This window comes from Toxotes jaculatrix, chromosome 2 (assembly GCF_017976425.1).
Source record: "Toxotes jaculatrix isolate fToxJac2 chromosome 2, fToxJac2.pri, whole genome shotgun sequence".
Classification (NCBI taxonomy): domain Eukaryota; kingdom Metazoa; phylum Chordata; class Actinopteri; family Toxotidae; genus Toxotes; species Toxotes jaculatrix.
Window position 1 is genome coordinate 22,656,322 of NC_054395.1, and position 68,876 is coordinate 22,725,197.

Genomic DNA, 68,876 nt, shown 5'->3' on the forward strand with positions numbered 1-68,876 from the left:
ACATCTGTGCAAACACAAATGCCATGCAAAAGTATTTGTATTAAGGCCAAACATACCTTGCTTACAGTGATGTAAAATGTGCAATTGCAAATGTGTGGTTGCAATTCAGAAGGAAAGGTGTTTTAAGCCGTTTCCCATAAATTATTTCTTTAAAATATAGTTGCAACAGGAACTCCTGCAAATATTTGCCGATGTGATGCCACTAGTTTCAAACTGCATGCGAGTTGGAATGTGACCACTAGAGGTCAGACTAATCTCATGAGATCATTTTCTTTGCCTTGAGAAAAGTCACAGAAAGAGTTGACTACAGGTTACTAAAACAAATGTGATAGTTATGTCATTTCTGCTATGAGAGACTCTCCATTAAACTTATCTGCTGGTTCAAATTCATGTAATGGTGTTGACTGAAATATGAGAAAGATGAGAAAGATTTAGAAAAAATCTTTCCCTTTAACAGCAGCTTATCAAAAACCGACAAGATCTTAACAACTGATAAATATTCAGTTGACCGTTTGTTAGGTGTTGGCTTTTCTTTTTTAAGATGCTTACCAGGTAACTTCAAAGTGGCAATCGCAAAGTACTAATAAGTAATTGTAGGAGATGAACAGACTTGCTCCCCAAGTCACAAATTAAAATCTGAACAACAGCATCCAGAAAACACACCGACTTGTGGTTTAGAGACCAAATATGTTACCAACCCTGTCAGCACTTTCATCCATCCATCCACCCATCCATCTCATGAGATGTTAGCGAACAGCACCAGGAAGAAACATCACAACCACAAACATATCCACACCTGATTAACTTTTCAACCCTTTAAGTGTTCAAATCAATGATTTGATCAGTGACAAGAAATAAAGGGAAGAGAGGTGGAAAATGGCATACAACAAAGACCAACCCAGACACAAATCAGGCATTATGAGTCTCGTGGTCGGTGCCTTATCTCTGTCCTATCTCAAGGCCATCAGAATGTTTTCCTAAACCAAGAGATTAAAGCCAGACTATTAAGTAACAGTTCCTTGTGACAGGCAGAATAAGAGTGATCATTCTTATTCCATCTGCTGTCATGAAAAAGCCGCCATACCTCCCTACATATATGTACAAGCCTTTTTTTTTTTAAGAAATATTGAATTTTATGAAACAATAATGACAATGCTTTTATGTGTGTGTGTGTGTGTGTGTTGTTTTGTTGGTCAGCGGAGACAGACAACTCTCAGAGGGTATTGGACAATGATACTGCTCAGCACCTGAAGATGAGGGACAGACAGCGTTTTTTTGAAGAGGTCTACCAGCATGATATAGATAACTACTTGCCCTCTGCTCACCTGCAGATTGACTGCAGGAAACGTGAGTGATTGTCTGAAAGTGATGTGCAGTACACATTTTGTCAAATGATATGTATTGGTTTAGATACAGTTTGAATTTATGTTATTTATGTTATGTATGCTGCTCTGCCCATATATTCAGCCCCCATGGGCAGTATCTCATCTATGGAAGTGAATGTGGATGTCCTGGAGCAGATGGACCTGATGGACATATCTGACCAGGAGGCTCTTGACGTGTTTCTCAACTCAGGCTCTGGAACAGACGAGGGAGCACTGGCATCCCCACTACCAGGTTACACTGTCTCTACCCCACAAACAGCCTTCTACCACTAGTCTTTTAAATACAGAATTAATATTTATGACTAAAGTCCTTCCTTCCCTTCCTTTAAATGTTACATACATTGTAGTACGGGTTAGCTTAGCTTAAAAAGGTTACTGGGTGAAACTGATCAATCTCGCAACAAATATTTTAGGTTTATGATGGTTGTAAGTTGCGCAATTACAGAAATCCTCAACCTGCTTTGATGGGAAGGTTAAAGGGTTTTCCCACAAGTTGAGAAGTTGAAATTATTATTATTATTCAAAACTCTAATTCAACACTCAACTTATTAGAAAAATCAAATTTCTAATACACTCGGACATAAATGCACCTTTTCAGTAGACATTCACTTTCTTTAAATAACACACTTCAGACACTTTCAGCTGCATTTCAATGCAGAAATTTTAGTTGGATTACTATAACTGACAGAACGGGTACCAACATGTTCTAACAGCTTCTGTCTACAGAGTGTGAGGACGAAGATGAAGACGAGGAGGATGAAGATGCAGAGGTTGTCTATAGAGAGCGAGCACCTTTGAAACGACAAAATGAAGTTCGCCGCGGCTCCAAGTCTCGCATGTCCTCTACATCATCTGGTTCCAGTGATACAAGCGGGGCTGGAGTTGACACACCTGTGATCCAGTCAGACGACGAAGAGGTCCATGCCGATACTCTGCTGCTGACCTCTGTTCCCCAAATGAGGGATGAGGAAACAGAGGAAGAAGACGAGGAGGAAAGATGTCTTGCAACTAAATCCTCATAAAAACTGAGTTTTACTAACTGTAGAGAAATCAGAGAGGTCAGAGGAGCTTGAGATTTTTCTCTCTCTCTCTCCCTCCCTCTCCCTCTCTCTCTCTCTACATTTGCATTCTTTTCTTTGGGGGAGAATCCTAGCATGGTTGACCTGGCTGTGATTTGCTGTGTCTTTTGAATGTTTTCCTGAGTAGCTTGGATTTTTTTCTTTTTTCTTTTCTTTTCTTTTTTTTTTTTTTTTACAGCTATTCTATTTTTCCTAGAATATGTTACTCAGTTTGTTAAAATAAACTTCTTGGCAACAGTGTCTAGACATTTTATGTAAATGATATAACTCACAACAGTCCTGTGCACTAACTTGTTGAGAACATGTTGGCTGAGATGAAAAGATTGTCAGTTGAAATTATGTTCCTCTTACTGCCAGAGGGTAACCTTCCTCCTGCCCACTCTGTGACTTGAAACCACAGGTTCCCGTCACTTTAATGCATGAATAAAGGAACAAAATGGAAGGAAGTCATACTGTAGCCACTGAACAAATCCAGACTTGTACAATGAAATCTTTAAAAAAAACACAACATTTTTAACCTTTACTACTCTTGAACTTTGAGTATCTTGGATTTTCCTAGCATATAATGGCATTTAGATTACAATGAGGAAGAAGCCCCTCATAGGAGGTACCAGAACTCAAGAATACAACATCCGCTCTGTGGAGTGGTTCACATCAAACTGTAGTGAGCTATTTAGTCTATTGCTTTGCGGTTATGCTTTCATGCTTTTATCTGCTTGGTGATAATGGCTTTCTAGTGAACATTAAAAAACACCAAGACTTCAAACTGACAGCTCTTGCCTGCAGGGCTTAAAGGGCAAGCTGTGCAGGGACCCTGCATCTCTATCTTATGTTTTCCGACAATCAAAATGAGGCAGAAATGAGGCACAGTGACCAAAACCCAACAAAAAGTTTATTTTCGCTAACAATGCTGTCATTAATCGATTGCCGTGTGCATGTGCAAACTATTTACAGTATCATGAACGGAACTGTGTTTGTAGATGCATGCCATTTTGTTCTTGTTAGTGACTACCCTATATTTCAATTCTGTAAGTACAAAGTATTGCATTACTGAACTATGCAGGTGACACCTGTACCTAAAACCAAGTTACAACGCTCATCCATGTGAGAGTAACTTGAGAACTGAATATATGTAAATGATTACATGAGGAGTGAGTGATTTGTTTATGCACACCATATAGTGTGTGTCGGTTCGTGTGGGTGTGTCAGTATATGGGTGTGTGCGAGCGAGGACGTGGATTGTCAACATTACAAAACAATCTTTTTACAGTGTTAACCATGATGTGTATCTCTTACAATGTGAACATCTTGCTATGAGCTAAATAAAAAGAAAACAGAGGGTTAACCTGTTGAATTTACTGAGAGTTTACCTGTGTTGTCTATTTCTGACTGACAATTATAAAAAGGAATGCTAAACATGTTGGCAACCAATTCTAGAGAGCTTAAGGTCTGCATACTTTTACACACGCATATACATACCTACCCTGTATGGCACATCAAAGGACAGGCTCATATATATACTCAACATACCTGCTGCCACCACCACCACCACTACCACCATAATTTTTTATTTTCGTTTTGTGTCTCAACCAAACCAGTTGAGGCAGACAGCCACTTACCATGAGCCTCTTACCCCATCACCACATGGGGAATGTTGATTGTATGATTTGGTGCTGTATAAATAAAAATGACTTCACCTGACTTGGAATATCACACATGAAAAAAATGTTATATAGTAGGTATCTGTTCAGGGCCAGTACAAAAAAAAGGGGGAATCAAGCAAATCTTGTTCACATGGGCACCTGACTATTGCTTTAAGACAGAGTTAAAAAACTGTGAGTCAGCATTGTGTTTGCCTGTATGATAGCGTGCAAGCGAGGAAAGAATTCCCCCTCAGGGAAAATGCAGATGTTATATTAAAATGATCTACAGATCTGACACAAACTGGCCTCTTCCTCTCCTCTCTCTCTCTCCTGTGCACCCAGCTCTCCAGTTCAACAAGTTTTACAAGTTAGCTTGTAATTAAGTCCTAGTAACATTTTCTCAGGTGCCATTGTGGACCTGTGGCTGATTTGTTTTTACTCTATTGTGGTAAGGACAGGGCAGAGCTGTTTGCCTGAGTTGAACTGCCTGGAAGCCATGAGCCAAGACGCAGTTGGCTATGGTGGAGGTTGGGCCATTACGTTACCCACTACATCATTATTCATCTTGTGTGCTGACTCTCAAAGTCAACCAAGCTTTCAGCTCTGAATTAAGCTTCCCACTTAAACAAATTTCTAGGCTTCAGATCCAGACATATTTTCTCCCTCAGGTCACTACTCTCCTAAACCTCCTAGGTTTACCAAATGCAAATTATCTCTGATCACATGACTTTGTCAACCAATCTTGCTTTTGTGGCTCTTCTAACTAGGATCAAAAACTAATATCCTACCAAACCTGAAGCAAACCCTTCAAGTCCTTGTCCCCAAGCATTCAAATGAAACTGACTACGTATTTACTTATGCAGTGCCTCAGGAACTTTGGGCCTACTGTCTATGAGTTTGCATACCAAGACCACCAGAGGGACAACTCTAAAGACTTGCAAGAGACACATTCAAGCTTTTACTCAAATACTGTCAGAGAAAAACTTTAAGCTAGAATGCAGGGCTTATAAATGGACATCCGTTATATACAAGCCTTTGCCAAACAAGTTCATCAGTGTCAGGTAAATCTCTCTGCATTTTGCCGAGATACAGAGAGATGACCATTGCACCCGTTGCAATGCGTTTTGAGCAAGACAGCAATGATTGCTTTGTCAGGGCTTAGGAAGGGAGCAACCGTTGCAATGAAGACAGAGTAGGCTGCCTCAAGTAGGAGTATGGCAGAGAGGAGAAAGCACCCAAGAAAGGTTTCTGATGCTCCAGACAAAAAAGTAACTCGGCATTCAGAGGAAGAAGTCTAAACAGTGAGGACAAATGGGTAACCAAAAGAGCGGCTTATCCTCAATGGGGACAAACACAGAAGTCACGTACTGCTCTTGAAAAAGTTGGTATTTGTAAAATATTTGGACTATGCTATGTAGCTATTACGTGTAGCCCACTCCACATAAATAATGGGTCTTTGCCTTGGAATTGTGGAATTTTCTCTGTATTTCTGTGACTATTTCTGAACATGAGCCTGTTTGAGTAGGAGTGTTACATAGCGTTGAACCTCAATTATACTCCTTTGTGGATACAGACAAGGACAGCTGCAGATGCCATGGACACATAGATGTTCTTATTATGCTGCTTTCAAGTGTCTACAGTGTTTGTGTGATTACTTAGTGATTACTCTCACTGCCAAACATGGAAGAGAAAAATTCTGCACTCCAGGTTTAAAGCTTTAAGCCACAGTAACCCATGTCAGATCCCAGTCTTACTCTGCTATCAAAACAACTGAACACCAGTGCAAGCAATCCAATGACTTCCTAAAACCAGAGTTAATCCTTCTTCCTTTGCAGTTCTACCAGTTTGCCACTGTTCATTTATCATCCAAAGGTACTGTCCCCTGTTATCTCCCTCTCTGAAATTGAGGCCTAGGTTCCTAACCCAGAAGCCCACCTTAAAACAGCAAAGATTTGCCACAACCTTCCACAAGTCACTCTTCAGTACCTGTGCCACGGCACCTTCAAACCTCAGAGAACTTGTCGACAGCTACTCATGGCTCACAATCCCTTTTGTAAGACAGTGTTAAGTCTTAAGTCAAATAATCATTATTATAATTGGCATGGACAAACTACATTCCTAAGCAGAATCATCTTTAGATGTTCCCACACAAAAGAATGACAAAAGAACAGCTTTCTTTATTAACATACAATTATCTTAACAGAATGTAATCCACTTTTGCCTGCAGTCTAAAAGGTCAAGCTGTTAGTACCATCTCATTGTGTGATGAAAAAAAAAGATTTTGATGGTGAAATGAGGCTAAATCCCTAGGGTGGATCTTTTTAGAGTTGGCAGGAGTTTTAGAGCTTTAGAGAGAACTAAAAATTTCACGATATTTCCAAACTGTCAACACACTGACTAGCAGAGCAGGTTTGTTTTTTTCCCGTGAAAATAAATTCAGATGTCAGGTACTGTTTATTAAGATCGTCATTCAGTAGTTATCTATTTATGCGTAAACACCTCATACCAGTATGAGGAGTGTGAAGTGGACTGTAATAAGAATAAAAATAATCGAGTAAGTACGCTCTCTCTGAATGTTGGCTTTTGGGTACTTATATGGCACATTTCAAGAGCAGCTATGTAACAAAGTGCTTTTGGGAAAACAAACATACATGCAGATATAAAGCATAATAATAATTTAAAAAAAAAACTACAAAGAGACTAAACAACTCAAGTAGTTCTTAAGCTGCTTGTTTAACATTTGCCAAACATGAGATGGAAGAATACGCTTTTTTCACTAAAAGGAAGACCTGGCTTCGGAATGGATTGTGAATGTGTTCCCATGTTCATGTGAATTTCCTCGGAGGCCTTTGGTTTCTCACTGTAGATTTATTGCAAACTGCAAGAAGTGAGAATGTAAACATGAGTCAGTCTATGTGTTCTCCCTGTCCTCAAAGGACGTATAGAGATTTAGATAGATACTTTATTCATCCCCAAGGGAAATTCAGATTTCTATACATCAGGAGATTAGTAGGACAGGAAAATTAGTCTACTTGTTTACACTGTTTCCTTATTTTGCCTGTTAAAAATTAGTCATCCCTTGAGGTTTTGAACATAACAACCTTTGATCACAAAAGTTAATTATCCAATGGAATTGGGTGGGTTGCTTTGCCTGTGAGTCAAACAGTTTCATTTCAGTTTCAGCACAATAGAATAATTTTAATTAATTTTAATCACTTTATTGATCCCTCCTGGGGAAATTACTCTCTACATAGTAACAATACGTATCAGACTAACGCAAAAGAATCACTTGGAATGTTATGAAATGTCAGGTAATAACATGGCTTAGTGACGTATTAGCCATTAAAAATACATATATTTTTTTAAACTAACAAAAAAAAATACATATCGCTATTTAAGTGATGGAAAATTTGTCATTTGCTGTAAAGGTTTCTTTGTCTCTGTTTTTCAGTTTTGTTTTGTTTTGTTTTTTAAAAACGGGGCTAATTTAATAAAATTTTTGGAAAATAAGTGAAAGTGAAGGTCACTGATATTCATGAAAATATCAATATAAATTTGTATTAATATCAAATATATTTTTTTGTAATATATTACTGGACCATCCCTAAGCACTTTCTGTTCAAATTAACATTCAACCTTTTCAAATGTAGATATACTCTTTTAATAAACATTCCAGTACTCAATACGTCATACATTGTGCCAACCTTTACTTGATGGGAACAATTCCGCCTACAGGCTTGTGCGAAGACCTCAGGTGCTATGCCACTTAATACTGCCTAAAGGAATAGGGACAGTCACGCTTTCTTCCCTTCGTTTTGTCAAGCATAATGTAATCCTGTCTTAAGTGATGTGTCACTGAGACAGAGCAATAGAAAAACACAAAACACAAGCAAGATTAATGGTACAAATGGTATCTATATCCAGTATGTGTATTGTAATAATGTACTCAATATTTGTGACTTACTGCTGGTTTAATGAGGGTGAAGTACACTGTACTGGTGGGCTTAAAATATTATTTCAGTCACTTTATCTAAGACTTACAGGCCCTATGAATTTGAGCCACATTTGTGTGTGATGTAGGCCAGACATAAATAAGACATGGTAACCTGAGCTACAGTGCTGGAGGTGTGTACACCTGAGCCAAGCCGTGTAAGCACACCCAGAGAGCCTTGTTAAAGTTCACATTAACTACTAAACTAACTAAAATGCTCTCACAAAATACATTTACATAGGGAAGCAAATACACGTGTAGGTATTTACAAAGCATAACTCCAACTTGTCTTACACGCAAACTGTAGGCACAAACACCACAGTTCACATATCTCATTGCATATATCTGCGCGCATGAACAAACGGTCTTTTGTGAACTGCAAAGTCAGTCAACCTGCTGCCTGCAGGCAATGTGGGCTGTCGTCTCTGCTCTGCTATTAAAGCCGTGCTTGACTCTTTTTGAGCACTCCCACAGTGGATTTCAAGCAGAGCGGATCAAGATGAGGACTATTTCCCTGCTTTTGCTGGTAAGCACAAATTTCAGAATTATCTTAAAACAAGATAAAATTTGGAAATTGTGACATGAAAGTGAATGTTTAGTTATTTTTATAACCCCATATTTGAGAGAGTTTGGTTGCTTGTGAGAACTTGCTAAACTTGGAAAAAGCAGCACAGAATATCTACATGTATAGTAGGATAACTAAATGTATAGTATAGTTGCTGTTCTATCAGTTAAAAAGTCTACACACAAATGTGGCTGGGTGAAGTCATCAAGCAAAACTAGTTCTGCACATTATGTTATGGGAAACAAACTGTGAAGATGGTAACAATTCAGTGGAGTACAGCTTCTTTTTTTAACAGTGTTGTTGCATTAGATTGGGTTGTAATTTATGTCTTCCTTTTATTTAGTTAGTTACAACCTCAGAACCTTCTTTTAAATAAAGAAACAGGCTTTGTGCAACTTAATTCTGTGCAATAGAGAATTTCTGTTGATTCCTAAACACATTTCAGTTATGGCGAGCAAATGTCAATAACAAAAGTAGTTCTTAATACACCTTTATTCTAGAGAAAACCTGGTTGTCAGGCAAGATTCAAAATAAGGAGTGGGAAGTCATGTTTCGTAATGATCAGCCTGGTTAAAGACCTCTCAATCACTGTCCACATCTTCAGTTTGTTAAATGATTCAAATAAATGAAAACCAAATTGCTTTCAGTCTGATTATCAGATGACATGGCAAGTTGTCCTGTGAACATAGTGATTTGAAACAGCTGTCCAATACAGTACATGCTATGTGTCAGTCAGATGGCAAGGTTAAACAAAAAAACTGGGGCCTGGGAGTCAAGATGGCGACCATAAAGTCCCTAGTTGACGCATCTCTACTGCCTTTACCTTTATGTGGAACTTTCAACCACAGGCCATGGAGTTTGGCTTTAAGGCAGCAACAGAATAATTAAAAAAAACCCCGCCTGTTATGGCGTAATAATTCCCATTAAATAGCTTAATACCTGTTCACTGTTTGACTAATTTCATCAAGATCCCATTAAAAATCTAAGTTGGTGTTATTTTCTCACTGCCATCAATCACTGTACACTCATCCCGTGCAACGGTAATCATAACTACTGGCCAAAAGTTTTAGAACAAAAAAATTTGTTCAACAAGAAGATTAGACAATTCCTTGTTTTTAATTGCTTACTTGTTTTATGTTTTAATTTCAGAAACACAGACACACTGAATTGTACTGAATTTAAATAATAGCTGGAAAAATGAATCTAAGTGGCAAAATATATTGAAGAAAATGGAGGGAAAGTCAGAGTCAAAGTTTGTGTAAATAAGCAGTGAATAACGTGTGTTAAGAGGCACCTGTCGAGTGTCCTGGACTTATGTTGCATTAAAAGTGCTTTAAACATTATCTGTCATGACAAAAACAAGTATTACTATCCAGTTTTCCTGTTGTAGGTTGCACTGGCAGCCCTGGTAGAGTCTTACTGTTGGAACCCCAACAGACGTGCCAAGCGGGTAACTGTTTCATGTTTGGAATTCCAGACTCCTGCCAACATGTGTTGCTTCTTGCAAAAATTATGAAAACTGTATGTGTGATCTACAGGAGCTTTTGGTGCGTTCTAAGAGAAGATGGGTTTTGTCTACGATTGAAGTAAAAGAGCACGAACCTGGTCCATACCCATTACTGATTTCGAAGGTGAGGACATCATTTGCAGATTAAAACTACCAATCAGTATGGCAGCTCAGTATCCAAGCTGGACCAAACATAAATACAATAGAAGTTCAGTTGTGTGCTTTTTGATTTTAGATGTTCAATGACAAAATAGATCCAAATGCAAAAAATCACAAGTACATTATAAGTGGAATGGGTGTGACTGAGCCGCCGCTGGGAGTGTTCTGCATTAATGATTCTACTGGAGAAGTCTATGCCCGTAAACCCATTGACAGAGAAGAAAATGACATCTTCCATGTGAGCTAATACTGGATTACCAGTCCCTATATGATAAATACACTTCATATTGATTCACCAATAAAACTAATCTTGTATGAATGCCTTTGCCCACAGATCAAATTTGATATCTTGGACAAATACACCAACGAGGAAAAAGACAAGGAACTAGCTTTTGATGTACAAATAAAGGACATCAATGACAACCCACCTACATTTATCGATCCTCCAAAGACTGTAGATGTGTTAGAAAATACACCAGAGGGTGAGTATACAGTTGTGTAAATCTTTCTACAGTTACTGAATATCACACATCAAAAAATGAGAACAATTGAAAGTGACATGGCTATTACAGAGTTCTCAGAAAGTCTAGATGCTTCCACAGAGATGTGAGAAAATAATAATTTCAAATCTGGACTTTATCTTTCATGTCTTTTATAGTCAAACTGCATTCTACTGTGCTTCTACTTTGCTGAAACACATTCACATTCTTGTGCTTCCTTTCCTCAATTCTTTGAAGGGTACTTGCCAGTGCGTCTGGTGGCCAGTGACAGGGATGAGATGAACTCCTCTAACTCTAAAATCACCATCAGAGTGGCTTCACAGAACCCGGCACAGCCCAAGATTAATGTGGATCAGATCAATGGCAGGATGGCCCAGCTCACCTTTACAGGATGTTTTGACTACGATGTGAGGCTCAGTGGCTTACAGTTGACAACTGCATGCACATGCATAGACACACACACCAATGTTTCAATGATATCCAAATGTCATCTCTTATGTATCTTCCAGAGAGTAAAGACGTATGAAATTGTTGTTGAAGCAAAGGATCATGGAACACCACGCCTTTCCTCCACTGCTGTTATTACTCTCAATATTCTTGACTCAAACACTCATGCGCCAACATTCAAGGATACTAAGGCAAGGACTACTATTATTATTGTTGTTATTATTATTAGTGGTAGTAGTAGTAAAGTTGCTCTTCACGGTGATGTATGATGTTGTTAACGGTGAAACTGTTCTGCCTGTCCAGTACAACGGTGAGGTGTTAGAATCAACTGTTAAAAATGATATTCTGAGAATTTCGGTGGAAGACAAAGACACTCCCGAAACTCCAGCCTGGCGTGCCAAATACTTCTTCATAAAAGGAAATGAGGACGAAAACTACAAAATTGAAACCGACCCCAAAACAAATGAGGGTGTTCTGAGTGTCATCAAGGTAATTCTGTTTTTCTCAAACTTAAGTCATTTACAGTGGGCCAAGCTAAAAGTCCAACAAACTTTAATCTTTAATCATAAATAGCAGTTGCTCCAATTCCAACCTAAACTTGTGTGTTTCTTGCAGGGGAAGGATTTTGAGCGGACAACTTTTACCAACCTGCTGATCGGAGTAGAGAATGAGGAACCATTATTTGTCTGTAAAAGTGCACCAAGTGGTGCAAGCACACTTCCACGGGCAGGGCCAGTCAACATCACAATGAAAGTGATCGATGTCAATGACCCACCTTACTTTAAGAACCCCCCAGCTAAAGTATACCAGAGGGAAGAGCAGGACCCAGGAAAGGTGCTGTTCACTCCAGAGGTTCATGATGTCGACTCTAATGTGTCCGCAATCAGGTTAGTGTCTACACACTGTATGCCTCCTTATTATTGTCACATTGTAAATAAAACCTAGCCTAAGTTGGATTTTTCTGGTAGTTACCAATATTAAGATTTGAGAGCTTAGAAAATGCTAAAGCATTTGCACATCTGATGTTTTTTTTTTTTTTTTAAATAAACGCATATCATTGCCAAACATTTTTGATAAATTTGGTTATCAAATAATTGTGACCACAATGTGCGATGTCTGGGACATTTTACAGCTCAAAAACTCAGCTTGTCAGTTCTCTGGAAGACAAATTATTAGGATTTTGGCAGGCAGTTGGATGGGTAGGGCCCTGTAATACACGCCTTATGTAAAATGTACTTGATAGCATGGCGTACTGGTGACAATAATTAATTATCTATTATTATTATTATATCTATTATTATCTATTAACTGTCTATTAACTATCTATTAATTATGTAGTATTTCTGTTTGTGCCTTAGAAGTTGCACACCAACATATAAGTGCATGCCTTTTATTAGGTGAAGTCTTGCCACAAATGTGATCTATAGTTCAAAATCATCACCTTGGGAGCAAGGTCCATTTTGAATGTAATACACAACAAAGCTACACCTTTGGTTTCCAGTAACCGCAATTTAGCATTTTCACTTAATATGTTCTGCCTCACTCTCCAATATCTCCTACCTGTATTTAGGTATAAGCTGTTAAAAGATCCAGCCGAATGGGTGACCATTGATGAGAAAACTGGACAAATCAAAGCAGCTAAGAAAATGGACAGAGAGTCACCCCACGTTGACAAGGACAGCATTTACAAAGTCGTCATCATTGCCATAGATGATGGTATGAAGGAGCTCTACTGTATATTGTAATCAAACTATATAATATGGTCCATTGGTGAACTAGAGTAATAAAGTGGTGGTTTTTCCTTTGCTGTGTTCACCAAGGTGAGCCTCCAGCCACAGGTACATGCACAGTCCCGATCCATCTGATGGATGTCAATGACAACCAGCCTAAGCTGGTCAACAATAGTGTCATAATGTGTGGAAACAAGGTTAACAAGGTCATGGTGACTGCAAAGGACACAGACGTCCATCCTTACAGTGGGCCCTTTGTCTTCTCTCTGGGGGGTGCTGACAAAACTCTGGCGCAGCGATGGAAACTAGATCCTGCCTTTGGTTAGTACATACCTTTACACCCACCTCACTAAAAAAATTGTACCAATCAAAGCGTTACAACACACCTCTCTTTACATTCGTCCCCAGGTGAGGAAGGTGGCCTTGTTAGCCTGAAGGTACTTCCTTATGGCAACTACTCAGTGCCCCTGGTGATTCAGGACCAACAGGGCATGACTGCAGAAGACACTGTGGAGGTGATGGTGTGTGACTGTGGAGAAAAAGACTTTTGCCGTAGCAAAGAGCCAATCTCATCCGGCCTTGGGGCACCTGGTATTGGACTGATTTTGGCAGGATTGCTCTTATTTTTGTGTAAGTATGGCAATCAGTGAAAACATTAACAAAACCATAAAGTTCATCCTCCATAAACCTGCAGTGACCCTCAAAATGTTTTAGTATCAAGTCAATTAGACAGAAATTGACTGTTAAATGAAATAATTAATTGCTCAAGATCATTAGCTCCCTCTGAGATCAATCACTTAACTAATAGAGGGATGAGGAAGATAATAGCTTAATTTAACCATTGCTGTGCTGATATGCACGTTATTATACTGCCTTATATTCATCCCTAAAAGCTCCCCAGTACAACAGCAGTCTCACCTGTTGGCCAGTGAGCAGCTTCATTGGAGCAGTTAGAGGTTAAGAGCCTTGCTCATGGGCCCCTCCATGGCGGTAATGAGGGAGAAGTAAGCATTGGTCTTTCTTTCCCCACCTTCCTCACACAGCTTTATCTTACTTGTATAGGGGACATTCTCTGTTTTGGCCCTCATTGTCAGTGGAAATTTATGTGGTAGTTGTGTACACTCTGTTCTTAGTGTTATTTTGATGTGTGCCTGCAGTACTGCTATTCCTCTTTATGTGTGAGTGTGGAAGGAAGGAGTTCATACACCTCCCGACCCTGGTGCAGGATGAGGGCAGCCAGACCCTTATCAAGTACAACCAAGAAGGAGGGGGCGCTACATGCACAGTGAGTTGGTTGTGTTGTGTTTGCGATTTAGAGGGAGTAAGACAGCGATAGGATGCTACATTTCTTCACCGGTCACAATGTGTTACCAATTCTGGGGAGACTGGCCCTCTTATTTATTCTTTTTTCTCCCTCTCTGCCAGGCTGAACCCACTCTGCCCATGACACCTACAAATTACGCAACTGTGACAGACGGACTAAAACAAGCCACCAAGGAGGTACTCCTCATCCCCTCCCGCAACTGCCTCTCATTCCCTTTTATTGTGGTAGACTTTTTTACACACAGGCCTAAGGTATTAGTGTGGGTGCAAATTCAGGGTGTGTCAAATGGTAAGAGTCTAAAAGGCCTCACTAGACAAGCCAACATACTTATATAAAGAAAACAGTGCATGTTTTACAGAATGTGACTCCTAAGTGTGCAGAAAATTATTGACAGCTATAATCCAGTTACTTGGAACAATTCTTTGTTCGTCTACCTAAAGACAGATAGACAGGTATGTGATTTAAGACACTGTGTGAGATGTATGCTGTAGACACATTTATGACATAAATTACAGGGTTTGTACAGGATTGTGTAATAAGTAGCGCACCAGGTGAACTTCAGCAGTAGCTTGGCACGATACAAAGAAGATATCTGCCGTTGCCTGCAGTACATACAAGGCGGGGCTACACGATCTGAGCCCGATCTTGTGGCTGCATTTCCCTTTTCAAACATTTGATAAAATGTTTTCCTTCAATTTTGTAGCAAAAATACAATCCAGTTTTTACTAGGCTCTATTTATTAATTTGTTCTGCTCAACTAGGTCTCTAAAGCGGTTCCAGTAATGACCCAGGACATGGACACTTACAACAATTCAGGGTTCACCATGGTGAGTAGTAGGTCTGTAAATGTGCTTGAGTGTCAACAAGACAAAGAATTATGAGGATTTATAGGAATGTTTTACAGTAGCAGGACTTGTTGAAATGATGATTTCACAAACAACAAATTCACTTTCAGTGCAGATATGAAGGAAAAATCTGTTGGTAACAGAAAGGACTTGTTGCTGTCCTACTATGCTCTTAGACCCTGATTTAACATTGCAATATATCCACAACAGATGAACTCTAACATGACCTCACTGGGAATGCAGACTCAAAGAAACAGTCTCAGAGGCTTTGGAGGGCAGGCCACGGTGAGTAATTATGGCTGTTATTACAATAGGTGCCTCTTTCGGCATGTGTTTCCTAATAACTGTATGGGTCCGCCGATTACATGAGTTAATCGATTAGCCAGTTGACAAAATTAATCAGTAACTACTCTGATAACCGATTAATAATTTTAACGATTTTTAATGAAAAAACGCTTTTCTGGTTCTAGCGTCTCACGTGTCAGAATTTCTTTCTCACTTATTAAGACAAGACTGAACTTTACACAATTTTTTTACATTTTTTTTACACAGGAAGATTAATCAATTAATTGAGATTGGGTTTTGTGTGTGTGTGTAGCTGATCCACACACTGTTCAAATCCACAAGAGGGTGCCACAGTACTATTATGACAACACACATAGCGAGTACAAGGAAGTCTTTCCCTTTTGTTTGCTTAGTTTTTTGTCCTTCTCTTATTTAGCATGATATCTCAAAAGCATGTTGACTAGTTTCAGTGAAATAATAAGATTAACAAGAAGTGAACAGAGAAATGAAAGAAGATTTTGGAACATTTTTCCACATTTTTCATGATGTAATAATATCGGCTTGAATGAAAAAAACAAAAACTGGCGCGTCTAATAATTGCCTATTTTTATTTGTATTTTTGGTGGACTTATTTAATTTGCTTGCACATTAAAATGCAACATAAATATAGCAATTTTAAAGATGTAACAGATAAATTCACATACTTGGACACACTTAAATCCATAAATACTTTGGTTCTGTTGACTTTTATTATACTATACTGAAAGGTATTTATAATATTCAGTCTAATGTCCCTTATAAATAAATAAACAACAAATGGGGTGGATCCTGATCCACATTTCTTCAACTGAAAAAGATTCTTGCATTCTTTCTTTAAGTGCTAGGTGGTTCAAGTTAGAAAAATTCCAAATACAGTGACTGCCGTGCAAGGTCAAGTGAGGTTAAAAGACTAAACATACATTTGTTTTCTTAATTTTAGTACTCTACATGGACTAACAACAGGACAAACACCTACCAGGTAAGTAGTGCGCTTCAATTACTTTTTGTTTAAATAAGTCAGTACAATATAAAGTGGGCACCTTGTGCATTTACATATAATTTTTTGCTATAAGAGCTCACCGTCCTCCTCTCTGTCAGCAGGGTGGCTCATCAAGGTACCAGCGCTTTTTCAGCCTGCAGTCAAATCAGTATACTGCAGATCACATTGACAGGGTAAGGCAGTTTGTCTCACATCACATAGAGCTGAACACCAGGCATGCTATGTTAACGCATTCATAAGGCACTTGTCTCTATGCATAAGCATAACATAAAATCACTATACGGTTGTCTGCCTCTGCTTTAAGCAATGAAAAAAGTGCCATGAATAAAACATTATACCAAACTTTTTAGATGTATTTTGGTATGACCTCTTTTTGACAAAACTGACCCAGAAATTTATTTTTGATGCAATTCCACAGAGACTGCGCATAATTGCTGAAAACCACACAGACCACCCAGTGTACCAACCTCACCATTACGCCTATGAGGGAATGAGCACAGGATGCCATTCACTGGATGAGCTGTCACTCAGTGACCAGGGACAGGATTTGCAGTTTCTCAGTGATTTGGGGCCAAAGTTCAAGACCTTGGGAGCCATTTGTCACCAGAAAATTCAAGAAAAAAACATACAGCTTTGAAGGGCACAGCTGGAACGTGATTTTTCTATCAGGCAGGTCGCTCTTTCTTGCTGGTTTGTGATTGTGATTATGGACTTATCTGATTGGATATGTGGCACATTTATATGCCACAATGGTTGTATGCAAAAGTTTGGGAACCTCTGGACCTTACATTTTTCATTGATTTTTAAAGTGAAAAAAGGTAAACACAACCCCCTCCGCAAATACTAATATTAAAAATGAGGAAAGGCACTTTTATTGGTTATTATTTACTTGTTATTATTTTTACTGGTGGTTATTTCATGACCTTAAAGAAATGAAACAGTAATTGTTGCATGTGCAAAGGTTTGGCAACCCTTCTAACTCTAAATCACTCAGAACTTAATTAACCAATTATGTTTCGAGTCAAGATTTGCCTTTAGGAACTGTCTGCTAATGACGTTTGGAGAGCTGCTAAATTCTTTCACTCTTCAGGAGTTACAAGAAGGTTTACCTAACACAGGACTGGTGGTGCCACTGTCTTAAACTGTCAAATTGTCTTCCCCTGTGCCGCACTGTCTCTACAAACAGTGGCAACCAGCGCCAAGGGATTCTGGATGCAAATTTCATGCAGTGAGTCAAGACAGTGAAAAGAGAGGTTTCTACAACAGGACAATGACCCAAAGCATAGCTCAAAATCCACCAAGGAAATACTTCAAGGAACACAATCTGAAGATTTTGGAATGGCCCTCATCGCCTTCTGGCTTGAACAGCACTGAGAATCTGCTTGTAGATCTTAAACATGCTGTGCTTGCAAGACAGTCTAAAAATATCTTAGAACCTGAAGTGATCTTCAAGGAATTTGAAAGTGAAAAGTCCTAAATCAAAAATAGAAAGACTCTTAGCAAAAGAGTTTGAAAAAAAGCCTTTTCAATCTGTGATATCTGCCAAAGGTTTATTTACAAAGTACGGCCTTAGTAGGGTGCCCAAACTTTAGCACGTCACAATTACTGTTTATTTTATTTTACTTTTCTGTATGCTACAAAACATGGAATTTGCCCATGGGTGCCCAAACTTTTGAACACAACTGTGACTCAGATACTGTTTATTGGTATCTATCCACAAAACAAGGATAATGTTGTAGAGGCTGTATTTTGCTTGAAGATGAGCTTGAATTAATGCACTGTACAAACTATCATGCTCTGGTGACTTTGAAATGCTGCATCTTGATGGGTGTGTTTGCTTGTTTTTTTACTATGCTGCAATAAGAGTGATTGTTGCCACATCTCACTGCTTTCTCACTGCATATCATTTCTAGCTCTGGAGGTTTTGTCAGGACAGTATTATTTTCATGTTTTAAACTGTAATTTTACAGACGTTTATGTGTGGAAACTGGGATGCTTCACAGTGTATAAGATGTTTTACTTCTGCACATCACTTTTACAGGAATACCCCTTCGTAAAACGATTCTTAATAAGGACCAGTAGAAATTTGACTGGTTGAAATTACTATTTCAAGTAACTGGAGAGTGATTCTGTAAATGTCTGTGGCCTGTTGTTAATGGTGAACCCTGAGCTGGTGAACACAGCAGTGTGGAATTAACACTGTACATGTCTTGCAACAATACACAACTCATTCCTTGATTTGTTTTCTTATGTGCATTTTGCATCTGTTGTTTTAAATATGTATTCTTTTTAGAAAAGACACTGAAATGTAGTACATAGAAGGAAATTGCTAGTAGCAATCTCTGGGATGATTTCTTTTACATGGATAAGGGGAAAGAGAAGTGTTCATATGCTAAAGCGATCATAATAAAATTATACCAAACTAACAACATACTGTACCACTATGTTAGAGTGCTAAGATCACATTATAATTTTATAGATCCAGTTTTAACCGCTATCATTACTTATATTACTTTTTACACTTGCACACTAATAGTCTAAAGTGAAGACTGTGACATGACTTGCAAAACATAAAGAGGTTGTTAGCGTGGGAGTGGTGACAGCAGAAATGTCATTGGCATTGTCTCATCAGAAAGGTAGAAACCCGTAGACAGTTTTCTCACCCTGCACATGATTCATGCAAAAGACCCACCTAAATCTGTGTAGCGTCTGTATGTCTATATGAAAGTCACATCATTTCCTATCATCAACTCCCTGTGTTGCTGCCAAAGCAATCTTCGGCTGGTGCAATTTAATTTGACATTCAGTATGTCTTTAACCTTCTCCTAAAAGGTGGAGTGGGTGCTCTTTAGTCTGTCAGCAGAACTGGCCAAACCTGTTTTTAGTCATGTATGTACTAAGCAGAGACGCCTGACACAGTTAAGGTGTGGCACCAAGAGTACGGTAAGCAAATTTGAAACTGTCAATCTGCGTGGCCCATACGCATAACCTAGAAACAAACCGAATATAGACAAAACACATTTTTATCTTTAGATCCATTTAGTTCAGTTCAGTTCTTTTCTGTCCCACAAGAGAAAGGGAAAACATTAAAAGTACTGGTGCTTCATGCAATGGGAAATCAATGCAATAAAACTGGATTGATGATCACCAAAAGACACAAGGTAGTATGGCAGTGATTCAAAGTAACTCAACTACTGTTAATTAATGACAGAAATAACAAAGCGGCTGTTGAATCTTTACAAATGGCAAAGAGCAGTATGCTTGTCTTGATTGGACATTGCCCTTTACTGGCACGAAAGGTGTGGAGTCATCCACACAGGGTGTTAAAGAATTGCTTTTATCTTTTTTCCTGAGAAGCGATTTCATCAGTACTGATGGCCGATGACTTCAGAGCTACCTTGCTTCAGTGGAAAATATCCTACACTGCTTTTGTATGATGCTAGCTGGAACATGTAGGTAATTGTGCAAGCAGCTGCTTAAAATCCCCCTCAAGCACACTACCTAAATGACTGATGTGCCTTGTTGTGCTTTCATGGTTTTTCTAACAAAGACAAAAAGAGGTATATTATTAAAGTATGAGTACCTCCCCTCCCACCCCTCCACAACGCCCAATCACCTACCCACACCCCCAGTGGAGCAGGAGCAGTGCTGAGCAAAGTGGATCAGATTTTGGCTCAGTAGATGCCCACATGGCAAAGAAGTCTTCCATTAGATTGTGTCCTCAGGTGGTCTGAAATGCCATTCTCATTAGAGTAAATAGTACATGAGATGCTGCACAGCGAAACAGGCAAAACATAAAATCTTTGCTAAAAGGAGATAAATCAGATCATGCTGATGAACTGAAGATGAGAAATATTTGCATGCACCAAACAGCAAAACACATAATAAAGATGATGACAAACACCAAAAGACACGATGGAGTGTTAAGTAATCACAGTATTTAAATTTTATAAAATCATCTGAGGGAGAATTAAAAAGCCTTGTAATTTCTGCAATGGTTTGGAGCTACAATGGCATTTGCAGTTTTTCCTAAGTACCTGATCCTTCTCTCTTTGTCTTATAAAGAATGTGCTGAGCCAAACTGTGCTAAAATGCACACAATAATAGTTCATTGCATAAACTCCTAAATTCAACATTTGTTACTGCTAACTGGGTTGGGAAACAGCCCAAAACAATAAGAGGGCAAATCTGTCCAAGTTCTTTTGATTATCCATGTGGGTTTTGAACTTGCCTCACAGGAACATTATTTTCAAACCTCATTATTATATATTTATTAATATCATGTGTTATATGGAACATAATGGAACATAATATGATATACTGTATAATACATTTTGTGTATATTTATCTGGGTAAATATTTATTTCATTATGTTTTATTATGCTTTCTTTTACATGAACAATTTCTTGTGTGTGCACCAATATGAAGCACTTTGTAGCCATGTTAAGAAAGGTTAGTAGAAAGTTAATAATCAGTATCATACTATGTAACAAACAGTTAAATGAGAAACTCTATTCTCATCATAATACTCAGACTGTGTTACACTCAGATGCTGTGATAGCACAGTGGCATTCACCTAAAATCTCCAGGCCCTCCCACTCACATATATATACTGCAGCCAAAAACAACCATTGGCATGCAGCGCAGCGTTCACTCGGGTGCATTCAAGTGAAAGCCTGTTATCTGAGGGACTAACTTTTAGAATAACACGTAATCTGGAGATAATATGGGGACAATACACCTCAGTGTTTTCGTGCTGCTGGTAAGAATTTATCTCTGGTGGAAGTCTTTCTGCACAGGAGGGATACAAATAATTAAAACTGTGCTTACTGCCTTAGATTCCAACACGACAAACAGTTTTTAGAATCACTCTAACAACATGTAACATAGATGTAATGATTTATCATTTTAACCTGTTAACCAACCAAGAAGTGAAAGAACAATAAACAAACGAGACAGTTAAAAATTCTACTGGTATGTGAGGAGATTTTTTTTTTTTTTTGCAGTTTATGTCTTCCCTCTGACCTGTGCAAAAACAGAACATCCCACATGTACTTAATCCAAAATAAGTGTTGCAACATAATGTTTTTGCAGTGTTTGGGAATCAGCAGGTTGTCTTCAGAAATTTTGCAGCGACAAAAAAGAAACTGGATCATAGATTCCTTTACTATTGATGAAGGCTATGAAGGACCTTTCCCATACTATCTGGACAAAGTGAGTATCCAATGCATGGATATGAATGCCACGTATGGCAAGGAAGATCATTACAAAATGTATTGCTTTTGTGTTCTAACTCTCTACAGATTTCAGTTGAGAAGACCCTCACCCTGTTCAAGATAAGTGGTCAAGGTGTTGATAAGGAACCCAAAGACACATTAGAAATCAACTCCTCCACAGGGGAGATAACTGTAAAAAGACCTGTGGACTACGAGCAATTCAACGAGCTTAAGGTTAGTGTCTCAGTGAGTGAATGAGCTCAGGGTGTGTGACGTGGTAGGAGGGGGGTTTCATTAATTCACAGTTCTTGCTTTTGCATTACAGTTGGTATTTCAGGCACTTGATAAAGAAAGTCATGTAATAGACACACAGCTGGGCATTGAGATACAGATTATCGACTCAAATGACAACCCTCCGAAGTTTGATCAAGAACTGTATGAGATCACCATAGAAGAGTCAAAATCACAAGGTAACTTACTCATTTTGAACAATTTCCTCATGTCCTCTTTACTGCTGCTGCTTTGAAATGGTAATTTATGTAAATTCAAAATTCCAAAAAAAATAAAACAACTTTCTTGTGATACTGACAGGGACTGGCTTGATTATCATTAAGGCAACAGATGCTGACAGCGGGAACAATAAAATATTTGATTTACGAATAGTCTCAGTCACTCCTAAGCCAGAAGAACTGGAGTTTTACTTAAACCAGATCAACGGTGATCAAATTGGAACCATTTCATTTAAAGGGTGTCTGGACCATGAGGTGAGAGGAACTTCCCTCCTGTTCAATCTTTAATAATATGTCCAAATCAATTATGTTTTATTATTTCATCCTTATTTCGGAAAATGACATTTCTTTGTAACCCATAAGAAAACAGAGAAATACACTATTATAGTGGAAGCCAAGGATCGTGGAGAAAAAAAACAGCTCTCCAGCTCCTGCACTGTCGTAATCAACATAGAAGATGGAAATAACCACTTTCCTGTGATCACACGACAAACAGTGAGCAATTACTTCATTCAATTACCTTGAGGAAGGTAAGGAAATGACGGCTGGTTCTATAATACAACAATTCTTTTTTTTTTTACCCCAGGGTCCAGGGAGTGTGAAAGAAGGACAGAAAAATGTTCTTGTTTCACGTCTGCATACTACAGACGCAGACACCAAAGGTACAGCAGCCTGGAGAGTGAAATATCAGATCCAAGGAGACACAAACAACTACTTCAGTATCACTACTGACCCTGAGACAAATGATGGATTGCTGTATGTGGAGAAGGTAATCTGTCCATGCTCATAAGTACGGTATACTGAATTCATCTTTTCAAGCTACAGTCCAGTGATAATCTGTGAAAATATATTAAACTCTGAAGTCGCATTTCTAAAAAAAAAAAAAAAAAAAATGTACCAGACCCACCACAAGAACAACAGCTTTGTATCTTCAAAAACAACTGCAGGAAAAAAAAATCAGGTACAGTAAGCACAAAGGTGTACGATAAAGCACTTTCGATCACACTTTACAGTGGACTTGAATTCTTGAGCGTGCTGTTGTACCGACAGATGCCCTTAGTTGATGTCTGTCGTTTAGATATCATGCAGTCTTAATTACATCCACATCCTGCTCAGGCAGTGCTCCAAAAAACTAAAAAGATGTTTTAGAGTTTAGTTTTGTGTTGCAGAAATCACTCACTACCAGTGTACGATGAATTTTCTGTCTCTTAAACAGCCATGTGATGTATGATATGAAATTACATTATGGTATAAATTTTAATATTGTCTTCAAATCACCATCTTTACTTCTTTCAAAGAAACTGGACTATGAGGGCGGTTCTCAAAGGAATGTGACGATCAGTGTACAGAATGAAATCCCCTACCATTCATGCAAAGTGGTGAGACGCACCACCACTGGTCTTTGGACAGTCACTACCAGTACTGTCATTATAACTGGTGCCACCACTGGTGTTGGTATTGGGGCAGGGCTGCCAGGTTCATCCACCTACCAAGTGACAGTGACTGTGGAGGATGTCAATGAGCCTCCAATCTTCGATGAACCAAACAAAAGGATTCAGTTGCTTGAGAATGTTGATGTGGGACGTTATCTGGTGACATTTACAGCCAGAGACCCTGATGTCACCAGTGCAAACACGTTTGTGTAAGTCATGAAGAGACTGGCTACATGTACAGCACACAGAGCCACAATACTCTACATTAGTAAGTAGTATTAGACATTAGTATATCCACAGAGAACTTGAAACTGCCTAACACAGCACATATGTGTGTTTCAGATACAAAAAAGGAGAGGATCCAGCTGACTGGGTTACAGTGGACCCCAACACTGGAAAAATAACCACATCAAATATCATAGACAGAGAGTCAGTTTTTGTGAAAGACAGTATCTATGTGGTTACAATTTATGCTGTTGACAATGGTATGACCTGGAGGACTATTTACATACTGCATATAATATCAATTTCAAACTCGCACAATTTCTTTATCACATTACTGAAAATCTACCATACATGTCTTTGGTCACCAGGTGTACCCCCAATGACAAGTACTGCGACCCTCACCATACATGTTACAGATTCCAATGACAATGCTCCATTCCTGAATTCAACCATAATTGACATATGCCAATCTGCCAGTGATGTACCCTCTAAGGCCAACATCACAGCTGTGGACCTGGATGAAGTACCCTACGGTGGACCTTTCACCTTCAAGCTCCAAGGAAATGTTGAGGGCAAGTGGAAGGTTGACCCTGTGCAAGGTGAGTTCTAATTCAGACAACTTCTTTGCAGTTCAAATGTAGCCAAGATCTTACAACCTGTACAAAATAACATCACTGCTGTCAGATTAAACTCTAAGTCTAGTTATAAAGTGTGTCACAATGAATTTTTATGACAATTCATTTTGGATATACAGGGTATTCAGTCAACCTGGTGAAAGATGGCACAGTTTATTCTGGACACTATGAGCTGTTGCTTGAAGTGTCTGACCTTCAGGGCATCGCTGCTGTCCACAACCTGTCAGTCACTGTGTGCAACTGCTTAGACGCAGCGATGCCAAACTGCCGCTTAAACAAATCTACGGGCTCCAAAGCAGGAGGAAGTCTTTTGATCCCTTTTTTCATCTTACTAGCGATTGCAGGTAGGACACATGTCTGAAATACCTTGATTATTGTTAATAAGTTCTCAAAAAATTAACATGCTATCTTCTAAATTACATTTATTGCATATATGAAACCAGATCAGTTTTATGAGCCCTTCTTTAGGTATGTCTGTGAAGTCAACAGGACTTGCTTGAGGTTCTTGAACTGAAGAAGCCTTTTGGATGAGAGTTGAAATGTCTTCAAGAACTTAATTTTGTAGAAAATTAGTGGCCTCATTTAGACAACGTATGATTTGGTGTGTGTCGTCTTTATATAGCAGGTATGCTACTTTTGATTTCTCTGGTGTCATGCGAAAAACAGCAAATAAAAATCCCAGATGATGATGCACAACAACATATGATTGGCTTTAACATCGAGAGACCAGGAACTGACTGCAAAGTAAATATGTTTATTTCAAAATTACCTGTGCTTAATTATTACTGTAGGCTAATAAAAACACAAACATGCACACACACTCCCACCTACGAACACTTGTTTCTATTTGTTGTTTTAAAGTGTTAACATCTGGAAAGTAAGATCATTTCTGCTGACTTCATCTCACAGCAGTAGTATAGTACAGAGCAAAATCACTACAATATGACTTGTTGCTTTAAAAGCTTAAGACTACATTCAAAATTTCAACAGGTGGCTTTTGACCCGTCAAACCAAGGAAACAGTAAGACTGGACAACGAATAAAAAAAAAACAAGGAGCATCAAACACAGTAGGTGGTGCAAATTACATATGAATTGTGACAAATGTCCACTACTTCAATTTTTTTGTTACTTTTTTATCTACTTTTATATAGTCATGCATTGCCTTGATATGTGTTTTTTTTTCTTTTTTCTTGCAGAAATTCACGAGTCCACCAACTGCGAATGCGTCTGTTGGCTATGTCAGTTCAGGGTACGGCATGTCTCAAACTGATGTGCTACAGCAGAGGAACAATCTGCATTGGGTACGGAAATTATTATTAATAATAATAGGAAGAAGAAGAACATTTTTTTCATTGCCAGTTTTATCCTTTAACATTCTTCTTACGTTGTTTGGTGACAAATGTACACTAATTAAAATTATTTCAAAAGTGAGGCTCAACAGGTTTTTGTTTTGTTGTTTTTTTCAGTTAATAGCCGACTCACTAAGTGAAGAAACTCAAGCCCGTGTACATTACTCCCAGTCCCAAAGAAAAAGCACAGAACATACTTCTTCATTGAAGAAATCTATGCATTGGGTATTGAAATTAATGCTATTATTACTATTATTAGTAGTAGTATTGAGTCTGTGTAATGTTAACAGAGGCCAGTTATTTTACTGATACCATGACATTTTGCAGTTCATCATATCACATAAGTCACTGTAATGTACAGTATAACCACTGAAGTGCTTGATTTTCAGGGCGCGTCATCGGCCACGAGAGTGAGAAATCTGCATGGAGGGTCTAAGCATGCGGTACTGCAGTCTACACCATGATCCGTTTTTCCTATGAAATCTTCCATTATTTTATTTTTTGCATGGATAAACTTTAACTATGACATTCATCCTTGGACATCTGCTGTTATTTAAAACAACTGAGTTCATACAAATATCTGCTTCTCATTTTCCAGAGTTGGGCAGAACACAGTAAATACTCAGGTCTGGAGAATAATGTAATCCAACGTGAATTTCAGCTACAAGTACTAAAAAAGGTAAATTTCATCAATCCTGCAAAGCAAAGGAAGGAAAAGGAAATTCTGTTTTTCTCTTTTTTAAAGCATTTTCTCCTTTTCTTTCTTCTCCCCTGTATCTTGCAGATGCTGTACACTCTCCAGGCACCAGGAAAGGAGCTGGGTGATTATGCTCCTCATGTGTATGCTGAAGAGGGAGAGGCAGAAAACAGCTTTGAGCTTGATGCCATCTCCATCTCTGATATTTCCTTTGATCCAGACTTGGACTGGGACATGGATTTCAAGTTCAGAACTCTGGCCTCAATCTGCACGCCTGGTGATAGCACTGCCTACAGTACAAAAACCTCCTGTGTATTCGAAAAACTTCAGACAGCAACTCTGATCCAAGTTGAAAGCCATAAAACTAAAATGAACACTCAATTACATTTGTAAATTATAGATAATTGTAGGTAATCATTTGGTATAAGGAGTGTTTAGCTTTCTGTTTCTGGTGGCTCACATCAAGCTATGTATGCTACCTTCAGCTACACCTTCATTTTTCTATTTTTATGAATGACGGTGTCTGAGAAAATATGAAAATTTGATAATACTGATAATATGACAGATAATTCTGTCATATACACAAGAGAAAGATAGCCATTGGAATTTTTGGATTAAACTGGAAAAAAATATATGCCTCTCTTTTGCAATATCTGAGGATAAACTAAATGTACAGATTTTCATCCATGGCTTTGTGATGACCACTGCAAGTCAGGTGATGTTAAGTCAAGTTATGACAGCGTCCTATGGATGAAGTTATTATGCTGATTTACCATTATAAGAAAAAGAACTATATTCTCTGGAGCTCACAAAGAGTTAAGAACGTTTACAGCTAAATATGAATGTTAATCAAAAATGCACTGGTTTTACCTGTAATAAATAACAATAAGCACACAGGAGTAAGAGAAAGGAGACTACACATCTCATAATGCAGCCTAATGGGGAAAAATAGCAACCTACCACATTTATCTTTAGATATATTTGGTTTATCTAGCCTTTGAATCTTGACTAATCCGCATATCCACTTAATACTTCATCAACTCTTTGCTGGTGAGAAATTTCAGTTGATTACCGTGTTCCACGGCATGTAAAAACAAACATTGTTTGAAAACAGGACTAGGCAAGCAGATTTCAGGCAGACTGGAACAAAGACCGCTGTTAGCACCTGAAAGACCCTGCATAACTTTTAAAAGATTACTGGACCGGTTTTCACGTGCAGTGTGTCTAAGATAAGATATCATTTCCAGTGAAAGGCAATGCAATTTAAGACAACAATTTCCCGGTGCACAGTGCTCTCTTACAAGGACCGGGAGGTGTCAAATGCGTCATGGAGGGTGCATTTAAACGGTATAAATTTACATGAAGGAAACAATCTTCTATTGCGTGAGAAAGGCCTTTTTCTACATAGCAACACTTGATAAAAACACTAACATAACACACCAGCCAAACAGTGGCAACATGGTCATGTGGGCAGACTGGGTAATGTGAGAACAGTTGATAAAAGTAAAAAAAGTTTAAACAGAGCAGCGAAGTTTAATAGGATGTATATAAAAAATGTTTTTTTTCTCTCATGACAGTTTATATTGAATATTGATAAAGTGGTGATGTGTGTCTCATTGCCTTTGGGATATCTTAAAGATCTATGTAGGGACAAGTTTTTGCTTTTGCTTTTTTGGGGTATCTTAAGTTTCCTTTTAGGTGTCATGTTTTGTTGTACACATAAATTTGTCATGCACTCACTGTCAGTCATTTCAGAATAATGACAAATTCTTCATCGGGCAAAAGTAGAACCATGTTTTCTCTATGAATGTCAAAAACAAACAGGTATGTTATTATGTGAATAAAGCACTTCCAAGGAAGTATGATAGATTATGTGGCAACTGATCTCTCTTTTCTTCACAAAAAAGTGATCTCAGTGAATTGTCCCGGGGAACAGTAACTTAGATTAACAGTAACTTATATTTTTTCATCCAGGGATTATGAATTCCTCATGTGCTGTGTCCATAATAACCAAAACATTTCAAGGTTCCTCTCATCGTGTGGGCCTTTTGCCTCAAATTATTGTAGTTTACTTGCAGCTGCACCAGCAGCAGTGTGAAAAGAGAAACATAATTGCGTGGGGTCTCTAGAAAAATCACCAAAACACTGATTTAATAAATATCTGCACTCTTTGCACCAGTAAATACTGTGTGTGTTGTTTACTTGGGGATGTAGCCAGACTGGAGGAACCAGTGGTATGCAGATAAGACGCTGCGTGGGAGTTGCTGCTCCACCTGGAAACCTTTCTGAGGATAGTCCTGTATTCTCTCCACCACACCTACACAACAGGACAACAAAAAACAAAACAATGAGAACGCATGCATGAAATGCCACAACAGTCTGTTTTGGTGACACACGATGATAAAAAAATCTGACATGATAGACCGTACCAAGCATGTAACAGATGAGGTCAGAGGCTGTGCCAACAGTCGGGTGAGGGTATTCAAAGATGCCTAACTGGGGTGAGGTCACGATAACATGCGTGGGCCCCATCTGTTCAGGCCACTGACGCAGAAAGGTAGCATAAACCCTTCGTTCCATGAACGGCTGCTGTACCAAGATCACCCTCGATGCTGTGGTAAGGGTAAGGAAAACAACAAAAATTAAGTGAACTGAGGACAGAGATCCACGAGACAATTGTTGTAACCAAGAGGTACAGTGTATACCAAGCGGTCATATTCTGCTGTTGCTTTTGTTCGGAAAAATGCTATGGCAATAATTTACAGGCACAGCTAGAGAGCTCCCACCTGGAATGTTCCTCTCCTTAAGGACTCTATGGGAGAAGCGAATATTCTCCCCAGTGTTTGTAGCGTCAGTCTCCAATAAGATGTTCCTCCGGGGAACCCCCATCCGCAGAGCCACGTCCAGAAAAACATCAGCCTCTCGTCTGGTCCACACACCTATGTGACATTTGCACTGCTGTTCACTTAGATAAAGAAAGATGCGTGTGTATATGTGTGTGTGTGTGTGTGTGTGTGTGTGTGTGTGTGTGTGTAGATCATGCTTCTTGACACATTTTTTTTATGTCTTTATTTGTAAAACTACCTCACTAACATATGAGAGATAAGGTTGCTCTCACTGACCTGCAGTCTGTCTGCCCAGGTTGCCAGTGAAGAGCAGCCAGGGAGCCCATCCTTCCAAAAAGAGAGCAGCTGACCTCTCAGCAACACGCAGGTCATGACAGCCCAGGCCAATTATCACATCACTCTGTGAACACAAAGCATGCTACTGTCAAAAACAGCTGAGACATTTGAATCACATAAAGAGGACATTCATTGTGCATTAATCAAAATTTCATTTTAATATTCACTGTTTAAGGTTACTGACAGAGCTATACAGAGCTTTCAGCCCATGTTAGTCTTTTTAATTTATTTTATGGAGACAAATTATTCAACAGCAGCTGTTTTCAGCAAACAACCTACTGTAGCGACCCGGTGAAGAAAGGTCAGCTAACATTAGAAAGGCAAGGTTCCAGATATTTTTAGATGGGGACCAAACCTAACCTGAAAGGTCAATGACTTACATGCACCAATGTAAGCTGGAGTTCATTCGACAAACTTTAATTTTTACTGATATCTCTGAGATATGACAGCACATACCTTCTCGAGATGTTGATGCAGACGGAGGTAGTCCCATAAGATTCTGGCCCATTTCTCACTCTCCTCATCCATTCCTCTCACATGCTGAGCTGTAGATAGAGGGAGAAAGCCACAATATAAAAAAAAAAACAAGCTTAGCTAAATTATAAACATGATGCTAGAATCAGACATAGCATCAGTGAAGCTAACTTCCATCAGTCGTGCAAGGTACACTAACAAATATATGTGACACAGCAGCCTCCATAACATCAGCACAAGGGGAGGAGCTGACGTTGGTCATTCTTTAAAAGAACAAGAGACCACAACAGTGGCAGGTTTCCACTGAAGCTTTTACCTCTTAAGTATAACAGCACAACAGCACAACAGTCCAGGCCATTTATTCTCCAATGTTCCCATTTGTCTAAAGGGCAACAGCTTCCTTTATGTCTCAGTTCAGCCATCCATTCTTATATATGTACAACCTCTTCTTCCATCTGTTTAATACAAACTTTAACCAAAATGTATGAGAAAGCTTTTATTATTCTTTTGCTGACTGAGTACCCATTTTATTCTGCTCATTTACTCTGCCATTTATCTGAGTGCAGGATTATTTAATAGTGCAACATTAAAATCCAAAGTATCTTTCCCTTAAGTCGTCCTTTTTGAAACAAAAGCTACATAAATATAACACACAAGTAGAATTTCCGTCATTAAACACAGATCAATTAAGGGCTGCTGGCAAATCAACCCATAAATAAATACATCACTGTGCTTGTGTGGGCTGGGAATCAATTTAAGAAGAGCAGCAGTACCCAGTAAACATGCAAAACGCACAGCACACAGAGACAACAGTGACATGGGGTCAGAGGGCAGTTGTGCCTCACATTATCCCTGTTGTTTTCCAACCTCAAACAAAGGTTGAGGTTGAAAAACATCCCTCTGTAAAGACAATGCGCAAGCACAACAGTTGGCTCCGGTTCTGCTTATCTGCCAGATTTCTGTATTAATTTAAATGTGTGCTACTCACCACTATTTCTCCAACAGGCATGATTTGCTAACAGAGCTGAATTTGGCAGAGATTTAATGAGGGACACCACAACAAGCTGCAGATGTCATAATTTGGATTCTCCAGAGTTGTTTAACTACCACAAAAGGTCCAATGAAAAATATAATTGAAGTTTTTCAAATTTATGATACATGCCCCCTGCTGGTTCATTTTGGAACTGGAAATGCAGCATTTCCCCAGTCAATGTACTGTCCCCAGTTTTGATGTCCAGAAATCTTTCTCAGAGTCATCCTTGGTTTCTTCACATGTTCAAATACCCTTCTACGAAATTAATTTTTATTTGTGTTAATAGGCAGATCCTCAACAAGCTTAATCTTCTAATTTTCTTCTAATCTAACATTTACCTTAAAATGTACCATCCATGCTTTACATGTATGTACAGTACGCCAGCTTCATGCTACATAGCATAAAGCTGTCATCAGCTACATTAAAAGTTAAAGAAAAAGAAAATAAATTAAACATTAAAGAAATAAAAAAAATACATTAGTGTATCGAGCAAATATGCTGCACGCCATTAATAAAACAAAAACTGAATTTTGTCTTGTTTATGTATTTATTAAGCAATTTAAATACATTCTATATCTTCCAGTATAATACATTAAAGAGACATCAGTAGAGCAAAAAGAAATCCTTTTTACTATTACCTAGTGGGTTTGCGTTCTTCACCACCTTCTCCTTGGAAGTAGCCATCATATAGCTCTCTAAGGTGGAGGATAAGCTCCTCTGTGTTCTGTCCTGTGAGAGCCGACACAGGGATGACCCGCTTGGTAACATGGCTCCTTAGAGTCTCAAGCTTCTCCCGGGCCTCAGGTAGGTCCATTTTGTTGGCTATGATGGCCTGAGGCCGCTGGGACAGACCAGGTTCATACTGATCTAGTTCATAACGCAAGTGTTGGAGCTGGGTCCAGGGCTCCGGAGTCGACAGATCCAGAACAAAGAGGAGGAAACGACAGCGTTCTATGTGACGCAGGAAAGAGATGCCCAGGCCTCGATTTAGATGGGCTCCTCGAATGATGCCTGGGATGTCAGCAACTACGCAGAGCAAGGGTAAAAGTGGAACAGACAATTAAAACTTTATTATTCTGTTGTTAAAAAAAGAAAGAAGTAATAAATTAAGGTTTTTCTTAAAACCAAGTACCTGCAACTTGCTCATGATCCCTGTAATTGACAATTCCTACATGTGGGTTGAGTGTTGTAAAAGGGTAAGCAGCCACAGCAGGCTTGGCATTGGAGATGGCTCTCAACAATGATGATTTTCCTGCATTAGGAAACCCCACCTGATAGGATATAGATAGAAAAAAAATGTATTCATTTGTGGTGCTGAAAAGCAATATGGCAATGTTATTTTCAAAATTAAAGTTCTTTTTCTCACCAATCCAGCGTGGGCCATGGTGCGTAGTTCCAGCTGAAGGACCCTCTCTTCACCTGGCATTCCTGAGGTTGCTGTCATTGGGGCACGGTTCTCATTGGACAGAAAGAATCGATTCCCCTTTCCTCCGGCCCCTCCAAATACAGCCAGATATTCTTGTCCATGTTCAGAAAGGTCAATTATAGTTTTGCCCTGCTCTTTCACCACTGTGCCTAATGGTACCTTTATAAATGGAAAAACGTTATAGGCAAGGTTAGGAAGTGGGTTAATAATAAAAATGTGATATGATAAAAGTGTAAATTACATATCATTTATGATCAAATGTATGGACTTACAGAAATATAGGTTGAGTTGCCGTTTCGACCATAACAGTTCTTGCTGCCCCCTGATTGCCCATCCTCTCCCTTGTAAACAGGGAATACTTGCGCCAATGATTTGACAAACCGATCAGCTGAAAGCACGCAAATAAGGAATACAGATGGAAGTATATTTTTACATGACGCAGAATGGAGTGAGCTCTGTCAGCAAATGTGTTGACATAACACCTTTTTAAAGTAATTCTTAGAAAAGAAAATGCCTAAATATTTCTGATTCTTGACAGAAATCATAGTACATCCCAGCCAGGAGGGTGGCTAGCCCAGATCTTCAGCATACTTCATGCATGGGTTATAAAGATAAGATAGGGAAATTGTAGAATATAGATGGTAAACAGATTAAAGTTACTGTACATTCCATAAACCAGATGAAGGCCCAACTTACCCTTAATAATGATGCTTCCTCCATCACCTCCATTCCCTCCATCCGGTCCTCCCCACTCTTTTCGGGGCTCACTGTGAAAGCAGCAGGCACCTTTGCCTCCTGACCCAGCCATCAGCTTCACACGGCGGTGGTCGACAAAGTGACGGGTCTATGGGCCACATCAAGGAATAATCATACCTCAAACACACCTGATAGTTTGCAGGTCACCATCAACACAATACAAGGGTGAATGACTTGCCAAACGCAGTACTACAAATATTCAACAAGTGGTGGATCAGCTGTAGATTTATCTGAAACTAGTGTATTCTTAAGAGAATTTCACTAAGGAAAAAATGCTGATATAAATTTCAGAAGCAGTATCTGACATGTAATTCCTCCCTTGGTGAGATGTTTTGGGATATGGCTAATGATGATAAAAATGAATATAAAATATTATTCTCTTTTGAGGATTTAAACAAGAAGCTAGTTTGAACATGGCCCTTTAGTTTCGACCACCTTACATGGAGACAGACAGAACAATTGATCCAACAATATGAAAGCATTTTTTTTGATCAAGGGAAGACAGGTAGAGAGAATACTTCCTTTGTACAATTTAGCAATGAGGACATTAACATACATAAAAAGCAGTGGACTCACTCCAAACGTAACTTTGGACATTTTTGTCAAACTCTGTTTCAGTATTGGCACCACAAATAGATGTTGGGAAAAACTGATAACGCACAAATGGCTCAAACACATACCAGCTTCTTCTCGGACAGCTCTCTCTTCTTCTGGTCTCCTCGGACTTTGACTTTGGCGCATAGCGCACGGGAGGTGCTAACATCTCTGACACCAGCGGTAATTTTTAGTCTCAACAAAGCTGATACTGGAGAACTACCGTGACTGAACAAGCTCGGTTCGCTTACTCTAACCTCTTGTCCTAATATATATCCTGAGAGCCACCGAGGGGGTTTAACTCTCGACAACATCGCCAACATTACAGTGAAGTAGCTAGTTAGTTAGCTAACAACTGTTTAACAATGCCACCTCGACCGTTTGCTTCAATGCACGCAACGAGAAGCGAGGAAAACATTATTTTGATAACAGTTGGCAAAGGTTATACTGACTATTGAGGATTGTCAATATAACTTAGACAATATATTTTAAAAAATACGCAGCTAGTTGTCTAACCCTCATGCACAACATGCAACCCCTAGCAAGTACGGCACCCGTGAAGGGACAGTTTGCATACGCGATTCTTTTTCACGGTTTGCTTTTTTGGTCCTCTACCGCCACCTTCTGTGTTGGAGGGAGGGCAGCAAGAAATGTAAACTCCGAGCTTCAGTGATTTGATGTTTTTGAGTTAAGATAAGATTATAAGAAAAAACATGTTTCTCTGTTTTTCCATGTGATATAATGGAACCAATATATTTTTTAGCCTAAAACAGTAATTTTTATTCATCACCATTGTGGGCGTGGTTGAAAGTCAAAGAGAGAATGATTGGCATGTGTTCAGTGAAACTGAATCTGAAAATGAATTGCATCCCCCAAAAAAGCGTTGTTTTTTTCAGTTAATAAAGATTGGCCAGTCATTAAAAACATTAAATGAGAATGCGTAATGCCATGTTCAGTTTTATTGGGAATTTTTGAGCATTTGCTAAGAGTAAACTTGTATCTTGTAAAGTGGGTCAGTTTTTTAAGGGTGTTAATTTCATACAGTATTTCAGCAGTTTTATAGTTTCCATTTTAATGCAATAATGTACTATATTGATGAGCTCGCTCAATATGTTAAAGCTGTAATGAAGAGGTTGGCAGTTCGCCTTTCATCAATGTCAAAATTTAAGTAATTTGTTTTCAGACTCTGTCTGTATAACTTCATTATCTATATACTGTATGTACGTAGATTTATGCAGAGACCATGTTTTCTGAGCTCTACATCCACACTGCTAAGAGTAAACTTGTATCTTCACCCACACACATTGCAGAAAAAGGAAAACGCTGCACCATGTTTGTGTGTATATGAATTATCAAAATGTTAGTGTTGATCACTTAACTATAGTATAATTAATTGGACTGTTATCACTCAATCATCTAAAAGAGTTTCTGTGTTGTCTTTGCTTTAAAATATCTACACTATACCTCAGTGCCCCACTTTATCAAACCAGCCTTACCACTAAACCCAAAAACCCTGAATCAAGAAAAAGAAGCCATCTCGTTGGGTTTGAGAGTCCATCATGCTTTTAAACAGCAATTCATTTTCTTCCAAACTTTACACGGCCATGTTAATAGGTGTTGTGTCGTTTCACAAAAACATAATTGGTGTCAGTGAATGTTTATTGTAGTTGTGTCCAGACACATTTGCCAAAAATTGCCTGACTTCTGCTGAGCCCACCCTAAGGGAAGTCTGAATACTTATTTAAGGGCCGAAAAAGGTTAATAAAAAGTACATAATTTTAGTTTGAGGCATATTTTGTCGACATAAATGCCACTTTCCTACTGAGTAAATCACCTTAACTATAACCTAAAAAAATTAACAGGTATTGCAACACATCAGTACAGAAATGACCTGAAAACAGGCAATACTAAAACAAGTACACACGTTATACCTACTAACGACTACACTAATAAGTGATAATAATGGCATCATTTTCATGATGTGTGACCTCTGATATTTCCTTAATACACAAAATGCAGACATGCAAAAGGTGAACGTCAGTTTATTTTATATAACAAACAGTAACAAAAGACAGCAGAAAAGATCAGGCAATGCAGTCTTACAATAAATGAGTAGATAACATTCATATTTGGATTATACACACCAAACTTGACTTCTTCTCGCTCACTGTCTCTCTTTCACTCTCTCTAGCATACATACAGACACACACACACTCACACAAACAAGGCGTACCACCCACATCAGTGATGACACACAACAAAGAACTGGAAAAGACTCGCCATACATGCTCAGGTCATCGTAAAATGAAACACTGACACAGATTCATTGTAGTATAGAGAAGCCTGTGATTGTCACTGTTGAGTGGTACATAGTTATTCAGCTGTTTGACAGCCAGGTATCTCCCATTCTTGATTAACCCTGCAAAATGACTGCAACTATTGTGTTAATTTACCCCTCTGAGGTAAGCTGAGTTATTACAGGATATACTGCAAAGCTGAACCCCCACAGTCACACTAATAATCCTTCTTACTGATCAAACTAGATAGATAGATAGATAATGAAATAACGAGTAAAATAAGGCATGTGTGCTTGTACACCATCCAAAAATTTGAAATTAACCTTCTGTACCCCTTTATCTTATTTTTTAACATTATTTCCTTTATCTAATACAATACAGATAGTTGATAAAGTTTTCAAAAAAAAACTGACGCTTTATGTTTGTGAATAAAATAATTTTCTTAAATATGATATGTCACTTGAAACCCACGACATAACATTTAATAACATAAAAAATACCAACCATAGTCTTTGCCATCATTATGTGTCAAGAAACCACAAAAAATGATACAAAGTGTAAGCTCATCATGAGAACCAATCTCACCATGACTGACTGAGTGTATTGCACTTATTGAAGTAGAGGTGCAGGACACATTACTGTTCTGTTCCTGTGTTACTTTGGCTTTTTGAGGATCATTTGTAAAAAAAAAAAAAAACAAAAAAAAAACACACACACAAAAAAACAGCCTGAATTGCACTACAATACGAAATATGGAACAATACATATACTGTCACTGCAAAATAAAGTGCAGACAAAGTGGCAATGTCTTCTAATGTAAAATCCTTACTGAATGGCATCAGAGTAGTATAACACCTCTTCACTCTGCGCAACAACTGTTCTGTATGTCTGCACAGAGTAATGCCACTGAAAATACAGTGTCAAAAATACTACCACAATGTATGATTATCATGGACAATGATAAACACTTTTAAGTCTTGATCAGTCAGCTATCTATTGTGTAGACACATGTAGAAAGTGAAAACACATAATGTTTGACCACACAGCAACACATCACAGTTTGACTAACACAAACAAACCCGCCTGATCAAGTCAGGTTCAAGGACCAACGTTTTCACCTTCATAAAATTAATTTCCATTATCGTGAGATATAACTGTGTCTCTACTAGGAATTAAAGCAAAAGCTGGACCTAGTCTATTAGATAAATATCAAGGAGCATCTCCCTCAAGGTCAATTAGCTTTTTATAGCCACAGTCTCACAAACCATGGACCTTCTCTGTGCACCAAAATAGAAGAATGAAAAAAGAAGTTGTACAATAAAATAAACTATAAAAGCAGGGGATAGGATAAAGACAAGTGAAAGGCAAAGATGGAAAAAAAAGATGGGGATATAGGCAGGCTGCTGAGGCTTATAATGACTTTACTGCTCCTTTTTAGTACCTTAATTAATCCATATAGAAAGTTTATATTGACTGCCTTGATTCTACAAGCACCCTGACAATTTGCAGGGTAGCACGTCATGCCTTCATCTACCAACTACAACCTTGTAGCTTGCAAAATAGATAAAGAATGCATCACATTTGACCATTTTTTCTCAGCAAAAAGGATGATTAATGATTAATGGAAGGATAATAAATCTGATGCAGCCAGATCTTCTAATCCACAGCTGAGCCCAGCACATGTCATTTTCTTCCAACAGGACAATAATGTGGTACTTTATTGCTGATAATTTCCATACTGACCCTGCAATGTAAAATGATTTACACAGAGAAGTTGGATTGGATGTCATATGTTGTGTTGTTCATTTTTTCTTTTCTTTTCTGTTACCACTGAGACAAGCATAAAGTACAAAAAAGGATATTTTGAAGTTACCCCATTATTCCTACTTGCAACTGCTTTCCTTATTTTTTTTTAATGCAAATTAAAACAGGTATTTTAACCAGAAAATTTTAACTGGAAGATCTGATCACGGCATGAAGCACCTGTTGTACCAAGCAAAAGATAAAAGTCATTACTTCCTAATGTTTACTAACTGAAATGTTTAAAAGGTACCTGTTCATATGCATAGGGCCTCTGCGTCTGTGCTCCAGGGCCTCCCTGGGAGGAGCGGTAGGAACCATACTGTTGGCTTTGACCCTGCTGATACTGAGAATACTGGGAGGATCCACCCTGGCCAGGTCCTGTGGTGGAAGGATTACACTCAATATGTTTGTTCATTGTGTCTTTTCTTTATTTCTGTGTGAATGCACACAATAGTGCAGGTTATGGATTATTCTAACCGTATCCCTGTGGCTGTCCGGTGTAGCCTTGTTGAGAGGAGTACTGCTGCTGGCTGAATGTCTGCTGCTGGCCAGAGCTCTGCTGATACTGGGCCTGCTGTTGACTGTACTGAGAGTTACCTGCAGGTATACATGCATTGGTACATATGTCAGCTATTAAGTCTGTGAGTTAGTACTTAGTACAACAGTTTTGGTTGGAGGCACCTGGGAAAAGTGTGAAGTGTGAAGTAGCAGGAAAATATACCTAAAACACATGGTTTGATGTTACAAAATGAATAACTGTTACCTCCTTCATAGTAATGCTGTGAAGACTCATCAAAGGACCTGTCGTAACCTTGCTCACCATATGAAGACTGTTGATAGGAGTATTCCCCATGACCTGTAGAGAACACGATTCAACACATACGAAAATTCCTCCGCAAGGGCAAAATCCACTTACGTACAGAAGAGAAATAAATAATCAGAATTTGAAGCTGAAACGTTCAGAATATATGTGGAAAAAGAAAATTACAAGCACAAACATTTTTTCAAGGTTTCTCACTTCAACATTATGCACAAAGCACAAAGAAACACCCTGGATGAAGTTTGCGCTCTCTCCTCAACACACTGCTATAGCACCCTCTGAAATCTGAAATTTCGGCACACCAAAGGGGACAGTATGGACACAGACACAGTGGGAGGAAACAGAATTGAGACCAATGTTAGTCTTTTGCAAATTTTTTCAATATTCTCCATCTCCCACAATTAGATAAAAAGACAATGACTGGGCAGAAGAGCTGAAGCTTCAGCACTCTAGTAAATATTGCTCAGGCCTGTGGGATAGTGATAAAAGGAAATGGCATGACCTGTAATGGGGATTTGTGTGTTTGAGAGCTGTGTGTATAAGGTTTATGGATGTGCATGATTACCATCAGGGTAATACTGCTGGTTTATGGGCTCGCTGGAGCTCTGAGTGTGTCCATACTGCTCTCCGTAGAACTCGTCTTGTCCCATGTACTGCTGTGCAGATCCTGCAAGACAGGCGACACCACGATTGGTTAAACAGTTGGAGACTAACGGGGCTGCGCCAGAACACTTGGGCAATTTAGTCAGTCTTAAGGGGTGTGTGAGCATATAATGAAATAATGAAAGACGAAAAGAAAGGATTTTAACAGACAATATTATTGACAACCTTCTTGGAAGTCATCATTTAGCAGTGAAGCAAAAATAATAATAATAAAATTTAATAGAGTGAATTAATATTATATGCTTTTAATCATAATTGAATAATGTAGAATTTTAGTGGTGATGATTTTCCAAGGCTGGGGGAAATAATAATATGAATAACGCTAGTTCAGGCCAACTCAAATTTTAGAAACACTAATTAAAGTGGAGCGACTCCAATAAATAATTCCATGAAAAATTATAGGAGATGTAATTTTGAGGAGAAAATGAGGATTACAGAAAGCCAGTTATCAGGGAGAATCTGATCTCTGCTTGGTGGTGGTGTGCAGAAACTCCAGATTCCACTCCTTCCCTTTCCCTTTATATTTTATCTAACAAACTCCAACAGAACAAAAACTCTCTGGAAGACGTATCAAAGAGCCGTGCACAGTCTAATCTTCTTTTCAAACCACAATGGACCCAAAAGTTTCCAAATGCATAAATGAGCTGTAGCACGAAAAACATTTTCATGTTAACTTCTGCGACAATGGCAAAACTATTTCACAGCAACATATCTGATATTTCCCAAAATGACCAAGGAGCCACAATTCATAGAGGAGCCCTAGCAACAGCCCCACAACCAATCAGGGTACGGCTGGGCGAGTCACCCAGCTTAACTATGGACACAAGAATTCCATAACATTGTTCTATCTGGAAATACTTCACCCAGTCATGCAAGGATAATAGTGTACCAGGTTGAATGAGGACTTACAACCATGGCCTGTTGCCCTGGAAACAGTATTCCATCCTTTTTATATATCAGAGTTACTATGTGCCTAGTCTTCAAAAGACATAACAGGACAGGGTGGAGCTATTATTAGGCACATGCTGACATTGCACAAGGACTGTAAGTGATTTACAGAGACAGGAACCTAATGTGACTAGAGTGATACATCTTCAATCTGCTTCTTAAAGCTGCAGGAAGGCAACTGGGATAGATTAATTTGCAGACATTTAATATTACTCTCTCTTTACAATCTTTAATTAATATCACGATGCCATGAAAATGCAAACTTAGCTATTCTAACAATCCGGAAACTTAGAGACTGGCATCCAGAGCCACACTTGGAAACCGGTTGACAGTACAAGCAGTCCCCCATGCACACATCCATCTATGCACTTTAGCACTCAAACACACCACAAACAAACTCACTGAGCCCACTGCTAAACCAAAGTAGCACGGAGGAGTCTTACCACCTACCTTGCTGCGAAGAGCGGTAGGATCCAATGGGCCTCTGAGACATCATACTGTTTCCTTGACTGCCCTGACCCATCATGCCCATGGCCTGCTGTCCCTGATAGTGTGGGCCCCCAGCCTGGGCTGAGGAGTAGTGCGGAGTGGCAGATTGTTGGTGCATCATGGAGACTAGGAAGGAGGTGGGATTATGGGGGGAGAGATCTCATACATTAATATACACAGATAAACTCTATGCGTGTATCAGCATTAGCATTCAACAGCATACAGAACATTCAGGGAACTGAGACTGGCAGAAATGTGCATAATTAAACTGACAAATAAACAACTGCAGAAGGAGGTCCATGGCAATAGGGGCACAGGAAAAAGCCAAAAGGGGCCCATAGCAGTCAGGGGTCTGCTCTGAAGTATAAATGCAAACAAAGCCAGTGAAGTCAGTGCATAAACAGAGGTACAGTAAATACACACAGACATCCAGGGAGAGGAGGGCTGCATCTCAGGGTCAGGGGTCAGAGATTAGAAGAAGTAAAGCCTGGAGCAGAAGGAAGAAAGGAGGAGGCAGGACACCTCTCTGATGAACTGAATGTGTCTGGTTATTTTGATGGTTACACTGGACTAGGAGGGAATTTACACATTGATGAATGCAGATATGCATCTAAGAAAATGCTTTTTAAGCAAGATTAAGGGGGAGTTTGTCAGGAACACATTCAGAGACATTTCAGAAATCATCCAACTGTTTTACCATATGGTTTCTACCTCACCCCAAACACTTGAAAGGCATTACTTTCATCACTCCCTTCCGCTCACATTTTTACTGCCAAATCTTGCATTAAACCCAAGTAACAAGATAAATAACAAATTATGAGTGTGGTTTATGGAAATTCGTTGCTTTGGAGTGTTCATTCCATAAGCCTGAAAGTATTCCATCCCATTAAAATTCCAATTTCTGATTACTTAGCTTTTCTATACCTGGCTCACCTTGGTTGGACTGCATGTTGAGGTTGCTGCGGGAGGAGGAGGAAGAGGAGGATGAGGATGTGGAGGAAGAGGAAGAGCCATAGGCAGGACCAGGGCCCTGGATCATGCTGCCCTGGGAGGAAGGCGCAGCATGGCTGTAGCCGGAGGCTGAGGCCGAGCTACCGTAGCTGCTGGCTGGCAGGCTGAGGGATGTGGAGGGAATAGCCGACTGCACCTGACCAGACTGCTGCTGCATGGGAGCATGGCTGGGGCCTGACGACACACACGCATAGTCAGAGCAGCCAGCACACGTTCCCATGTGCTACCATGTCATGTTAATCATGGACCCACATTCAGTTCATCTTTACAGGAAGCTTGCATGGCTATACAAGGATAGAGTAATGAGTGTTAATGGTGTGTGTGTAAATGGATTAGAAAAATTAAGAAAGCAAATGTTGCTATAGCTGCAAACAAACGTGAACTATAAGATTATTCTAGCTGAACACAAGAGCACAGATACTTGCAGACAATAAAGAAGAGAGGCACTGTGACAGACAGGACATGTTGCTGTGTCTGCAGACAAACATGCAGCAAAGTCACGATCAGACAGGCACTCAAGGCAGAGGATAGACAACAAGATGGAGCTGTGTGTGTGTGCACACAGAGTCTGGGTCTGTGCGGAAAATAATGTTCACGTGGACCAGAGTTAATCTGTAAAATGCACATTTATGATGAACCCTCACCATTGCTCATTTGGCTCTGCATCATTGATGTAGGGGGCAGTCCAGGTGCCATGCTATCACTGAGGTTGCTTGGAGCATGTCCCCCGCTCTGTCCCATTCCTCCAGGACCCATGGACATACTAGGAGTGGGAGGCTAAAAGTTGAGAGGCATGTTAACTAACGGCACTGGCAGTCAAAACTGAATGACAATGTGGTCATTAAGGTTTTTTTCACACCATCCCTCTATATTGGTTGGATGGCAGGAGCACAATGATGGGAAATCTGCTATGCTACATTTTCCTGAAGGACTCACCGCAGGTAGTAGTGACTGCATGTTCTGATTTGAATCTGCTATTGTGGCCAAGTAAACAAGATTTCTGTGCAGGATCTGCTGATACCTGTCAAAAGGGAAATGAAACACAGCTGTACTTAATCAAATTTGTTTTAATATGACATTTACAAGGCATAGGTTGGGAAGAAAACAAAAGAACACTTACTGTGTGCATTCAGCTGTCTTTCCTTTGCTTTGGTAATCCATTATACATTGTATTAAATGATGATTTTCATCCAGCATCTTTGGGAGACAACAAAACTTCAGTTCACAGAATGTCAAGTGTAAATTATACACATTAATATGTCCTATTAAGACATTACAGTGTTGTCCTGGATTCTCAGAACTTCAATCAGCCTGGAACATTTTTTTCTGGGTCAGTTTTGTCTTCTTTTTTTTTTCTTCATAATGGAGCTAAATGAAGCATCAGCTTCTCGCAGCCTTTATTTAGGACATCATTGGAAAGTCCCTGTTTCAAGGATGAGTAGTGCGTTTTTATCAGAAACATTCGTATAAACGGTTCAATCAAGGAAAAAAAGCAGCTGCCCGTATTGCTCAGTTTCACTCCCTCCTACACTAACCTGCCTTTCTCTGTGTATTTCCAATACATTTATATATGTAATTTATTTGCAACAAAGCGGGTGTCCACAAGAACAAATTAAACCTAAGAGGACGCTGTCTGCCAAGGAATTGCCACCTATACCTAATAAAATCCGGCAAAGGTGTTATGCTTTAAAATTCGTGGAAACAAGTCTCAAAATCTAAAGCCGATCTATATCACATACAAAAAAAAATATTCATCACTCGTCGGGAAAAAGAAGCGAGAATAACAGCATGACAGGGATCCAGCCGGTGTTGAGCGTATAAAGCTGTCGCCTACATCACCGTCACGGCTTTGTTTGGTTCGCACCTTCAATTGACTGTAACGTTACAATACCAGTTGCCATTTCTACTGATATTCACCACAGGCTACTTTCTCTGCACTAGCGGCGGACCGCACACTCCCATCCAGACTAGAATATTTAATAACAAACGCCGGGGCGCATCAAGATTTTTTACCTTTTGAATCGTTTGCTGTGTCACCTCCCCTTTACTCCTGGGGCGCGCCGATGAAAATGCCACCGACATTTTGTCATATGTGAAATAAAAGCGCTTCTTTTATTCTAATATTTATTATCTTGAGCGCTGCCCTCTATTTGGTTTCATAGTTTCTCCATTACTAGGAGATGGGGGTATTGACAAAGCCGCCGCTCTGTCGTCGAGGAAGGAAAACGAGAAAACACTGGATTTCTCTGAACTTAATTAAACATAAGATTTTGCTACTTGTATTATTTACGGTCTGCGCGCAAATATTCACACACATAATAAACTGTAACATGATAGTTGAAAATCCCTCTCCCTCAGTTTTTGGTATAGCCCAGACAGTGAGTAGCCTACCACTTTCCACTCACTGTAGACGGGGTATCCTTTGATTCATGAAAGCCAATCAGTCCACATTGTACTCGCTGCTTGGTGCGCCAAAGCTCCGAGAAACAAATTGTGAAGAGCGCTGGCAAAAGTTGTTTTTAGCGCCTTCAGAAAAATTTGAATGCCACATTGTGATACCACACACTCGTGCTCATATTTGTGATGATACCACAATGCACCTGACACCCACCCAGCAGTTTAAGTTAATTGGACATCGTTTGTATTATGTTGAGGAACAAAAACTCTTGTATTAAAACACAAGGAATCCGTCCTAAACAATGGGATGGTCCCACCCAAGCTTTCCACGTATTATGATCACTCCTCCACATGTCAAAGACTAATACAATATAATGTGTAGAAGCCTTAAAGCCCAGGAGACACATGAATCAGCAATTTCCAGTTTATTTACATCATTCTCACTTGTTGCTTCAATATGACTGAATTAAGCAATGTACAAGATTTTGCATTTAAATACATTTAAGCATAGTTCATTTTATGTTGATAATATTTATAGTTTACAACGTTTATAAATTAAATATAAATACAAATTATGATGAGTACTGGCAAGATGCAAAGCCAGCTACATTTTGGAACACGAAACCAACATAATTAGGAGTGAAATTTCTCAAGTAGAAGAAAACTAAACAAAACAAAACGTCAATGTTTACTTCCCATTTAACAGAGGAAAAAAAAAAACTCTTCAGGCAAATATCCTGAGGGGAGAAAAAATATTTTCCACACAGCGCAACATTTAGTACACCATGCATACATATTCGAAATGGAGCCAAATGACAAAATAAAAATAAATCCTGGCAATATGGGTGCAGGATAAGTGCCTAAGGCAGAAAAACAAAAAGATCCCTTCTTCATACAGTGCCAACAGCAATGATTTTGCTGATCATCATGCCAAAAAGGCACTGAGATAGGTAAATGGGTAACAACTCCATTTGTTATACATAGGGGAAATAATCACTGGAGGTTGCGGGGATAGGGTTGCTTTAGTGCCCTGGTATGAAAAGCTGACCTTTACAGCTGTCCACTCCTGGTTCTGTAAGAAGGGAGAGTCTGAGCAGTGCCCCGTCCTCTTCGTCCAGTATATCCACCTCTGAAAACCTGGCCCCTCAGAAACCGTCCAGGGACCCCAAAAGTCTCCAGATTGCGCTTCTGCTCCTCTGCCCATGTTAGTCTGAAATGGTTGGTTGACAGAAAAAGAGACACAAGCTTGTAGCCAAACATACAGGAGAAAGTAGAGTTCGAATATTGAGGATAAAAATATCACTAGCTTACCTGAATTTGTTATCAGATGAGATGTTATCAAAAAAGGACTTTGCTTTGTCATAATAGCATTTTGGTCCAAAATGATCCTCTTCTGCAGTCGAGGGAAATTCCTCTTTCTCTTCTACCTCATGATTTCCGTCTGCAGACAGAAACATGCACACTCACACTATGGAAGACCTAGCAAGGTGAAAAATCTTTGCACACGTGTATGGAAAAGGTCATAATTGTCATAAGTTTTGTAATCACTGCCACTATGTTGACCAAATCCTGGTTCCAGAATCAGCCTTACTGCAACTGTGCTAAGCAACTTCCTACAATTTAGAGCGGACCTGCAAGACAGGATATGAATAATTCTACATCATAGTATTGCACAATAAAGGTTGAACTGGTCCTTCAGCAAGAATTTAGTGTCAAAATACAGAAGATGAAAATGCAGTGGTACTTTTGTGGCCACTTGAACTGATGAACCAACCTTTCATATTCAACCTGTCCTGTCCTTCCCTCTCCAGTTCCTCCTTCATGAACTGTGCATTTGAAGAATCAAAATCAAAGTCTGTGTCAAACTTAAGGGTGGCAGATGGAGCATTAGCCACCAACAACTGGCCTCTACTACGGTTCCTGCGCCTCCGAGCTCCTGGGATTAATTTAAAGAAGAAAAATGCTGTTAATGATTGTTACTCTGAATTTCTTCTGTTATTTGTGTCCTGGAAATTCAGATTTTGACTCATTTACAAATCTGTATGTTAATTACCTTGTCTTCTTCTGGGAGGAGGTCTGTTTTCATCGTTTGGCTGCTGAGTTTCCTGCTGAGCTTCAGGCACAACTGGACCTGACTTCACTTAAATTCAAAAGGAACATTCAAGCTCACTTTTAAGATTGCTTACAATTGCACAGACGGGCATGCACAATTCCCATAAGTCCCCACACAGTTATAAAATGTTTCAAGACTAAAAAAAAATGTCAATTAGTAGAAATAATATTTTATTTTGCCTTTCATCACTGCAATTATGCATGCTTACTCGTGGTTCCAGTACCCCTTCTGGTCTTGGAACTCTCTCCTCTGGTCCTCTGGGGCCGCCTCCTATCCCACCGCTGTTCCTGCTCCTGGGATGCCGTCAGACCTCTCCTCTGCCTAGACCTTTCCATTTGGAGAGTTTGAACAGCCTTTTCCACCATGGGGCCCCTTCTAACATGAAAGCCTGGAAGCATAGGCCCTGCACAAAGAACACCTAAATACTGTAGTATTTAAACAATTTACTTGAAAGAAGTCAGCCACACTAAGGATGTGGGTTTTGGCCAGTTTACTAGGAATTAATATGTGCTCACTGACTTACCAAGGCCAAGAGCTGCAGCATACTGTTGATTAAGCAGAGAGTTGGCAGCAAGCTGGTTATAGGCAGGCATCCTTAGGGGGCTAAATGGACCAAGAGGTGAGTAGACGCCTGAAGAACCTGCATTGGATGACTGAGCACAGAAAGTTAAAACAATTTAACTCGCATTATCCGGGTCTTCTTATACTTTTAGATTCTCTAATTGTGGGCTGTGAGCCCTGCCATTTTTGAATACCTGTACTATTGCAGGATCCGGAGGCAGGCCATGGTGAGATCTTGGAGGTTCACACAGTGTGATATCCTTAATATCACTTCCCCGGAAAGTGATGTACTCATAGACATCATCTTTGGGTGGTGTTGGTCTGTCAGTGGGTCGTCCCTCCGTTCCAAAACATTTGACTAGTGAAAAGACAATGTTTGAGAAGGCTAGCAACCTGACATCCATGTTTCAATAATGATTCTAATCTCCCTAAGTGGATAGGCCTACACCACTCACCTTTTGCCAGCACTACTGTGGAGTTTACTTTATCAATTGTGTACAAAATCCCCTCATAACGATTTTGGGCTTTTGAAATTAATCCTATTTTACAGCCAATGTATGGCCTTGAAGAAGTCATGGCTAAAGAAAATTTCAGGCCAGGTGCGTATTCAACAAGAGCTCACGCATCCAAAAGCAATGGAGCGACCGGAAACAATTTATAGCGTCCACAGGTGACCTGAAACCACGCCCACTGATTGGCTTAAACGCACCTGGCAATGGATGTTGACCAATCCACTGTCAGTCCCTGTGGCTGCCGAGCTTTTCATTTGTGACTCAAAATGTCTGATATTTGGCATAATTTACAGTTATGCTTATTTGTAACTTTTATTTGGAAAACGTGTGGTGTCGTATTTTGTACTGATACATAAAATTATTTTGGTAACATTTCTCTGGCACGTATAAGCCACAGAGACAGAACTCCTGTGGCGTCAAGAAGTCTGAGCATAATATATAAGGTAATTGCTGATCTGCGCTCTGAGGAGTTTGACATCCAGATAGCCAAATATTAGTGCTGTCTGTGAGCGCTGAGGCAGCTGCTGCGGGTCTTCTGAAAAAAAAAAAAGAAAAAAAAAATTAGCAACAACGCAGCCATTTTGAGTCGTCTACGATAAAGTCAAATTGATACAAAATGCTTCAGCACTGTGTATAAATCTGCAAGGACGTGCTCTGCTACACAGAAACTTTCCCAGGGAGTTTCCGCTATGTGATAAAGTCCCATCAAGAGCAGCTGTGTGAGTGGTATCGATGTTTTCCCATAGAACCGTAACCCACCGCTGGCACTCCACTCTGCAGCTCGCAACCGTTTGTTCCAGCCTTTATTTTCTTCAACGAACCAATCACAGCGCCCGGTGAGGCCGCGTCATGGAGGGTGCATCCAATCGGCGCATGCGTCTCACGAACGAGCGTAGCTGGGCAAAGATGGCGGCGGGCTCCGATTTGCTGGATGATGTTTTCTTCAACACAGAGGTGGACGAAAAAGTAGTTAGTGATCTGGTCGGGTCTCTGGAGTCTGAACTAACTGGAGCAGATCACGTCAACACAGCAGTCAGGGTCCAGTCTGCAGCAAATCACGTCGGCAATTCAGCTGTAGGTAGTAATTCCAATGTTCAGGGCAGCAAAATGGGACTTTCACAACAAGAGCTTGCTAAAGCAGGTAAGATAGCTGCCTACTCCGGTTAGCTAACACTAGCTTATTTTGGTAACGTTGTTCAACTGATTGTAGATAACTTGGCTTCACTTGTGTGTTTCCCGAAACTCATGCGAATAGGAGAGTTGTTCGACACCCCCTTGTTTTCATGTGTTTCCGCTGCTGTAGGGACAGGAGTGCAAGGAGGTGTCATTAACAGTACGGTGTCCCACGGTTCAAGCGTGGATGGGGCAGCCGGGACCACATCGGCGGTGGGATCGAGCATGACAGCCGCTCAGACTCAGTCCAAGTCGGGGACAACTAGCGGAGTCGTTACGGTAGTATCAGATACAGCATCTTGTGCTGGGAAACCTGGAGCGACTGGTGTTCAAACTTTGAATGGAAGTGCCGTGGTCATGAACTGTCATATCACGGGAGGCGCATCTGCTGACAGCAGCGGCAACAACTCCAAACCCGCTGTCACGCTTGTAAACAACGGACCTGTTTCCGTGAGCAAAGGAAGCGCAGCAGATTTATCTGCAACACCAAGTACTATTATTCGGACTTCTTCCACGAGTGCGCAGAATACCGTGACTTCGCCTGTGATTTCGTCGCAGCCCTCTGTGAAAAGTGTGCCCACGGTCACGCTTGTGAGGCCACCTATGCAAACTCCCAGTAACACCTCACAAAGCGGAGGAAACCCGACCACAGTTTTGACAGCACCAGCCGTCAGCGTTACCAGCACGGCTGGCCCTCTAGTCACCAAACTCGACTCCACAAAGACTGTAATGCAGACTGGTGCACACGTCGTTGCTTCAGCTGTTGCGACAGGTACAACAGCGACTATGAGGAGCCCGACTGTTTTGCAAAACTTGAGGACTTCGGTGCCGTCAACAATTGCTGCCACTCCTCCCAGTGGAATACGAGCTATCGCTCCACAGGTGTTGGCACCTCGGCTCACTCAGCCTCAACAAAATGCCCCAAATATCCAAAACATTCAGCTCCCCCCAGGTAACTTAAGTTACTTAGTTACTTAAGCATCTTTGTTTTATTTGTGCACGTTTATCAGCTGCTCTGTGTGAGTAGAAAAGAGATGGTTTGAGACACTTTGTAGTAAGCGGAGAGGACACAGAATTGATTGTCTTTCAGGGCCACAAATAACAGATTAGAGATGGGCAAGGTACTAAGTGCAGACCAGATTGAGTACAGTCAGTGCTCATATTCCTCCTGCAGTGTATCAAACAAGCATTCTGTTGCAATCCATTGATTCTTATTACTTTGTCTTGTTCTCATATCAACAGCTATTTACTGTATAACTAAATATCTATCCCCTGCATGCCTTGTAAACAGTTTGCAAAGGCTAATGATTAGACTTGTCTACGACCTCGGATAACACTCTTAAGGTTTTGCACTTTGATTTTAACCTCAGGCTGTTAATGGGATAATTCAGATTTTTTGGCATAATGCAGTATGAAATTTTCAAATGCAGAAATGTCAGTGCATGGAAATTCACTCGGGTTGGGAAGCCTGTGTATAGACCAATCCCAACCAGAGAATAGCTGATCAGACCAAAATAAACCACAACAAACAACATTATTAAACAACATTTTAGCCACAACATTTAATGACATATATTCCCCTGCAACTCAGCACAAAACTGTTTCGCTTTTGTTGCTTAATTCTCCTGACTGTCCTCTCTGTAACTCGTACTATTTTGTTGTGGATCAGTGTATTACTGTGTACTGAAGCCCAGTTGATTATCACACAGCCAGTCACCTTTTTCATTGAGAATGGCAAAACACCGGGCATCAGTGCACAGTAATACCCTGGTCTACAATAAAGTATCAGCTGCAAGAAGAAAGTTTTACTTTAAGCTGTGCTGTGTTCAGGAAGCTTAACAACTCCTAATTACACACCGTGTTGTGATTTGAAATACTTTTGATTTAGCGTACCATGTTTGTGGCTCATTTTAGTCTGACCAGTCGCTGGTAATCTCTGCACATAGGCCTCCCAGCCAGGGTAATATCCATGCATCAATAGCCCTGACAGATGAGTAATTCATACCCCCTTATGTCAGAACTTCCATACACATATACAGTATATTGATGAGGCTAATCAGGACAGAAAAGGCCTGACCTTTGACAGCTTAACCCCCTCGAAATTTGCCTCTTGCAGGCATGGTCTTGGTTCGCAGCGAAAGTGGGCAGCTGCTGGTGATTCACCAGCAGACCTTGGCTCAGATGCAGGCTCAGTCGCAATCCCAAAGCGCCATGACACCACGACCTGCAGCCCCCACAAGCACTCCACCTGTCCAGATCACTTCTCTACAGGTACCAGGACTGCTGGACACATGGCCACAGTCACAGTTAGAAAACATGACTCATTCCTATTAGGTAGTGACACCTAGATCTGATACTGGTATCATGATTTATGCAGACACTGACCTTTGTAGGCTACATATCAGCCAGATGTGACTGATGCACTTTGTTTCTTTTTTAGCACAAATCTGTAAACCTTCTAGAACAATATATAATTAAAAGGAACATGAACTTTAAAAGAATGTTGGTGTTTAAACATATTCGCATATAGTTAGGAAATTATGATTAGGTATAGAAGAATGATACCAGTCAGTTCTACATTTTGAAGTACGCAGACTTAATACAAACTGAAACAGAAAAAAACACCACTCATATTAGATCTGGTTTCAGTATTAACTGATACCTTGAGTTTTGGTATCAGGACTGGTACCGGGAAAGAAAAAGTGTTTTTTTTTCCCATAATACAGGACCATGTATTATGGAAAGAATAATGCAGGACCAATACAGGATCATTTGAGAATCGTATCACAATGACAGCATACACAGCACAGTCACAATAATGAACACATTTTCAGTTGTCACCCTGCAAATGTTTCAGTGTCATAAGTAAAGCTAGGGACTACAATATATACAATCTTACGCTCTGATAGAAAATTAAAACTAAAAAATTGTACACAAAAACACCTAAATCAATCAGTCAATTTGATATAATTTATATTGCAGTCTTATTTAATTACATTAGGGTTGCTGGTTTCATATGCACACTCTGAATGCTAAATGACCAATCAAAATGGATTGATTTTATTTAGCACGTTTGGAGTTTTGCAAGCAACTGAAAGAAATGATACAGGAAAAAATGCTACATCATAAGTAGCATACCGTTATTTTTCCCAGTGGTATTGAACTTGCACATAGTGTCACGTGTAACACTTCCCTCCATATCCACACTGTTCTGCAGGCTCCAGGGGCGTCACTGCTGGCTCGTTCGGTGACCCCCACCACTATTATTAAACAAGGTTCCACAGTCCAAACCACTGTGACAGCCACCACCAAACTGCAGAGGCCTCCTGTACTGCAGGTAACTCCGCCACATATCCAAACCTGGTTCATGCTGACACTGAACACACTGTAACTATCGAACAATCAAAGTTAAAGCCAGCCATTTGCTCTGTATGAAACATGCTGTTGATTGGCTACACTTTGAGAACCATTTGGCTTAAAGAATAAAAACATAAAAGGTGTTTCACAGGAATCTAAAAATATATAAATAAAAAGGAGGAAAGAGGAATATATACTTTTCCTACTGTGACAGGTAAAAGGTATAATTTCTATCTGCCACTCAACACTTGTTTACCTGCCACTTCTGAAACTAATGCACAGCTAGTTCTGCACATCCTGTGACTCAGAGAGACCAGTGGCATTTTTTCAATGTTCCCTGCATCCACTAAAACCCACAGACAGGCCACAAATGTTGCTTCACTCATTGTTAGGATTGCCAACAATATGCACAGAAAAAAAACAGATTATTCCACAAATTAAATCAGGCACAAGAGGTTTGAATGCCGTCAGTGTATTTGAAGAAGCGTGTTGTTATTTTAGAGAAATTGTTCTTCATATTTCCATTTTTCATTTCACATGCAAATGTTTGTCCATCAGTCCCCTTGCTGGGAACAGCTCTGCAGCTCTCCTAAATCCTGGAGAGGATAGGAGTACATTCCTAGAATGAGAAAGTTAATATAAGGCTTTTACTCGTACGCCTAAGGTAGGGTTAAATGCATGTCTCCTGGACCAGCTTGGATGGATTTCCTAATCTAAAATACTTGATAAAAACAGGCTCAACCCTGTTTTGTAGGTTGTACGGTCATCTTGTTTTGCCACATGACTGCAATGAAAAGCTGGGTTTTGCCTCAAGGCTAGCACATTGGCATTTTTGGTTGCTCACTTCGAAAACCTTGCTGGTTGTATTAATCTTTCCTGTGAATTACGATTGTCCTGGTTGCCATGGAAGTCCCCTTAAAGGTTAATTAATTTTTTACTAATGATCATTAGGGGTTTTTTTTGTCTGATTTGCACATCACATTCTTATAGCTTCCCAGGAGTGAATGTTGTACACAAAGTGTACAAATATCTGTGACAGCTCTTTCCTGGAAAAAGAAAACTTGGAAAATAAAATTGTCCCCCTGGACCAGACATGTCAAAACTGTTATTCTGACTTCGTAGTTTTCCTACATCTTATCTCATCTCCGCATATCCTATGACTCGTTTAGAACACCATCATGCTGGGAGGAACTGCCACCACCCCGGGTCAGCCTCTAGGAACACCCACCGCAGTACAGCCTGGGTCTGCAGCCACAGCAGTAACACAGAGGGTAGGGCCCCTTGGCACCACTGGGACCCCTGTCACTCCAACAGCTATTACAGCTGTAAGAGAGAAGTACTAACCTTGAATGCTTTTGTCTTTGTACTTTGTCAAAAATGAAATTATGTACTACACAGATATTACATTTTGTATGTATTTGCATGTATTGCCCGACATTTCTGCTGTAAATATAATGTCTATGTTTAAGAAAAATTGTGTTTCTTTGCGTATGCTTGCAGGAGACACTGGAGAATGTGAAAAAGTGTAGAAACTTTCTGTCCACTCTGATCAAGCTGGCATCCAGTGGAAAACAGTCCTCTGAGACTACAGCCAGTGTTAAGGAGCTGGTCAAGAACTTGCTGGTACATTTCACACCTTCTTTTCTTCCTTTACTTATTTTTGCTTCATATTCTTCATCTCTCACTCACTATCTTTGTGCTTTGTGTCTGTTCTGATTCATCCACTGTGTCCATTGGACAACAGGAAGCAAAGATAGAGCCTGAAGATTTCACCAGCAGGTTATACCAGGAGCTCAACTCCTCACCACAGCCGTACCTTGTGCCTTTCCTGAAGGTGAGATCAGCAACACTTTAACAGATATCCGAATATAATGGCTGATGCAGCATGTTACAGACTGTGGAAACGCACACCTTGATTGACACGTACTCAATCCATGATGCGGTGAATAGCATCCATGCACTCACCAGTTCGTGCTGGTGAGTCTAGGACTTGCATGTTGTGTTAGTACAAGGGCACAAGGTATAGTGATAATATTAATGCTATATATTGATGCATAATAATGCTACTGCATCCTGCATCTCCTTTTTATAAAAAAGTCAATTTGTGTCTGCTATTTGATAATCACATCACAAAATCAGTTTAACCATAATCAAAATAAATCTGAAAACATATTCATCAGTGCCCTACTCGTTGATTTAGCAGTGGGAAATGCTGCCAAGCAGTCGTCATTACAAATAGCTCCTTCACTGTTTTCCCAGTGGGATGTCTAATAGTTTAATTTAAAAATGTGAAAGCAAAGCAAGAAATACAAGTAATAAAGCAATAAAAAGCCTTTTTGAAGTGCTCATTAGAAGTACACAATGAACTCTGTTTGATTCTGCTGAAGTTTATAATAGACTGCACCCTATATTTCAAAGTGCTGCTACTTTTGCTTTATAATAACCAAATCTATTGTGTGTGGAAAAGAGTCAGTGACTAATCAAACTAATATATATATATTTACTGTTTCTGTCCTTTGTCCACCTGCAGAGAAGTCTCCCAGCGCTACGTCAGATGACCCCAGACTCAGAGGCCTTCATCCAGCAGAGCCTGCTGCCTCAGCCCAGCACTCAGCCAACTGCAGCAGCTTCCACAGCCCTCACTGCTGTGGTGCTACGACCTCCTCTCTCCACTGTCGCTACTACAGCCACCAGCACTGCCGTGACCAAAACCACCGTAATCAGCCTCACTCAGACACCTCACAATAAACCAGGACTGGTAATTTTTGCTACTAATGGGTTTTTTTTTTTTTTTACTTGTATCTGAATTTGTTGATCAGCATGCACACAGAAGTGTAAACCTTGTATTCAGGAGTATATACTTCTGTTTTTATTTGTGCTGTATTTCTGAGTTTCTCATTCTTTGTCACAGATTGTGCCACAGCAACAAGGGACAATGGTGAGGCCCCAGGTGACACTGACTCAGTCTCCCATGGTAACACTCAGAGGACAACCTCATAGCCGCATCATTGTGGGCCAGCCGCAGGTGGTCAAACAGCTGCAGACAGGTGTGTGTGTTCAAGAGTTGCATACACTTCTGTTTCCTCCATTGTATGTCAGCGGGCATGAAAAATCAGCACTAATGCCCTGAAAGTCATAGTATTGTTATTTTTTGTTATATCATAGAGTGCCCAGTTACAACTGGTGCATAGACTGAGATGCTAAACAAATACACTGAAGAAAGTCACTGAACAACACAAAAATCTACTGGTTCCTCCTGAGTCTTTGTTCTTTCACCCATTTACTATGTACTGTATAGAAGTGCTGCCACCTTGTGGATGCTTTCTGTAACTGCAGGACACTACACTGCACACAAATTTGGCAAATTTGATTCTAAAAAAAAACAAAAACAAATGCTATTCATGTTGTAGTGCATGTTTTAAATCACATAAAAACAATTTCAACTCCCAACTACACTATTCTCAGTTAGCAGCAAAAATCTGAACTTGCTTCTGTCGCTCTTAGTTCCAGCAGTGAAGCCAACGTTGGCTCCAGGGGTCAAAGGAGTACAAGTAGTCAGTCAGGCCCCTCTCACTGCTGCTCAGAAGAACAAGCTGAAGGAAGCAGGAGGGGGAACCTTCAGGTCTGTGATACATTTAATCAGTTAAATTGATCTCTTATTAGTCATTTTTCATTCACTACTTCCAGCTGGGCTTGATTTGCAGCTTGTTTTTTTTTTTTTATCTCATGTGACACTAAATTGAGCATAAAATATCATAATTTTTTACACCATTTTCTGACATTTTATAGCCCAAGCTAAAAACTAATTGTTTAATCAGAAATTGTCAGATTGATCAATAACAAAAATAACGATTGGTTGCGGTCCATGAGCTTTAACTGATATCAGAAGACTGGCAAGAAGTTCTCACTGAGTCCCTGTCTTGAACAAGTTACATTTTTTTATGGTTGTCAGCCTATATCAATACCAGAACAAGAGTCTGGTTTTCATTTTCTATTCATATTACTCTCGCCATGGTGGTACACCATATACAGGGCAAAATGTCATCCTGCTCTCATCTGTTTGTGTGTCTGGATTCACTTTTGTGAACATAACATCTCAAAAGCAGAATACCAAATGTAGTAGAAAACACCTCTACATAACGGAAGATCACATTAGATTTTGGTTAACCTTGCTGCTTAAATTTTCATGATGAGGCAAAACCCATTTCCTTGTCATAAAAATTATACAGTGATATGATAAAGTCACTGAGGTCAGGCATCGTTCATTCACATGGGGATACAGATATAGAAAACACAGCAGGACATGGTGTAAAGCTGTTCATGCAGCTGCACAAACAGATACACTATGCACCATGTAAAACTGAGTCAGTAAGATTGGAAATCAGAAGAAAGCACTCAGTCACAACAGACTATAGTGGACTGAAAGAACACCAGCATTAAGTGGTATAGTAGCTGAAGGAATAGCTTGATTTTATAGCTAGATTTTATAAGTGCATTAGTTTGGTTGGACTCTGTAGTTAGGATGAATCATGAATCTTCTCAGTATTTACATTTATCTAGATATTTAGGTATCTTTCTAGCTATAGGAGACCCCTGCAGCTCAGTGAAACTATTGACATTAGTATGAATGTGCACAGTCAAAAAAAACGTGATTAGTTTTAGACACAAAATATTGCCACGTCTCTCTCATCACTTTTCATTTCACCCAGGGATGATGATGATATCAATGATGTGGCCTCCATGGCAGGAGTCAACTTGTCAGAGGAGAACGCCCGTATCTTAGCAACCAACTCTGAGCTTGTTGGCACGGTGACTCGTTCTTGTAAGGATGAGGCCTTCCTCTCCACCCCTTCACTCGCTCGGAGAGCTCTTGAGATTGGTGAGACACATAAACTTAAGAGAACATATGCAGCACGTTCTCGGTTTTAAAGGTTGACGCAGTCTCACTCCGTCCAAATCTTTGTCCACGTTCTTCCTGCTGTGACAGGCAAGAAGTTTGGTGTCAGTGAGTTGGGCACAGATGTGATCAACTTCATTTCCCATGCTGCGCAGCAGCGGCTACAGAACCTGCTGGAAAAGGCATCGCAAGTGGCACAGCAGAAGAACATAACCTTTAAGGTGATTATTAATTACCTTAATTTAAGACTTGGTGAGACCCATTGCTATTTATTCTGTTCCATCTTCTCTTATTGTGTCTTTTAGGAGGACGAGCGGTACGAACAAGTTAGCGACGTGCGAGCCCAGCTCAAATTCTTCGAGCAGCTGGATCAGATGGAGAAGCAAAGGAAGGAAGAGCAGGAGAGAGAGATCCTCTTGAAGGCTGCCAAGGTAAAAATACTGTCTGCAAAACAAGGACACATAGTATGAATGACACACTATCATAACTGCATAGGGAAGGCGAGTGAGAGATCTCAGGTCAGTGTCATTAGCATACATTTCCTTGGCTTCAAGAGATCATATATGCTAACTCTGAGTGAGTGAGTGAATGAATAAAACAACTGATTGAATAAATTGAACACCATCTTTAACTATTAAAATGTCCTCTACTTTACCGTAGTCTCGGTCACGGCAAGAGGACCCCGAGCAGCTCCGACTGAAACAGAAGGCCAAAGAGGTAAATTTATGCTTCCATAAGTGACTATATGATTGCTTTCTTTGTGTGGTATTATAATGAGCTGGTCTGTGAGACTAATCAGTGTGTTATTCCATGTACTCCAGATGCAGCAGCAGGAGCTGGCACAGATCAGGCAGAGAGAAGCCAACCAAACGGCGCTGGCAGCAATTGGCCCTAGGAAAAAACGGAAAATGTACTCTCCTGTTAGAGGTGCCAGCGCAGAGGTGAGGAATATGGAGCCATTTGCCACAGATGAGTTGTGCTTATTTTTTTAATTCAGGAAAGATCTTAAAAAAGAGCTAAATGTCTATCGTGTGGTTGCTCCATTTCACCCTCCAGGGTTCAGGGTCAGGGCCCTCCCAGCCTGGAGGCTCCAGTGGAGCAGGATCCAGACAGTTTATGCGACAGCGCATCACCAGAGTCAACCTCAGGGACCTTCTATTCTGCCTGGAGAGTGAAAGAGGGACCAGTCACTCGCACCTGCTCTATAAAGGCTTCCTCAAATAGCACCTGCATTAAAATGACTAGTCTCGCTCAGTGGCAATAAGGAAGCAGAGTTGACCGTCAGCTCAGACCTTCTCTGCCAGTACTTCCCTTGATCACCCATTGCTGAATGACGAGACGTCTGTCTGTGGGAAGAGAATTATCTGGAACACTGAAGAGACATCAGCTTTTAAAAGCTTCTTCAGGCACAGGCCTTTTGTATTTTCAGTGCTGAGATGGAGCAAATATTAGAACTCGGCCCTGATTTCAGCGTGCCTCTCAGCTTGGTTTGCTCTTCAGAGACCAGTTGCACTCAACCACACTTCCCTCATGCACTGCCTCATGCTGCACATAAGAAAAATGTCTTTAACTGAACTGAGAACTTCAGATCTGAAAACCTTGACAGTGTCATTGCGCTGACATTTGGGTTGTTGCAGCAAATCTCTACAAAGTGGTTCCATTTTAGACTAATGTGCAACATTCAGGTGCAGCGTGATTTTACAAAACTGCAGTAATGCTAATTTTCTTGACCATGTTAACATAAACACTCTGTTTATTTAAGTTTTCAACAGAGATTTTAATTTATCATGCATTTATACTATGTGTTAGCAGTTGTAACGCCTGTGGATTGTTTTACACAGACTAATCTTGACTATTCTTGTCCTCTGCTGAGTTGCCTTCTTCAGATTAAGCCATATGGATTAGAATGTGTTGCTCAGTTTAAGTAACTTCATCTATCCAACAGCTCTCTCCAGATTTGTAGGATGTCTACTTTATTGTTTAGTTTGCTTTTTTTGTTTGTCTTTGCTTGACAGTTTCTGACACAGTGGTTTTTATTCAGATTCTAGCACATTTATTCCACAGATATATACTTTACATTCCTATCGATCATTTCTGAAAAATACCATAGCAAGCCCCACCCCCCATCTCCTCAGCAGCCACTTTCCATTAATTTCGTCAGTGATGGTAAAAAATTCAATTGGCTTTCTGTCAGTATCCTGGTGGTGCACTAACTGACTAGTTACTTAGAAAATCCAAGAGTGAAGAATGAAACATTCACATTATGAAATAATAATGTGGATTTGGCTCTGCATTTCTTCAATAATGTTTCCAAGAAGCAGAGCTGTCAGGTCCCACCTTTCTATAAATGTCACACAAAGAACTACAAATTATTAAAAAAAGAAGAAAAAAAAAGTACAATGTTTAAGTTTAGCTTCTGGCTAAAAAATGTTTGCGCAGGGCATTTACCATGATTGCTTGTCCATCCCAAGCACATTTTATTCTTTGCCTTTTGTAGCATTTAAAAATGATTGTAATGTTAAAAATAGAATGGACATAGGTGGCTGCCTAATGTTACTCATAAAAAATCAAAACTAGCATGGTATAATTTGGAAATGAAGTGGCTGTTGGTACTGTAAAGTATCCACTCTGTGTAGCTTGTGCAAAAATGTGAATTTTATGAAACAGATTATGGAGAAATGAAACCCAGTTATATTTTTAATTGCAGTCCTTTAAGTCAATCAGTCATTTTTCTATTTCTAAGTTGTGCATCCACATTTTTATATTTGAGCGAATGATGGGGGTCATGTTTGGTAAACATGGGCATGAAGTGCAGAACGAGGACTGCACTTTGACAGATCAGTTTTCTAAAACTAGTCGATCATACCCACTTTATAACTTTTTATATTTTTAGTGCACATACTAATTTTGGTCTTTATACCCTTTGTCATTTTATGAAATAACGTTTATGGGAAAATTTTATTACTGTATATATTTACGTTTGCTATTTGTAGATTTATCATTTGACGACTTTAAATTGAGAAATTTTGTCTTATTTTTCATGTATATAAATATGACAAATAAGACAAATATATGATGCTTTTTTTTTGCCAATATCTTGTAAATTTTGCACAGCCACTTGTTTATATGTAAATATCTGAATTTAAAAAAAAAAGTTTTTAAGTGCTATTTTATAATGGATTGAGAGAAAATAATCTCTATTAAAATATAAAACAAATATCTCTATCTTGATCATCTTAATTACTCTGGCAGGTCTGGTCTTCAGTGGAGCCCAAAATACTAAAATACAGCAATGTCTTCACACAGGTATTTTCCTGTGTTTTCTGTGACCTGTTGGCACTGTTTGTGAACACAAACTGACTGTCCATGAAGCAGTATAATTAAGTTAGAAATTGGACTGAATAGAGGAACAGGATAACAAATTATAATCCCTTCCCTTAGAATATTTATATATTTTAAAATATATAAATATTTTAAGGGAAGCGTTGCTCCGGTATGAGCTGACTCTTTCTGAGGTTTAAAGGCATTCCTCATAAAGACGAAAACTGCAAAACAAATATGCAAACCTATCATGTGATTGAGGTGTAAAATCTCCAACTGCTTCACCAACTGTTGTGGGCTTATAGCAACAGTTGGTCTTCATTACTATTATATTTTACAGTATGAGCCAAAGTCTCATGTTACCCTATACAGCTAGTGCACTTTCATCTCTATGAATTCATTCTAAGCTTCTTGAATTTATATCTTGGTGACAAAACAGGCCTAAATCAGTGGGACCTTTGTCTTATCATGTTCACAAAAATGGCTTATCCTTACACCAGGCAGTAAAAGTAATATTTATGAGTTCTGAGAATGAGTGGATGAAGCTGTTCAACAGTATAACAGTTACAAAATTCCACTGTCATTATTCACTTGCTGGTGTGACATTTTATGGATATGGGATATTTTAAAGTGATCTACTGCAGACTATGAAGACATTTTGAGCTCCTTGGCAACAGTGTCACGTTGATGCAGAGATACAGTACAGCTTACACTGGCTCAAAATCAAATTCTCTATAAAACAGTGTGGACACTCTTTTCCTTCTATATCTCAAGCTTCCACGTTGTTTTTGATTGCGCCCCTTCAAGCAAATGTCAAAATCTTGTTTTGCGGAGACTGTCCACAGTCTAAAAGAATTATCTGTGATTCATTGCACTTGACAGGTTTCTGGTTGGTGGCGAAAGCTGATCCTGTGCGTGGTGCCTGAGGTGTGAATCAGAATGCCACCACAGGAGGGCACTGTTGCACCACCTTACAAACAAATACATTCACGTCTGACAATCGCAGAGCCTTAGAATACAGTACAAGGCGTCTGTCATTGCAGCTTGTATGACCTGGGTCCATTTATTGCATATCTTTCATCATCATATGTTAGAACTGGAAAAACAACTGAGTCCTACCAATAAAAACACTAATTTCTTTTGAAGCGCACATTAAAAAGTCAATTTTGTTTCTACAGAGACCAGCTGCAATATGATTTCATGCAAGCACTGACTTTCTGACTTCTGCTGCATGGAGAATCTGAGAATCTTTGCACACGAAACACACACACACACACACACACACACACACACACACACACACACACACAGATGGACATCTCCATTAAGGATCATACCAAAGCACTTCCTTCTATTCCTTCAGATTTGGTGGATTTTAGGCTTAGAAAGTTGTTTGTTCTGTTCCCTCTGCAGACAAGGTATCTCATGCCTGTTGTTGCCAAACCGCTGTCTTCGTTGTCTTGATATCCGGGCATAGGCAGACTTCTAAGTCTTCTCCGATATGAGTTGTCAGGCTATATTTGCTTATGTTACTCTGGGACACCAAACTCAATTCCACTGTCTTGTTTGATTTTGCATAATGAGCGGCTGCTGGCTGCTCACAGGATAATGTCTTTTGAGTGACAGCTATGAAGATGAGTGAATAAATTTCACATATTTTTGAAGTGCAGTATACACTCTTAAAAACAGACTCCACTGAGCCCTGATACATTGCATGTGGTTTAAGTATAGCAGACACCTGTTGCTGGTGACTATAAATGAGTCTGAAACTTTGAAACATAGATTATAGTTTGTGGCCAAGTAAACATTGTCTCTGCTGTGAAAAGATAATGAGGCAAAAAGTGCAGCACAGCTGAAAGTGGAACCCCCAAGCCATAACTTATCATCAATGTTGTGCAACTTAAACTTGGTTTCAAAACATTAGTATTTATCAATAACATTAATAATACCACCTACAGTGTACCCAGCAAAACAAAACTGAAGTTTGCAGAAAAACATGGTGTTAACAACTGTGTTCTTTCTGTGTAATTATGGAGTAAAAAGGGGAGAGTAGTCAGCACTTGACATTTCAGCCCACATACCTCGTTCTTACTGTTTAATTTTAAAAATTACTATAAAACATACTACGCTCCTCATTAAACTTTAAACAGCAGCTATGTTTGATCCAACTACATCTGTATGTTGCGTACATTATTTTATTATCTTGTAGTTTTTCCTCCTCAGATGACGATAGGAGCTTTCCATATAGCTATAAACTTGAGAGAGGTATGTTTGTTTTCTATTCCACCTGTTACTCGTTGCTGCAGTGCTCGATGAGCATGCCTGCTAGGAGCAAAATTTCAAAAGACCAATTTCTCAACTTGTCCTTATTACAAATCATACAGTGAAGTAGAAGACATGTCAATAAATCCCTGCAGTGTGGGTGTAGCTTGCCTGCAGAAAAATTTTAGCATCCTTCTTTTATGTTGTATTTTTTCCTACACAGCGCAACAATGTTTGTTAATAGGTGAAACTTCAACTTGTATTTTACCTTCCACAGTAAGAAACAGGTATGCAAACTGTAATGTAAGGCATGGCTGTTCTCCCCCATTTCCCATTTGCACAGTGAGAACCAGGTTGTTCTTTTTTATTTATTTATGTTTAAACCAAACTTCAGTTCTGTTTCAAATACTGTACTTTACTGTACTCTCTGCTTCCCTGTAGTCTTGTTTTCTTCCACTGTACCTCCATTTAAGTACACATAGGAACAAGCAAGTGTTTTAATGGTAACTAATTCATTCACCTAATTACAGTGTAAATTGCAGACCGTATTGCAGTGTGACCAATGTTTGTGTTTAAATAAGTCACAAACAATGCTAAAATGAGGGGAAAGCCCACTCAAAACTCTTATGAAATGGGCTTCCAATTGGTTTCATCAGGAATATGCTTATTTGGTTAGCTAAGTACTAATGCCAGAATGCTAACATGCTCATACTAACGTGCGAACATGCCGATGCTGGGAATTATAATATCGTTCGTTTTGCAGGTATTGGGTCATTATCCAAAATATTAGATAAAACTGAAATTTTTACCTGATGATGGCCCAAACGAAAAATCAGGCGATCAGCTCCAGCTACTAGCAGCGAAGCGTTTTCATATCCTGTGAATAAAGCATCAAGTTTAACGCAAGAGTAAACACCAACAATAATTACAGTGTAAATTGCAGGCTGTATTACAGTGTGACCAATGTTTGTGTTTAAATAAGTCACAAACAATGCTAAAATGAGGGGAAAGCCCACTCAAAACTGTTATGAAATGGGCTTCCAATTGCTTTCATCAGGAATATGCTTATTTGGTTAGCTAAATGCTAATGCCAGAATGCTAACATCACACCATATTTTATGAGCCATTTTACTTAAAAGTCTACCTAAACGGTAGCAGTAGAAGAACATCTGGGGATCATGAACACTTGCACAATAATTCATGGCAGTCCACACAATAATAAGATAAGATACTTGGTGATATTTAGTGTGGACCAAAGTGGTGGACAGACCAGTAAACTGAACATCAGACAAACGGTGCAATGGCTACCATGGTTAAAAATGTAAACAGTGTGGTTCCTGGTATGTTCATGTAGGAACCCAGTGCTCATTTAACAATACTGCAAAGTTAATACAAACCGCACTGATCAGTTCTTGGTGTATATTAGTAAAGCTTTTGCCATCAGATCACATCATCACCACGAACAGAGATTATTAGTGACAGTGTTTCTTCACTTCCCTCACTGTGCTCTGCTCAAGAGTGTGTTTAGGGAACATAATGAAACATAGATAAACACACCAAACCCAAGTCCTGTATTAAGAGTGATTTGCCACTGTAATAGTTGACTGTCAAGTTTACCAACAGCAATAATCCATAGAAAAAAACAAAACAAAACAAAACCAAAACAAAACAAAACATGCTTACCTATTCAGCAGAAGCGTAGCATGAGTTAAATATTCCTTCAGGTCCAATGCCAGTGTTTGTTTTTGTTTTTGGCATTTCTCTGTCAGATACTTTCAGGAGTTGTACTGGAGGTTTTGGCCTTACAACTGTGAGTCGCTCTGTATTTTGAAATCTGCTCCCGTCACTGTGGGAAATGGTGCTGGGTGAACCTTGACGATGAAGAAGTGTGGATAGAGCTCAAGCTACTAGCAGCGAAGCGTTTTCATATCCTGTGAATAAAACATCAAGTTTAACGCAAGAGTAAACACCAACAATGATCCAAAATAGATTGATTCAAAATTAAACCCTGACCAGGTGAGAAGATAACACGATTCCCAAGCCATATTACTGGAAAATAAGATTTTCCTGTTACAGCAGTGTCGAACAGTGGACCCCAATTACAACATGTCCTCTCAGCGGCACCTCTGACATTTTGAAACTCAGCACCGTGAGCTGGAAAGAAACTTGGGATTTGGAGCACTATGTTTACAGATGAAGGCAGATAAATACAATGTAAACACACTGGTGTACCAATGATGAAATGAAATGACTACTTACCTCTTTCTTCCCTTTTATAGTTCTAACAGGAAACAATTCTTCTCGCTTGTATTTCAAGAACTCACCCTCAAGTCATAAAAGTTGTGGAAGCCAAAATAATGGATTAATAACTGACTTCTTGACAGGATGCTGTCTACGCTCTACAGAAATGGCACTTAACCTGTATATCATCTTAAAAAGATGCTTGAATAAAAAAATTATTTGTGGCCTACCAGCTGATAAATGAGTTTTGTTCATTGACAGAATATTAAACTGGGCAGAATATATAGCTCACACACCCCAGCGACTGCTTAGTACAGCAGTAAAATGTTATGACATATGCAGACTAAAAAAAATTGCCTGACAAAAAGAGAAAGTCAAGTGAAATTGAATTTGGACATTGAAGCGCTGAACGTGAACAGATAGATGTCAAGATTATATATTATCTCACTGAATCAGAAATGCCAGTTTGATTTCCAAGTTAATAATTTGGGAAACAAATCCAGTCTGTCTTGACATTCTGTTGCTGTCAGATCTGAAAGGTTTGGTTTAGGATTAAAATGAGAAACATTCAAGCCTTTAAATACTTGCACTGTTTGCTGCTTTTCACCCGGCATTATGTGTGTGTGTCTGTCTTTCTCTGTGTGTGAAGGAGACCGTGAGAGAACACAATGTGCTTGTGGGAAGCAAATTTATTTTTAAGTTGTTCAGCAATCTCAAAATGATCTTGGAAAACAGAGAGAAAGGCAAAAAGGTGAAATGAACAACAGCCATAATTATCAGCTCTAACTAGTGGGATATCTGCAGTGTTTCAGTGTTTAAACTAATCATTGTTCACTGTTCATATTAAAGCACAAATTGAAGAAAATGAGAACACTGGTAATGAATTTTAAACAAAAAAATAAGTGTTTTTTTTTTTTTAGGTCATTCTACCTCAGGTTGGAACAAACTGGTTATATCCACTGATGATTGACTGGTTGGAGTGGTTTCACTGACTTATAATTGCTGGACTGACAATTGCACTGACTTGGCAGCCATGCAGGAGGCAGGTTCCCAAATCAAATTTTTCTCTAAAAGGTCATGGTAAACCCATGCTGAAGAGGAAACTTCGTGGCATTAAATCAATCTCGGACCAGACAAGCTCTCATCGCTAACAATAACATTACAATTCATACCATAATGCATTACTCCTCTCAGTGAGGCAGGCAAGGTTATCCAGTGGTTTCATGAACATGCCACTGCTGGACATGTAACACAGCTTTCTCACAAGCCTGGTCACAGCTGATCATTTATAAGGAATGTGCCTCATGAAACAGCATTTCCAACCTTCTGCCACAAAGACAAAGAGCCCAATGCTCAGTCAAAGTAATTATCTTGGCAGTAATTAGCATTGACTTTGTTCTCTGTGAAATACAAGACACATCCTGTATCATCACAAACCCAAGTGTTCATGCTTGTATTTTCTGCATTTTCACCATGCTTTATGCGTTGGATATGGATTTCCATTAGTCAGCTCATTCCGGAAGCATAGAGAGAGGAAAGAAGAGGTCCCTCTGGACCGAGAAACAACCTCCGCCTGCATCCTCTGTGCATAATTGAACAAATTAGCTATGAGCAGCTGTTACCTGTTAAAATGACCCGCTTTCATTTTATCGCCATGGACAAGAGGTCTGATAGCATCTGCATGCTACAGCTGTCAGCCATTCCGATTAGCTTGCCGATTCCTGCTTTCAATATATCATGACAAACATAATTACCTCAACATCTCATTTTATGGATTCTACAAATCGGTAGGCGCACCGAGCACGCCAAGTGTCCATCAATTACAGCCACAGCCTGCTGGTAGCCCGTCCAGTTGGCTGCTTCAACTTTGTCCAACCACTTTCTCTTAAGAGAAAGACGGTTTCTGATGTTACTGAAAGTGAACGCCGAATGCTGTTTTACTTTTTAAAATTAAGATTATAGTGTGAACGTTGTAGAAGTACATGAACCTCTGGGTCTGACTGCAGCCTCGAAGCAAGGTCTGATGGTCTGATGGACCCAACAAGGCAGAGAAGGAACCCTTGCTGTGATGTCATTCTTTTACTAATCAAGCAGCGTGAGTTCAGTAATGTAGTCTTGGGCAATAATGGCCATTTATAAAGTTTTGACATCTTATGGCTGAAGTTAAGTGGCTGTAAAAGAATAGTTAGAATCATAAGTGTACAGGTTCACTGCCTTAAAGTGACTGTGCAGCACTGACCTGGTGAGCGATTTTAAACATAAGTGCCCTGTGAGAGTGGAAATTGCTATTCATTATCTGGAAGAATAAAAAAGAAAGGAAGAGAAAGAAAGAACTTTTAATAGTTGATAGTTCAGCTGAGGTTCAGATAAAATAGTTTCTTTTTCATACAGTGCAAGTCATCTTGGAGAAAAGAAACTCACCAAACTTAAAGACGCAATAATTAATATTTGTATGTTATCAGTGGATCATGTGTAATGAGAAGGCCAACATGGCCAACAATATTGCTATTTTGGTTCACTCTTCTATAAACCTACCAACTGTCCTTTCAGTACTCTTTTTCTAAGAATTTGTAAAATTTAAAAAAAAAAAAAAAAAAAAAAATCATCATGATAATGAACAGTAAATGGACTACATTTATTTAAGTGTTTTTAAAATTTGTCTTTCATTCACGCATTAACACACACGCACTCCTTAATGCCACAAAGCTGTCAGCTACCAGGTGAGAAGAACCTTTTCACAACATGAAAAGATTATCTAAGAAAAAAATAATATGTTTAAAAAGCAGGTGTCAACTCCACCCCCCACCCCCAAGGGAAGATATTTCTTTCTGTCTTTTTTTCTTTTGAAACACAGGAGTTCTGAATGCAGACTTAATGCCCATCATCCCCCATAGTCGTTTACTAATTTATCAGAAGAAGCTGTAGCCAAAACTCACACCTTAATCTGCTCGAGTCTTTGTGTGGTTGGGAAGAGACTGAAATTTGTAATCAGTTTCTCCCAGGAGCAGAGCAACAACGCAGCAGTAATTGATTTGTACTTTAAAATTACCATTAGCTTTATTATAGCTCTAAGTGTGCATCTTATATTTCCACTTATCACTTAAAGTAACATTTGCATTATTACTGTTTCCTCGCCGCTGGTGAAATTTTGCAATAAATGAGGGCATGGGGAACGTCTTGAAAAAAATGCACCCCAACCAACCTCACCCTTTGAATTACGACACATTATTCCCTGAGCCAAATGGTGTCTCATCTTAGAGCCATCTCAAATCATCCACCTCCTTGATTACGTGGTCACACAGTGCACCAATCAACAGCTGACCTTTTACTGCAGGAACAGTCATAAACACAGCAGGAGGAATGTGAGTTTGATCTCTACATCTTCAGTAGTCTGAGGGAACGAGGTGAAGTAGAGAGGATCGGTTATCTACAGATCGTCTCATTTGTGCAGAATAGAGATTCGGTGTACATATATTTTGGACAAAACACTGTTAAAAACTCCAAACTTGGAGGCTGCAATGATAAAACAAACCATTGTGAAATTTAGTTAAAAGAGCTCAGTAGTAACATTAAACAAGCCAAAGTAAGATAGAGATGCAATTAGTTAAGTCCCTCATAAGGGAGACTATAAACTCTTGTGTGGAAATGAGGAAAATGGAAGATTTGGGACTGAGCAAGAGAGTACATAGGGGATTTGAATTTAAGTCATTTCACACCCAGCAGAACAATAAGAACATTTCTTTTCTGTCTGGGGTTTTCTCAGCCTGCCTATTGTTCTTTTCCAATACCGAATACTGTATCTTCAGATGAATATTTCAGATTTTAGTCATGACAGCAAAGCATTTATTGTTGTACTAAGATTACATAAATCAGACATGCCAGTCCACTTTAATGGGAAATAAATCATCTGGATGTGGATTGTTTATTTATTATTAATATAGTTGAATGTGTGCAGTGATTTAGAGTTCTGTATCTGCTCTTC

General features: G+C 39.5%; 8 protein-coding genes across 12 annotated transcripts in view; 4 read left to right on the plus strand and 4 right to left on the minus strand.

Annotated features, from left to right (window-relative positions):
• Positions 1-2,142, plus strand: part of LOC121199597 (dysbindin-like) — an 8,208-nt gene extending 6,066 nt beyond the window's left edge. The window contains exons 2-4 of the mRNA XM_041064439.1: positions 1,198-1,347; positions 1,468-1,617; positions 2,099-2,142. Of these exons, the coding sequence (XP_040920373.1) occupies positions 1,198-1,347; positions 1,468-1,617; positions 2,099-2,118 (320 nt within the window). The 3' untranslated portion in view covers positions 2,119-2,142. The remainder of the gene's footprint in view (positions 1-1,197; positions 1,348-1,467; positions 1,618-2,098) is intronic.
• A 6,435-nt stretch (positions 2,143-8,577) lies between these two features.
• Positions 8,578-18,737, plus strand: cdh26.1 (cadherin 26, tandem duplicate 1). 2 transcript variants are annotated; one of them, XM_041064248.1, is made up of 19 exons: positions 8,578-8,624; positions 10,054-10,113; positions 10,202-10,294; positions 10,406-10,567; positions 10,664-10,811; positions 11,067-11,236; positions 11,339-11,467; positions 11,580-11,765; positions 11,892-12,163; positions 12,847-12,992; positions 13,097-13,327; positions 13,415-13,636; positions 14,164-14,291; positions 14,432-14,506; positions 15,092-15,157; positions 15,386-15,460; positions 16,440-16,478; positions 16,598-16,672; positions 16,918-18,737. In XM_041064248.1, exons 1-19 carry the CDS (start codon positions 8,598-8,600, stop codon positions 17,134-17,136), a joined length of 2,523 nt encoding a protein of 840 aa, XP_040920182.1. In that variant the 5' UTR covers positions 8,578-8,597; the 3' UTR covers positions 17,137-18,737. The 2 variants fall into 2 exon arrangements, with proteins under 2 accessions (XP_040920182.1, XP_040920190.1); XM_041064256.1 differs by having other exon boundaries at positions 8,579-8,624; positions 16,601-16,672.
• Positions 18,738-21,144: 2,407 nt separating this feature from the next.
• Positions 21,145-27,610, plus strand: LOC121199490 (cadherin-13). Of its 2 annotated transcripts, none has more exons than XM_041064227.1 (18): positions 21,145-21,261; positions 21,594-21,713; positions 21,803-21,949; positions 22,041-22,185; positions 22,307-22,479; positions 22,588-22,719; positions 22,811-22,993; positions 23,523-23,866; positions 24,000-24,142; positions 24,251-24,481; positions 24,637-24,861; positions 25,140-25,261; positions 25,508-25,585; positions 25,715-25,819; positions 25,985-26,092; positions 26,257-26,310; positions 26,466-26,546; positions 26,652-27,610. In XM_041064227.1, the coding sequence occupies exons 1-18, from the start codon at positions 21,226-21,228 to the stop codon at positions 26,955-26,957; spliced, it is 2,733 nt and encodes a 910-aa protein (XP_040920161.1). In that variant the 5' UTR covers positions 21,145-21,225; the 3' UTR covers positions 26,958-27,610. The 2 variants fall into 2 exon arrangements, with proteins under 2 accessions (XP_040920161.1, XP_040920169.1); XM_041064235.1 differs by having other exon boundaries at positions 25,143-25,261.
• A 941-nt stretch (positions 27,611-28,551) lies between these two features.
• Positions 28,552-30,281, minus strand: LOC121199590 (uncharacterized protein SCO4629-like). The gene is made up of 5 exons (XM_041064426.1): positions 30,203-30,281; positions 29,687-29,810; positions 29,351-29,503; positions 28,994-29,176; positions 28,552-28,881 (listed from the first exon to the last, which is right to left on the minus strand). Exons 1-5 carry the CDS (start codon positions 30,272-30,274, stop codon positions 28,763-28,765), a joined length of 651 nt encoding a protein of 216 aa, XP_040920360.1. The 5' UTR covers positions 30,275-30,281; the 3' UTR covers positions 28,552-28,762.
• Positions 30,282-31,791: 1,510 nt separating this feature from the next.
• mtg2 (mitochondrial ribosome-associated GTPase 2) lies at positions 31,792-34,577 on the minus strand. The gene is made up of 6 exons (XM_041064350.1): positions 34,116-34,577; positions 33,376-33,523; positions 32,952-33,067; positions 32,620-32,838; positions 32,386-32,524; positions 31,792-32,279 (listed from the first exon to the last, which is right to left on the minus strand). Exons 1-6 carry the CDS (start codon positions 34,350-34,352, stop codon positions 31,888-31,890), a joined length of 1,251 nt encoding a protein of 416 aa, XP_040920284.1. The 5' UTR covers positions 34,353-34,577; the 3' UTR covers positions 31,792-31,887.
• Positions 34,578-37,969: 3,392 nt separating this feature from the next.
• LOC121199582 (calcium-responsive transactivator-like) lies at positions 37,970-44,142 on the minus strand. The gene is made up of 11 exons (XM_041064414.1): positions 44,074-44,142; positions 43,181-43,257; positions 42,997-43,081; positions 42,705-42,837; positions 41,983-42,234; positions 41,011-41,175; positions 39,515-39,616; positions 38,893-38,985; positions 38,607-38,726; positions 38,380-38,507; positions 37,970-38,070 (listed from the first exon to the last, which is right to left on the minus strand). Exons 1-11 carry the CDS (start codon positions 44,140-44,142, stop codon positions 38,044-38,046), a joined length of 1,251 nt encoding a protein of 416 aa, XP_040920348.1. The 3' UTR covers positions 37,970-38,043.
• A 771-nt stretch (positions 44,143-44,913) lies between these two features.
• Positions 44,914-48,101, minus strand: lsm14b (LSM family member 14B). 2 transcript variants are annotated; one of them, XM_041064400.1, is made up of 8 exons: positions 47,587-48,101; positions 47,326-47,489; positions 47,094-47,223; positions 46,794-46,973; positions 46,511-46,597; positions 46,232-46,393; positions 45,769-45,898; positions 44,914-45,667 (listed from the first exon to the last, which is right to left on the minus strand). In XM_041064400.1, exons 1-8 carry the CDS (start codon positions 47,705-47,707, stop codon positions 45,508-45,510), a joined length of 1,134 nt encoding a protein of 377 aa, XP_040920334.1. In that variant the 5' UTR covers positions 47,708-48,101; the 3' UTR covers positions 44,914-45,507. The 2 variants fall into 2 exon arrangements, with proteins under 2 accessions (XP_040920334.1, XP_040920324.1); XM_041064390.1 differs by having other exon boundaries at positions 46,779-46,973.
• Positions 48,102-48,516: 415 nt separating this feature from the next.
• Positions 48,517-60,266, plus strand: LOC121199474 (transcription initiation factor TFIID subunit 4-like). Of its 2 annotated transcripts, none has more exons than XM_041064197.1 (16): positions 48,517-48,784; positions 48,947-49,768; positions 50,933-51,087; positions 52,034-52,153; positions 53,343-53,498; positions 53,674-53,796; positions 53,918-54,007; positions 54,704-54,931; positions 55,085-55,220; positions 55,678-55,795; positions 56,883-57,052; positions 57,161-57,291; positions 57,376-57,501; positions 57,731-57,787; positions 57,892-58,011; positions 58,127-60,265. In XM_041064197.1, the coding sequence occupies exons 1-16, from the start codon at positions 48,517-48,519 to the stop codon at positions 58,292-58,294; spliced, it is 2,988 nt and encodes a 995-aa protein (XP_040920131.1). In that variant the 3' UTR covers positions 58,295-60,265. The 2 variants fall into 2 exon arrangements, with proteins under 2 accessions (XP_040920131.1, XP_040920135.1); XM_041064201.1 differs by having other exon boundaries at positions 48,545-48,784; positions 55,684-55,795; positions 58,127-60,266.
• The last annotated feature ends 8,610 nt before the right edge of the window (positions 60,267-68,876 follow it).

What these genes read in the sequence shown, in the direction of transcription:
- cdh26.1 (XM_041064248.1), top strand. Translation starts at nt 8,598, where the DNA reads ATGAGGACTATTTCCCTGCTTTTGCTG. An exon ending in CTATTTCCCTGCTTTTGCTG is followed by an intron (nt 8,625 to 10,053) that starts GTAAGCACAAAT and finishes TTCCTGTTGTAG; the next exon opens with GTTGCACTGGCAGCCCTGGT. An exon ending in CCAACAGACGTGCCAAGCGG is followed by an intron (nt 10,114 to 10,201) that starts GTAACTGTTTCA and finishes TGTGATCTACAG; the next exon opens with GAGCTTTTGGTGCGTTCTAA.
- LOC121199490 (XM_041064227.1), top strand. Translation starts at nt 21,226, where the DNA reads ATGGGGACAATACACCTCAGTGTTTTCGTGCTGCTG. An exon ending in AACAAGGAGCATCAAACACA is followed by an intron (nt 25,586 to 25,714) that starts GTAGGTGGTGCA and finishes TTTTTCTTGCAG; the next exon opens with AAATTCACGAGTCCACCAAC. An exon ending in AGAGGAACAATCTGCATTGG is followed by an intron (nt 25,820 to 25,984) that starts GTACGGAAATTA and finishes TGTTTTTTTCAG; the next exon opens with TTAATAGCCGACTCACTAAG.
- LOC121199590 (XM_041064426.1), bottom strand. Translation starts at nt 30,274, where the DNA reads ATGGATGAGGAGAGTGAGAAATGGGCCAGAATCTTATGGGACTACCTC. An exon ending in CCTGGGCAGACAGACTGCAG is followed by an intron (nt 29,504 to 29,686) that starts GTCAGTGAGAGC and finishes AATGTCACATAG; the next exon opens with GTGTGTGGACCAGACGAGAG. An exon ending in CCTCATCTGTTACATGCTTG is followed by an intron (nt 28,882 to 28,993) that starts GTACGGTCTATC and finishes CCTGTTGTGTAG; the next exon opens with GTGTGGTGGAGAGAATACAG.
- mtg2 (XM_041064350.1), bottom strand. Translation starts at nt 34,352, where the DNA reads ATGTTGGCGATGTTGTCGAGAGTTAAACCCCCTCGGTGGCTCTCAGGA. An exon ending in AGGAAGCATCATTATTAAGG is followed by an intron (nt 33,068 to 33,375) that starts GTAAGTTGGGCC and finishes GCGTGCTTTCAG; the next exon opens with CTGATCGGTTTGTCAAATCA. An exon ending in CCATGGCCCACGCTGGATTG is followed by an intron (nt 32,525 to 32,619) that starts GTGAGAAAAAGA and finishes ATATCCTATCAG; the next exon opens with GTGGGGTTTCCTAATGCAGG.
- LOC121199582 (XM_041064414.1), bottom strand. Translation starts at nt 44,142, where the DNA reads ATGTCGGTGGCATTTTCATCGGCGCGCCCCAGGAGTAAAGGGGAGGTG. An exon ending in CACAGCAAACGATTCAAAAG is followed by an intron (nt 43,258 to 44,073) that starts GTAAAAAATCTT and finishes TGTCTCCCAAAG; the next exon opens with ATGCTGGATGAAAATCATCA. An exon ending in AAGACAGCTGAATGCACACA is followed by an intron (nt 43,082 to 43,180) that starts GTAAGTGTTCTT and finishes CCCTTTTGACAG; the next exon opens with GTATCAGCAGATCCTGCACA.
- lsm14b (XM_041064390.1), bottom strand. Translation starts at nt 47,707, where the DNA reads ATGACTTCTTCAAGGCCATACATTGGCTGTAAAATAGGATTAATTTCA. An exon ending in CACAGTAGTGCTGGCAAAAG is followed by an intron (nt 47,490 to 47,586) that starts GTGAGTGGTGTA and finishes TCTTTTCACTAG; the next exon opens with TCAAATGTTTTGGAACGGAG. An exon ending in TGCTGCAGCTCTTGGCCTTG is followed by an intron (nt 46,974 to 47,093) that starts GTAAGTCAGTGA and finishes TTCTTTGTGCAG; the next exon opens with GGCCTATGCTTCCAGGCTTT.
- LOC121199474 (XM_041064197.1), top strand. Translation starts at nt 48,517, where the DNA reads ATGCGTCTCACGAACGAGCGTAGCTGGGCAAAGATGGCGGCGGGCTCC. An exon ending in AGAGGCCTCCTGTACTGCAG is followed by an intron (nt 52,154 to 53,342) that starts GTAACTCCGCCA and finishes TGACTCGTTTAG; the next exon opens with AACACCATCATGCTGGGAGG. An exon ending in CTCCAACAGCTATTACAGCT is followed by an intron (nt 53,499 to 53,673) that starts GTAAGAGAGAAG and finishes GTATGCTTGCAG; the next exon opens with GAGACACTGGAGAATGTGAA.